Here is a 72,089-nt window from a genome sequence, read left to right as displayed (position 1 = left end):
AAATCAAAACAACACTGAGATATCACCTCATCTCAGTTAGAATGGCTATATTCAAGGACTCTAATAACAAATGCTTGAAGGGATGTGGAAAGAAGGGAATCCTATTGCATTATTGTTGGGAGTGTAAACATGTTCAACCACTTTGTAAAGTAGTATGGAGATTCATCAAAAGACTCCACATAGAGTTCCCCTATGACCCAGCAATCCCACTTTTGGGCATTTACTCAAATGATCACAAACAAGACCATACTAAAGCTACCAGCACAATTTTGTTTATGGCAGCATTATTTACCATAGCTAAGATTGGAACCAACCCAGATGCCCCTCAGTAGATGAATGGATCAAGAAAATGTGGCATATATTTATACACAATGGAATTCTATGCCTCCATCAGAAAGAATGACATTGCCCCATTTGTTAGGAAATGGAAAGACTTGGAAAAAATTATATTAAGTGAAGTAAGCCAGGCCCAAAGTAACATAGGTCCCATGGTTTCCCTTATTTGCAATATCTAGTATATGTCTGAGACATCAGAAAAGATCAGTTAAGATGATGTCAGGAGAAATGAACCCCAAGATAAGGACACAGGTGTTATTTTTCTGTCTTGCTATTTTTTCTAACATATTTATAAGGTGATTTTTTTGTTGCTTTGTATGTCCCTCCCCCATGGTATAACCCCTGTTTTCACTGTATTTGATGTTGGTATAATTTGGGGAGGGGAAGGGAAAAAACAAATTGTTTAAATCAGGATACCGGTGGACCCATTGCAACAATAAGAGGTACTAGGTGCTATGTCAAAAAACGAACTTCACAACTTTGGCGGGCGGGGGGGGGGCATGTAGTCGTGGAGATGGGAAGGCAGGGATGGAAGGGGAAAAAACAAAGGAGGAAGCAACAATGCTTGATAAGAAATGTACTCATTACCTTACTCATGTAATTGTAACCCATCTATATGGTATTTTAACAATAAAAAAGTATTAAAAATTAAACCCCCTAAAACAAATTCTCAAACTAACAACAACCCCCATTAATAAGTGGGCTAAAGACTTAAAGAGGGGCTTTGCCAAAGAAGAAAGAATGATCAACAGATACATGAAGCTATATTCAATATCTCTGGACATAAATGCAAATTAAACAACATTGAGATTTCCCTTCACTCCAGTTAGAATGGCCATTATCAAGAAAACTAACAATAACAGATGCTGGCAGCGATGTGGCCAAAAGGGAACCCTACTACAACACTGGAAAGCAGTATGGAGGTTCTTCAAAAGACTAAACATAAAGCTTTCTAATGACCCAGCAATCCCACTCATGGCCATTTATCCAATTGACCATAAACTATTCTTCCCTAAAGCCACCAGCCCAACCCTGTTCATTGCAGCATGATTTACCATAGTTAAGATATGGAATCAACCCAGATACCCCTCAGTAGATGAATGGATCAAGAAAATGTATATACATGTAATGGAATTCTATGCCTCCATCAGAAAGAATGACATGACCCATTCATAAAGAAATGGAAAGACTTGGAAAAATTTATGCTAAGCAAAGTAAGCCAGATCCAAAGAAACAGGCTGCATGGTTTCCCTCATTTGTAATAATTAGAATGTGCCTATAAATCTACAGGTAATCCCAATGGATAGCAAAAAGCACATAATTATTCTTGGACATTAAACAGCACTCTAAACATTCGCACAGTGAGACCAAAGAAGGATATTCTCAGGAGAGGATCAGAAAGGCTCAACAGCTATGTGCATATGACCATATAAAATTATGCTTATCGAAATGAATTCCAAGAAATGAAAGCAAGACTTTTTTGTTGGACTCTTTGCAGTTCTTTTTTTCTTTCCTTGATTTCTGTATCCTTTGTCTTGCATACAAGTCTATTTGATTTGGGGAGAGAAAGGGAAATCACAGAAATGGTGGGACAAAGTATGAACAAAGTTAGGAGTGATATTCACTAGACACTATGATGGAAATGAACTATGCAACTTGGGGGAAGGAGAGATGAGAGAGGAAAAACTGGGAGAGGAGTGACTGTGTGACATTGTTCAAAACTAAATGTACTCATTACCTCACTTTTGTAACTGTAAACCCCCTGTACATCACTTTTACAATAAATTTTAAAAAACAAAGGCAGAGGTGTTATTCTAACTTGACTCCAAAAGTTCAATAGAAAAGTATGACAATTAAAAATAGCATAATACTGGCATAAAAAGATAACACACAGAACAGTGTAGGCTGCTTAAAAATAATCCCCTGAATTTACAAACAGCTGAACTTTCACAAACGAACCAAGAATACAATGAGGCCAAGACAATATCTTCAATGGATGGTACTGAGAAATTTGGACATCCTCATGTAGAAGACTGAAACTCACCATTACAAACATTAACTCAAAGGAGTTAAAGACAGGATGAAAATGCTTAAAATGTTGCTATAGGCTTTCAGATGCCTGAATGCTACCAATTCCTTATTAAACTATCATTTAGTGAAAGAAGATTAAGAAGCTTGGGGAGGGAATATCTTAGGGGGTTGATTATATAATATCATAAAAATGTACATCGTCATCACTACAATTTCCCAATATCATCATTCTGCAGATGTTGAAAGCAATTCTGCTTTTTAGGGATTGCAACTAGAAATTAAGGACAGCTAATGTTTTGTCCACATTAGTAGATAATCTTTTCTTCTAATAAATATGGTTCACAAAACACATCAAAAAGTAATATAATGATTTACTAGATCACTGTAAATATTACATGAAATAGGATTTGCCTGATAGCCACAGTATGTTTCAGGTGCTAGGAAACATTTCAAATATTCATTCCTTTCTGCATAATCCTAGAAATGTTACCAAAGATTGAAATGTTATTATTCACCAGCATTACCCCTAGGGAACTGTGTAGTCACAATGTTTGAGAAGACTTCCAAAATGCAAGTGTTAATGTTTCTCTAGGACATAGCTTCATAAAGAAATGGAGAGGAAGTTGAGGATCTGAGGAAATCCTTACAGTATAACAGATGAGCTAAATCTCTTGGGTTAAATTCTTAGAAATGCTACAATTTCTGTCACATCCTGGTCAACTTTGAACTCTTATTAGTGTTTTAGAGTACAATCCAAGTTGGCAGAACTCCTTAAAATGTTGATCAATAAATGATATTGGGAGCAGGATACTGGTGGCTCATGTCTATAATCCTAGCTACTCAATAGGTTGAGATCTGAGAATCAAGGTTAGAAGCAAATCAGGGCAGCAAAGTCCATGAGATTTTTATCTAAAATTAACCACTAAAAACTAGAAGTGGAATTGTGGCTCAAGTGGTAGAGCTCCAGCCTTGAGCAAAAAAGCTCACAGACAGCGCCCAGGTTCTAAGTTCAAGCCCCAGGACTGGAGCAATAAAAATAAGCATGTTGGGGAAGTTGAAGGTGATAGCATATATAGGTAGATGCATTTGCTGAAATATCACTGTGCATTGTGTAATTACTCATTGTAATCCTAAAAGTACTCAGTCAACAGCCCATAGTTACAATAATCAGTACCTCCATGATCCAGAAATGAATAACTCAAACTTCCCTTACTAGTCCAGACAAGAACTATATAGCAGTAGAGTACTTGCCTTGCATGGGTTTGATTCCTCAGCAGCACAGAAACAGAAAAGGCAAGAAGTGGTGCTGTGGATCAAGTGGTAGAGTGCTAACCTTCAGCAAAATGAAGTTCAGGGACAGTGCTCGGGCCCTGAAGTCAAGCCCCAGGAGTGGCAAAAAACAAAAACAAAAAACAACTATATAGGGGAGGTTGGGAATGGGAAGATGTAGAGAGGGAACAATTTCAGAAAAGTGTGCTCATCTATATCCATTAACTGTTTGTCTTTTTATACTCCTAAAACAAATAAAAATGACACTTTTATTATGAATATATGTAGCCCCACAGCATTACCTCCAAAACTATATGCATAGACTGTGGCATTTAAAAAACAAATGGCATCTTCTAAGACATGAAAGAATGGAACATGTCAATATTGCATCCAAATAGATAGAATAATCCCCTAGTCTCCCTTAAAATAATTTCCATACCCCAGAATATAATATGATCTGGTTTCATTATTAGGTAATATCAGAACTTTAGGCCTTGAAGAAACTGTTTTTATTTGCCAGTAGGATAAATAAGATATATACCAAGATCCTATTAAGGCATACATACAGTTGTATTTCAGATAAGGGAAACCATGCTTCATAATTTGAGTGCAGCATTGCTTCTGTTTTGATATTATCGTAAAGAAATTACTTTTGTTCACAGTGTTATCTGACCTTCATGCAGAAACTGATTAAAATGTTTTCCCCTTACAACAAAGACAACTGTAAATGAAAGTTGAAATGAAATATATGGCCTAACATCATTGTAGAAGATGATTTCCTGTTTAGAAAAAAAAGTACCGCAAAAGCCTAGAAACTCTCCTTTTTTTGTACAATCAACATGATTGCTTTATACATGTAAGATATTTCATCATTTATGACAGCAAGTTGTCACTTCCAGAGACAGTTTCAGTGTAGCATGGTATTTTATGTAACTTATATACAAGTATTATTTGTATTGAAATAACTTGTGACTTATAGCTAGGACAAATGTGGCAATAATCTGCTAGTCTTCTGTATATTATATATGCATGCTAATGTGATACAGGGTTCACTAGTGATGGTTGCTTTTGTGACTTTTATAACATTTTTTGGTGATAAAGATAGGGTGGGCAGGTTTCTCCTTTTTCGCTTTTTAATGCTGATATTAATATTACTTGCATTTGCCTGAACAAAAATGGAAAAGTCAGAAGAAATAGATAAACCAGACTCTTTCAACTCACAAAAGAGAATAGAAAAAAGATAATTTCTATGGAAGTCAGAATAAACTTAACATATTTGCTCTATAGTCTATGCAACACATTTATTCTCTTGTTTGCCTTTTCTGTATGTGTACAGGGTACAAAAGCATCTTTCCTGGAAACCACTAGTATTTTAGGAAATTTTTTGGATTTGAAACCATTTTCCAGAATAGTGGTTAGTATGTTCCATTACCCATAGATTGAGGATGCTCCATGGTATTTAAAGATGGGATCATGAGCAAATTTGAGGAATTGAACCATCTTACAGACCACAATTTAAAGCACAGAATTACAGTCTTTGAAAACTGTAAAGTACCCAAAAGAAGTCATCTGAAACAACCTACATCTTTGAAAGATGTGAGAAAACTGAAGCCAAGAAAGGATCTCTGAGAGGTTACACAGGTAGCCATAGCAAAAGTGTGACTAATATATAAATTCCCCAGTACATATCCACTTACTCTTTTTTTGTCGATCCTGGGGCCTGAACTCTAGGCCTGGGCACTATCCCTTAGCTCTTCAGCTCATGGCTAGTGCTCTACTACTTGAGCCACAGCACCACTTCTGACTTTTTCTGCTTATGTGGTGCTGAGGAATTGAACCCAGGGCCTCATGCCTGCAAGGCAAGCACTCTACCACTGAGTCACCTTCCCAGCCCCCATTTACTCTTTTGACAACCCTAGTCATACTAAAATGCAGATCTGAATGTGCGCATACAAAACAACACAAGGACTCCACATGCTGATGTTTCTCTCCAAAGCATTACTGGTTCAAATTTGGATTACTTAGAGGTAATACAGTGTTGTATTCTCATCATCTTTTTGAAAATGCTACATCTAGATTAGAGTAATAGGTCTTTTTCAAGAATTGGTATTTTTCAAAATAATAACATGGTAATGCTTGTGATAAGATACTGAGAAGCAGTCTAACAATCGTGTCAGGGATTGATACCCAACTCAGACTAATATAGGTGGTAAAAATGGTGATTAGCATCTTAATTAGAATTTGCTTTCTATTTTATTGTCAATGTTAACAACTTGTTTGAACTAAAACCTCCTACCTTCATTAGTATCAGTGAGCAAATAATAACTTGTTAAAATTTCACTGAGTCTGTTATTTCACAATAGGAAGAAAGACTGATAACTGGTCTCAAAGTTGACAGTTTACCAAGACAAACAGGTGGTTCACATTCTCAGTGCAAATGTTGTAAGCTGTTCTTTTCTCCATTTTTAAGTTATTTTTAATTAGATCTTTAAGTTATTGGCCAGATTGTGATTCATTAGTTGATAAGAATCTGGCATCATTAAAGTTATCAACCCACTTTGGGTATTTATATGTAACAAATGTTTTTGCTAACAAAAATGTCTTACTAATAAAAAATTGCTAACAAAACTTCATAAAATCAAATTGTTTTAAAAAACTAGGTTATATGCAGATGGCACAAAAAATATAAAAATAATATCATAACATCACAATTTTTTCTGTGCAACCAAATACAGGTTGAGTGTCTATTAGCTGAAATGCTTGAGACCACAAGTCAGATTTGGGAATTTTTTGGATTTTAGAACATTTCCATATACTTTATAGTGGATAAATATGCTTGATGCAACAATGTAAAATATTTTGAGTGCTCAACCTAAAACTTATTTGCTTGTATTCATGAAGATATACACTTAATATACTATTAAAAATTGATCATGTTTTAAAAATGTGTTAACTCTCCACACTTCTAACATTTATCTCTACAACACTTGAAAAATCTGAGAGGGAAACACTTACCTGTATCTAAGATAATCTATCTTTCAAAATGGAAAGACATAGAAAAAATATATTAAGTGAAGTAAGCCCGACCCAAAGAAACATAGGTTCCCATGGTTTCCCTTATTTGCAATAACTAGTATATGTCCAGGATAAGCTCACCAAACGAGCAGAAAAGGTCAAAAGCTATATACATATGACCATATAAGAAGATACTAAGCAAAATGAACCCCCAAAATAGGGACACAGGAGGTTTTTTCTTTGTCGCTGTTGTTTTTAATGCACTGTGATTTTTTTTTCTTTTGTATGTTCTTCCCCCCTGTTGTCACTGTATTTGATTCCAGTGCCCTGCATCTTGTATATACATTTTTCTAATTTGGGGAAGGGAGGGGAAATAACAAAATGCTGAAACAAGGATAAAGGTTGACCCATTGTAACAATGTGACATACAAGACATTATGTTGAAAAGGAACTTTAGAACTTCAGGAGGGAAAGGGAGGGGTTGGGGAAGTGGAGAGTGAAGAGATGGTAGGGGAAAAACAAAGAGGGGGTAACAATGCTCCAGAGGAAATGTACTCGTTACCTTACTCACAAAACTGTACCCCTCTGTACAGTATCTTTACAACTAATTTTTTACAAAAAGACTAGAGATTTGACATTCAAGATTTTTATTTCAAATGGATGAAATTTGAAGGACAGTATTCTGATATGTTTACTTCTTAAAATTAACCTTAGATGTGGCCTAAACCAACAAAACATATGCAAGTAGAAGATAAATAACTCTACAATTCCTGCCTTTTATATACACATCAGTGAGAGTAGGCATAGACAATCTGATTAAAATATTGTGTCTACATATATAAAATATCACCATGAAATCTCCTAGAAAAATTGGCAACATTAAAAAAAATGAATGACAGAAATGCAAAACAGCTCCCTCCTGTCCAGGGCATAAATACCAATAGGAGGAGGGAAGGGTAAAGGAGAGAGGGAATATAGTCAAAATGCCTTATTTACATGTGTAAAAATTGAACAATGAAGTTTGTTGAGATTGGTTTTGGAAGGTTAGCACAGGATGAGGGAGAGTGAGTATTGTCAAGGTATATTATATGCATACATGGAAATGTCAAAATGAAATCCCTGGTATAACTAATTGGTGCAAATAGGGATACAGGTGCACCCATTGCAACAATGAGATGTACAAGATGCTATGTCAAAAAACGAACTTTACAACTTTGGGGGGGGCGTGAGGGGGGAAGTGTAGTCGTGGAGATGGGAGGGCAAGGATGGTAGGGGGAAAACAAAGGAGGAGGCAACAATGCTTGATAAGAAATGTACTCATTACCTTGCTCATGTAATTGTAACCCTTCTGTATGGTATTTTCACAATAAAATTTTTTTTAAAAGAAAAGCTTACAATGAAAAAAATGTAGGAAAAACAAAAGAATGATTAAGTCTGGTATCACTGAATGAAAAGGACTAAAACTCAAACATTAAATATGGGGGGGGTGTACACATGCATGTGTGCATGCATGCATGTGTAGGACTTGGGCATTAAACCAGGCAGAACTTAAGTTTTCAAAATGTTGTAAAAATCCAGACAATTGCTATGAAAGGAAACTTCCATTTCAACACTAACTGGAGAGCCAGGTGCTGCATAGCATGTGCTAAGGACAAATGAGGATTCAAATTTCCTCAATGCCCTCATTTTTCTCTTCAGGTATGACAGAATAGAATTGTATTTCATGGCAATAAAATAAAACATTTTGGTACTAAAGAGAAAAAATATCAGGCTCATTAAACACCAGTCACATAATGAATGTCTGGGATAAACTCTTCAGCAATTTTGCTTCCTTCTTGCTAGAATTTGCACATGTCTTTTGGTTGGTAAACTCAGCAATGCCATTAGGGACCTACTACTGACATAAATGTATGGCTTCTATTGTCAAGGTTCTCTTCCTATATGGGAAATTGTCTTTACTAACTTCTGGGAATAGAGAGTAGTCATCCAGCAATCTCTTTGCAATTACATGTCCTTGGTCAGAAGGCAGGGAACACATACATAGCTGGGCTAATTCATTTTTATGATTGAAGAAATACTTTATAGTTTATGAGTTTTGACCAACTGAAAGCTGAGTCAGAAGAATTACCTGTTTTGGATGAGTGTTCTAATACTACCTCAGGAGTCTTAAAGAGATAATCTCAATAACCACCTGCATCCAATTCACCTGTGATCCTCCCCAAATATACTTTCTTGGGCCCTCATCAAATCTGGTAGAGCACAATTTCTTCAGGCTTGGCTTAGAGTTTTGTTTTTAATGGGTCCTTCTCCATCCCTGGGTTCTTCTAATATATATTCAAGTTCAAACATCATTGTCTATAGAAATAGCTTGTGACTTAGAGGTGGCTATCAGAATCCCAAAGGTCTGTATTAGAGAGTATATATCTGTGCCATAATTCTGGGCCTATTAAGTCAAAACGTCCTCTGAGGATAGGCCCAGGCATCTGTGCTGACAGTTGCAGAAGACACTAATGGGAGACTAGCAGTACAGGAACTGTCCTAAACTATTCACATGCATCACCAAGTAAATCTTTCAAACCCCCTTGGATGTGGGGGCTACTGTCTTCAGTGTGCACATGCAGTAACTGAGGCAGGATCATAGAAGCTAAGTTATTTTCTCAAAGCCAGTAAGTGGTGATGCCCCAATGATACCTATTCAGAACCCCTGCCCTACAAATTGATTTTAGGTCCTTTCAGGGTCCTTATACCCTAAAAGCACTTTAGTGCTCTCACATGGTAAGCCTTGCACATCCCAAAAAGATGTTGTCCTTTTATTCACTGGGTTCAAATCTGTAAAGCTTTACTTCAATAACCTAAGAAGTATTAACCTACAAAGAAAAAATAACTAAATAAAGAAGAGGTGTACAAGGTTCTTAGTCAAATAATTTTAGCCCATTTCAGAAAAAAAACTGATGAGAAAATTGTTTTTTGAATCAAGAAAAACCTAATTCTTGAATTCACAATTTAGATTATTTTTTCCAATGCAAAATATGTGGGAGGCCCTTCATAAACACCAAAATGCTTTTGGTCAAACTAAAGCATTAAAATGAATATTTGCACAATAACCAAGATGTCTTACTTTATATCCCAAAGAAAATTCTTATGGCTGTTCAGAAATGTTACTTGTGACCTGACAGCTGACTACTGCAGGAAATGAAATTTCACAGTCCAAAGAGCATTTTATTTTGAGTACCAATTATTTAAGAGCTAGGAGGAGCTACATACAAGGTGAATTTAGATGAATTTAAGTGACATCTCTCAACATACTGACTTAAGAATCTTGTTTATTGAAATAGAGTGGGCAATTTAAAATGCAGAATAATCAATCTACTGGGGAGAACTGAATGATGAACCAAAGGAGCATGAGGAAAAAATTAGCCACTTTCCACAAATTAGGACTTACTCAGTGCTTCTTTCAACTTGATTCCTATATCACAATCTCAATCTCAATCTCTCCCCCCCCCTCTCTCTCTCTCTCTCTCTCTCACACACACACACACACACACACTTACTTTCCGATGTGCAGGACCCCTAATAAGTGTCCCAAAATACCTGGTTCTACTCTGCTGTTAAAGTTTCTGTTGATCATTCTGATCATATTTCATATTGATTTATTGATCTGACCTCACTGTGACCTCCAGAGCGAAAGGTCATCTCTGCCATAGGTCCTTTCTGGCCTGTCACTTTACATATTCTCCCTGTCATCCATATCCCACTGTGTCATCTCCTATATAAATATCTGCATTCTGTTTCAGCTTTTACATTTGAACAACTATTCATTTTATAGGCATTACAAGTAAAATACATGGTCCAGTAAGGTATATTAAAGTTGTGCTTCAGGCCTGCATACTTTATGATGTCAACAAGAGATATCCATTAATTTACAGTTTTGTGCTCAGTAGGAAAGCCATCTAATATTCTACATATATTTACTTCTTCAGAATGTAGTTTAATCAATATGGCACCTCAGGCAACCTGAATACTGAAGGCAACATAAAAGGAGGATTGTCAGATCTAGAAATTTTATTCTCCTGATGGTGATTTAACTGCTTTGGAGGCTGCAGATAGTATATATATTTAGAAGATTATAGTAAAGTCAATGATAGAAAAAAGTTTAACTGATATATATATATATTGGTACTGAGTGAGAGAGAAGTCTCTGCTCAGGACTCCAAGGCAGGAACTTCTAGGTTCTAATCCTTGCCTGCCAACCTTAAGTACTGTGGTGGTTTCATTAATGTCTCCTAACTTCGAGTATCTTTAGATACTTTTGTTGTCAGTCATGGGGCTTGAAATCTGGGCCTGGGCTCTGTCCCTGAGCTCTTCAGCTCAAGGCCAGCACTCTACCACTTGAGCCACAAGCACCACTTCTGGTTTTCTGGTGGTTAATTGGAGATGAGTCTCGTGCACTTCCCTGCCTGGACTGACTTTGAACTGCGATCCTCAGATCTCAGCCTCCTGAATAGCTAGGATTACAGGCTTGAGCCACTGGTGTCCAGCTTCATTAGACGTTTTGAAAGTGAATGCTTCACATAGGAAAACCTGCAGTACCAACTTGAGCCAGCTTCTGACCTTCTCTTTGCCTCTATTTCAAGCATCTATCAGGTAGGGTAAGGTAGTTATACTTGCCTATAGCTGCATTTAAGTCCTGCTCTGTGTGATTCAGTACCATGGTTTGCTTATCTTAAAGGGCTGATTGGAGTCTCTAATGAAATATTTGATATGCAAGTACCATAAAAGTTTAAGTGCTGTACAAATGTAAGAGGGTTTTAAAGTGTGCACCTCCAACCAAACAACTTGTATGTGCTCTCCCAAATAAAGCAAGTAGACTATTGAGCTTCGATTTCGAATTAGTTTCAAGACATACAATTTTACTTCATTCCAATTCTTAGAAGCAAAAGGAACCAAAGGCTCAAATTATGATCTTTATTAAGAAGGTGTTAAGCCATTTAGAAATGCAGGGCACATCTTGTGGTAGGCTAATTTTTTTCACTGCTGTGTGGGGTCCCCCAAATAGCTTTTTCTGTGAAGACTAATAAAAATTATAGGAGAGTTGAAATGGAACAGAATTAGATTAAAATTCAATCTATATTCTTCAGGGTTATTTTTTTCTTTTATGTGCACACTTTCCTATATGCTACTAAGCTATCCACATGGCTTATAGAGCAGTCATTAGTTAATAGGTTTGGGCATGTAATTAATATTTAGGTGTTTCAAAATTCATGTAGTGTATGCCTGTGTGCTTTATCAAGAGGCTGAATCTGCATAGTCACCTCAGGGACAGTGGGGATGTAAAGGCAAGACCAGAATTTTATTTGCATAAAGGATAGTAGCTAGGACCTCACTAGCTCCCTAAGAGAAACACTGCAAGGGACCTTCTTTCATTAAACAAACATCATTTAAGAGCCAAATATTTGCAATGCATGATACTAATGTCTGGAAACACAGAGAAGAAAAAAGAGATGCCCCTTTCTTATAAGTTCCTGAATCAAAGACAGAAAGTCAGCTCCCATGACACTCAGACTTAAATTCCAGAATAAAGAATAGAAGATTCAATCTACCCCTAGTCATGGTCAGGGGCATTGTGCCTGTAGAAAACAGAGAATTTAAAGGCTATACTTCAACGTTTTTGTTCAACCGAAAATATACCAATTTCTACCTAAATAATATTGCACTAGGAGCATTCTATTGTGAAATCTCTTTTCAAGGCAGGCAATCCCTGCTGCTATTTACACAACTACATAAGCAGATAAGGCCTAGAGGAGCCATACCAGTTGCTAATACACAGAAATGCTTGAATTTAATTAAAGGGAATGTAACAAATGCTTACAAGGTAGTGACTAAAAATCTTCCTTGTGTACCCAACTGTCACACAGAATAGACACCTAAGCCCACCTGAAATAGGAAGCATAGTGATTTAAAATGTGTCTATGTAAAATATCTAACAAAAGTATCTCAAGTTTGATTTTCCACTTATAGTAAGGAGTATTAAACTTTTTTTCTAATTCAGTAAATAGTCCACAAGTAACCTTATGGCTTCTATTATGGATACATACATATGTATTATGCACTTTTAAGATAGAATTTGTCTACCATAAATTCATACACTTAAAGTGATAATTAATAGCTTTTATCACATCCACAGAGTTGCACAACACAACGAATTTTAACATCCCCCAAAAAACTCTATTTTCCCAACTTAATAAGCCAAGCCTAGTCATTGGCAAGTACTAGTGTACTTACTTTCTGTATTGATGTTCTTAATCTGAGCATTTCAGATGAAGAGAATCATATATTGCATTGTATCTGACTTGCTTCACTTAGTTTCCAAAGCTCATCCATTGTCTATCAGGCATCAGTATTGAATTCCTTTTTACTTAACATAATATTCCATACAATATACATGCTATAATTTGTATATCCATTTACCAGGTGATGGACATTTGGGTTGTTTCCAATCTTTTGTTATTATGAATAGTCACAATTTCTTACATCCGTGTTTTGTTTTGTTTTTGTTTTGTTTTGTTTTGTTTTGTTTTGCCTGTTGTGGGGCTTGAACTCTGGGCCTGGGCACTGTCCCTCAGCTCTTCAGCTCAAGGCTAGCACTCTACCAGTTGAGCCAGAGTTCAACTTCCAGCTTTTTCTGCTTATGAGCTGCCAAGGAATTGAACCCAAGGCCTCATGCATGCAAGGCAAGCACTCTACTATGGAGCCACCTTCCCAGCCCATCTTATGTCCATTTTAAATTAACATATACATTGCTAAACATTTGGCTGTGTATTTAAAACTTCGACATAAGCTGCCCATCCCCTAATTCCTTTCTATGACACCAAAATTAATTAAATACCTATGAAAAACTGAGCAATAGGTCTTCAGTGGGCACAAGTACGTTCTTAATATTTTCTGAGTCCATACATATGAATAAGAGAAATCATTCTTCCAACTCTACCTCTGTTTTCATTCCTATCCCTACCAGTGCTACATAGATACCAAAGCCACATAGATACCATGTCAGTGAACATTAGAATGTAAAGTGAACTTAAAGTGTGGTTCAAGAACCACATGTGTCAGAACTACCATGGGAACTTGTTAAAAATGTCTATTTCTGTCCAAACCCTCCCGGAGAAACTGATTGAATAAATGTGTGAGGTTACAGAAAGCTTTCTCTGTAACAAGCACCCCAGGTAATTCAAACGCATGCTAAAGTTTGAGAATCATTGATCTAGTCCAGTCTTATCAGTCTATAGAGGAAGAATCTAGGGCTATGTGAAGAAGTGCCATACTCAAGGTTACAGAGCATGGTCGAAGAAGAGAAAAAAGGGAGTTGACGGTAGGAATCTTAATAGCACACTTTCCCTTACCTTCGTCTCCTTTAGCACATTGTCTCCTTTTTATGGCAAATATTACCTTCTTCACAGACTTTCTCTGTGTCAGGGTCAGACACACTATAAGTATTCAGTAAAACATGATTCTTTTCTTAAGCTTGGTTCTTCATGAACTAAATAACTAATGGGTCCCCTTAGTAGTGTTTGGCAAAGGTACAAAGTAACAAGTGGAAGTCAGGAGAAAAAACTACCAGATTCAGGAGGGAGAGCTCTGTGGTTCATGACCCAAATGTTGACAAAGCTCCTAACTAGAAAACAGTCTTCAACCATGAGCTTTTGGTGACTCTATCCAAGGTCTTGAAACCACACTAAACACCCACAATGATCTACTTAAAGGAGCCAGGTCTTTTTACTTTAGAAAACACTTTTGTCAAGTTTTCTATCACAGGGAAATTATAACGTAGGTGAGCTACATCCATGACTAAGAAGTAGTGGGAAGTTTTCTAAGGGAAATTTGATATGCCTGTAAGACAGTACAAATTCATTAGCATGGAATAGAGAAAATATTGGGGTAGGTATTAAATTTGTCTCGTTTTCTAATGATAAAAAGTTACTTATTGTCTGACCTTTTCTGCTTGACTCAGACATATACTAGATATTGAAAATAAGGGAAACCATGGGACCTATGTTTCTTTGGGCCTGGCTTACTTCACTTAATAAAGTGATGTTAGGGAAATGAACCCTAAGATATGTATTCAAATGTTTTTTTCTTTCATGTGATTGTTTCTAACACATTTATAAGATTATTTCTTTGTTGCTTTGTATGCCCCTCCCCACAGTATAACCCCTGCTTTCACTGTATTTAATGTCGGTATAATTTGTGGAGGGGAAGGGGAAAAATCGTTTAAATAGGGATACAGGAGGACCCATTGCAACAATGAGATATACAAGTCATTATGTTGAAAAATGAACTTTACAACTTTGGTGGGGGGGGATAGCGGGGAGGACTGGGGGTAACGGGGAGGGGGAGAATGGGAAGGGATGGGAAGGGTAAACAAAGGAGGAGGTTACAATGCTTGATAAGAAATGTACTCTTTATCTTGCCCATGTAATTGTAACCCCTCTGTACAGTATTTTCACAATAAAAAAATAAAAAAAGTTATTTGTTGTAATTAATCAAAACTATACGTTAAAAAATCAGTCTCCTCTCTTTCCCCTTCTAGTCTGATTCCCACAATTATCAATAATTTTTATACTTGTATAAATTACATAATTCTTTATATACCCTTTGTAGATTTTCTCATTGTTCCTGATACTTCTGATTAAACATCACAATCTCTTCTCACTTTTCTTTTTCCATATTTTATTCCTTCTATCATGATAGTGAAAAATTTATTCCAGTTATTCTTAATAGAATTGTCAATTTCCTAGTCATCTGTCTGACCTTGCTCATGCTACAGTTCCACAAAGAAGCCATCTTTATATAGGCTCTAGCCTCTGTGGGACTACAATACCTCAAACTCTCTTATTACATGCAAGAAGCCACTGCTAGCCTGCCTCACTACCTTGTGTTGTTGTTGTTGTTGTTGTTTCTGGTCCTGGGGCTCAAACTCAAGACCTGGCACTATCCCTGAGCCTCTTTGTGGAGATGAGAGTCACTGACTTTTCTTCTCAGCCTGGCTTCAACCCACAACCCTCAAATCTCAATCTCCTTCAGTAGCTAGGATTACAGGCATGAGCAACTAGTGTCCACATTCCTGTTTTTATGTTCTCTTCACACAGATTCTGACCACCCTTGTACTTTCTTCTCGCCTCAGGATCCTGATTCATTTTGCCATCATTCTGGTTCATCATGTCCACAACTTGTATTAATTTCAATTTCTTCTATTGTTCTTCCATTGAATCTTCTGGGAAAACTCAGTCCTGCATCAACTCAGCCATTCATTCCCTCCACTCTTGTACTGGAATATAACATGAAATAACTACCTGTATAACTTCATGATCTCTATCTACATTTGTTCACTCAATGTTGTCTAGATATTCTTCTATATTTCCTAATGCCCTTCTTACCCCAAGCTCCAATGCTTCAACAGGCTGCTCCAATCTTCCTTCCGGACTATGTCTCCCAGTTTCCACTCAACAAATGCCCCTGCTTGCTACTTTATAGAAGAGATAAAAGTGAAATTTCTTTCAACTACTTCCACTAAACCTACCCCCTCCACACACACACTTGGTTAAAATGAGAGAAAACTATTCTTACTAGCCAATGCAAGTGTGACTGTGTATGAAAATAAAGAAATGGAACTTCTGAAAACCAATGGAATTATTGACCTTGAAGACAAAACAGGGGAATTAGGTTAGTGTAGAAAGGGAGAGGAGAAGGGACATGAACAAGAGGAAAAGAGTGAATACAGCTATCCCTTGAATTCTTGAGACACTTGCATTTAACTTTGACTAGCTTACCATATTTTGAATATCTGAATATTTCATATGGAGAGGAGCATTTTACAAGTATTATATCATATATGCTTGTATTTTGTCACAGTTAATATAAACAATAACTAAAAGTACAAACAAATCTTTAAAATGAAAATCCCTCTATAATTTTGATGAAATTTTTTCTATATATTTCATAAGCTTATTTACAACACAGATGTGCAGAAACACACAAAACCACATAGAGAACTATAGTACTTTGTATCATATGTTACTAAATTGTATTTACCCATCTATCTTCATATTTGTAAATGCAGTTGTACATTGTCTTTAATGCATACAAATTAATTGACTGAACTGGTAAGTCTCAATTGACCTAGTCATTCCACTGTTACAGCCATTTAGTTTGTTTCCAAAGCTTTATTACAGTAAGTAAAACAATGAACAACCTTGTCTACACATATTTTAGCACTCCCATTTATATCCTTAGAACAATTTCTTAGTAAAATTGTGACAGCATAAAAATCATTTGGCACTTTTGTTCAGATTGTCAACCCAACCCCCAGAAATAAACCAACTTAAATGGAACATTAGATCATCTATGTCACCATAACTTTACCAATATTATGTCCCTGTTGATTTTTTGATAATGATGACAATGGTAATAGGTCATGGATTTAAAATTAGGACTGCCTCAGAGGGAATCACTGGGAAGGGAAAGAAAAGAATATAGTTCAATGAAAAGAATCAAAGGATATCTCTCTCTCTCTCTCTCTCTCTCTCACACACACACACACACACACACACACACACCTCACAACAATAACAGTAGAGTAAAATACACCAAATGCTATTTGAAAAATTGGGGAAGAAGGAAAAAGAATAGGAACATGAGGAGGGGGATAAACAGGTTCCAAGTACACTGCACATATATATGTAAATACCACAATAACCTTCCCTATATTACAAATATACACTAATTCAAGAATAAATTGCTTTCCTTAATGTAATAGGTTTAAAAGCCATTCATTTTCACTTGCAAATTTGATGTTGGTATTCCTTCTGCTATGGATAGTCTGTTCTTAACTGTCTCCCATTTTTCTATGAAATTTATTTCGTAACTGATGTATAGAAGTTATCTTTATATTATGAATTTCTATCTACTGTTATGAAATAGACATTTTCCTAGTTGGCAGGCTCCTTTTTAACATAATATTGTTTTGCCATACAGGGTTTCATGAAAGTTAAATGTATTCATCTTTTCCTTGTTTTCAGTATCCATAAAATCATTTAAGGGACTTCTCCATGTTTAGGCCATAAAAATTATTTTAAAAAACCAAAAATATTTTAAAATAATATAAAATATTTTCAGTGTCTTTATTGTTTCAATATCTTTTCTCATGTAAATTCTTGGTTCAGCTTAAATTTATTTTGGTTTAAATAATGAGTCTTGATGTAACTTTTTTTTTGTCTGTCCTGGGGCTTGAACTCTGGGCCTTGGCGCTGTCCCTCAGCTCATTAGCTCAAGGCCAGCACTCAAGGCCAGCACTCTATCATTTGAGCCATAGTGACACTTCTGGTTTTCTGGTAGTTTATTGGAGATAAGAGTCTCACTGACTTTCTTTCCAGGGCTGGCTTTGAATTGCAATACTCAGATCTCAGCCTCCTGAGTAACTAGGATTAGAGGCCACTGGCGCTCAGCTTTATTAGATGTAACTTTATTAAATTTCTCTTCAATTAGTAGCTTTATTGCCCTACCCACACTTATTGGAAAATAAACTTTTCAAACCCCATGGATTTGAGAAGTCTTTTAACATATTTCTTAAAATCCATACTATGTGTTTTTTTTATTTCAATATTGTGCTGTTGAATTAATGTCTCTGATTCTCCACAAATACTGCAGTATTTTAATCATTGTAATTTTCAATGCAATTATATGTGGTAGAAAAAGTTTTTATCATCTTCTTCATATTTTAATCCGGAATTTAGTTTGATATTTGGAATGATATAAATATCTACTTTTCCCCAAATAGAATCAAGGCAATTCCTATAATGTTATCAAGGAAGGAAGGAAAGTAGTAGCACCTGAAACTTCAACTAACTCCATAAGCCCATGGAAGTAGTTGTCATTGTGAACATGTTTCTGATAGTAACAAATGTTGACAAAAGGGCCAGGCGCAGCAGTTCATGCCTGTAATCTCAATTACTTATGAGGAGGAGATAGGCTAGCCTAGAAAAAAGACCTTATCTCAAAGAACAGGCCAGGTATTGGTGATCTATGCCTGCAATCCCAATTACATGAAAGATAAAAGTAGGTGGATCAGAGTTTAAGGCTAGCCCAGGCAAAAAGTGTAATATTCTACCTGAAAAATAAAAGTAAAAAGGGCTGGAGATGTGGCTCAAGTGGTAGAATGCTTTCCTAATAAGCACAGGGCCCTGAGCTCAAGCCCCAGTACTGCTAAACAGTGTTGAGAAACACTGTTATATAGTAATGTTGCCCACTAGAACTTTTCACAGTGATGAAAATATTCTATAGCTATTCTTTTCAACATGAAATGTGGCTGCTTTGACTGTTGAATTGAATTTTGAGTTTTAGTTCATTATAATCAATACAAATTTAGACAGTTTCTTGTTATTGACCAAAGCCCTTCTAGAGCATAGCTTTTCTAAAGACCATTGTCCCATTATAATGACTCACAGGATTGTTGGTAGATAATACTATTAGAAATTCCCCCATTTAACCTGAAACTATCTTATAAATAGGAGACTTTCAGTAAAATGCTCAGGCTACTCCTGTGATCTCAAAGGCAATTTCATTAAATAAATATGTAACAGATGCCCTCTTCATGCTTATCTGCCAAAGAAAATGTAGGTAAGAGTCTTAAAGAAATTTATTTTGTTGTGTATGTGTTGGCGTTGGCGCTTGGATTAAGAGCCCTGTCTCTTAGCTTTTATGTTCAAGCCTAGCAAGTTGTCACTTGAGCCACAGCTCCCCTCTAGTTTATTCATAGTTAATTAGGAATAAGTCTCAGGGACTTTCCTGCCTAGGCTAGCTTCAAATTGTGATCCTAAAATCCTCACTTCTTGAGTAGCTAGGATTACAGGCTGAGTTAGGAGCACTTGGCAAGAAGTTTACATTTTGATAGAAAAGATAATATAGTACACAAATAACAATAGTTAATGTAGATTTGGATAACTACCATTAAAGTGGAATAATCAAATTGTCAAAAAGAATACCATGAAGAGAAGGATTCTTTTTGTTAAGAGGCATGAGAATGAAATGTGGTAGGACTATATGGAAGATTTGACAATTAAGATACTTCCTGAATATGGTTCATTTTCAACAGGCAAAGAAAGGAAGAAGAAGAAGAAGAGTTCTGGAATAAAATACTAATTTAAGAAAAGGCACAAAAGATGGATAGCAAAAATCATATTAGACTGGTTAGATCATCGTATGAGCAAGGAAGTAGAGAGAAATAAGCTTAAGTACACTGAGGCTTAGGACTTAGTAAAGTGGGACAAAAGTCTTTACTTACCTCACAAGCTAACTGTAAACATTAAGCCAGGTAAGGAAATGGGGAAAGCATTTAACAGAAAAGCAAATCAAGCACAGAATAAATGTTAAAAATTCAGAACAATATATCATTATTTGGATGTTTCTTATACCCAAGTAAGCCCACACAAAGCAGCCCATTTGGGCATGGTAAATGACTTCAAAGGACAAGACTCCAAAACACAGTTATAACAATTTTAAAAGATGTAATCTCAGCAGTTAAACAAATAGGAGAAAACACATAAATTAAAATGATGATGAAGATTAAAGGATGCTGCAAAGATGATACCGATTTTCTGGATTAGTAGTAACAAATATCATATAATCAGTTTGCCAAATCTGTTTGCATACTCACCAAATAGTTATGCATGCTGGCACTTATTTACAATAGTAGAGAACTTTTCAGGTCTAAAAGGAAACCTATTTAATGTATCAAGCCACACAAATTTGTAGATATATTTAGATTCCATAACAATTTGTACCACTCAACATTCACTCATTAGGTATCGGACACTTAAAAATAAAACACCAAATGGGTTCAAAAAGACCAGACAAAATATGCAGGATATATTGATTTGGAAAGCAGACTAAAGACAACAAGAAGAAAGTTTTATGAAAGGCCAGGGCAAAGGCCAGGTGCCAGTGGCTCTTGCCTATAATCCTAGCTACTCTGGATACTGATATCTGAGGCCTGTGATTGAAAACCAGCCCAGGTAAGAAAGCCTGAGAGACTGTTATCTCCAATTAAGTACCAAAAAGCTGGAAATGGAGCTGTAGCTCAAATGGTACAGCACTAGCCTTAAGCATAAAAGTTCAAGTTCAAGCCCAGCAAAAATAAATAAATAAAATAAAATAAAAATAAAAAATGAAAGGACGGGTCAAGAGTCCAGAAGACCTGAATGTGAGCAGGAATACAAAGCAGCAAACCCATCCCAGAGATAGAACTCAAAGTATTTAGTAAGAGACAGAATGCACAATGCAGGAGTGGATGAAGCATGCAAAGATGTCACAGATGAATGAGATTAGGAGGCCTGAGAATAGAGAATCGCAAGATCATTAAATGAAGCAGACAAAATACAAAAATTTGCTTGAGAAACAATGGCAAGTTTGGGTTGGCCCTCAATATCCATGGGTCTGTATTTGTGGATTCAACAACCATTCCTAGAAAATAGTCAGAAGTAATAGTGACTATAGGAACATCTCCATTATTCCCTAAATAATATATTATAACTATTTATTTACTATGTACATCATAGATATTGAAAATAATCTAGAAATGATTTAAAAGGGGGCTGGGAAAGTAGCTCAGTGTTAGAGTGCTTGCCTTGCATACATGAGGCCCTGGGTTCAATTCAGCACCACATAAGCAGAAAAAGCTGGAAGTCACAGTGTGGCTCAAGTGGTAGAGCACTAGCCTTGAGCTAACGAGCTGAGGGACAGTGCTCAGGCCCAGAGTTTAAGCCCCACTACTGACAAAAAAAAGTATATAGAAGGATTTGGTAGGTTACATGAAAATAGAACCTATTTTATATAAAGGGCTTAAGCATCTATGAAAATTGGAATCCAAGGAGTCTGGGACAAATATACTAGTTATCAAGAAATTATTATATTTTGTATGCCAATAGGACACTCAGAAGAATAGAAAAAATTAAGTTTTTTTGGGGGGGTTGGGTTGTGAGGCTTGAACTCTGGGCTTGGGCGCTGTCCCTCAGCTCTTCAGCTCAAGGCTAGTGCTCTACCACTTGAGCCACAGCGCCACTTCTGGCTTTTTTTTTCTTTTGCTTATGTGGTGCTGAGGAATCGAACCCAGGGACTCAGGCTTGCAACGCAAGCGCTCTACCACTGAGCCACCTTCCCAGCCCAGAAAAAATTAAGTTTAAAAAGTATCCACACATTTCAGAACTCAGGGAAGAAGCCAAGGTACAACAACAAGAAGATATGAGCTTTAGGGAGAAAAATAAACTCAGTAGAAGTCCAAACCCAGGCTCCTTGACACAGAAAATATGTATTTAGAAAATTTGACCAAATACTTAGAACCATGTCTGTGGTAGAGGAAGCCCAAAACAAACTAGTTTACAATGAACTCACTGCAGAACCTGTGATCTTATAAGCAGCTAGCTCAAATGGAACTAGCCCAACAAGTGGAAGTGGTAACCTTGCCAGATGGAACCATGCGATGTATCTTTGTTGCATCAGGCAACACTTTATTTTGGCAAAATTCTATAGGACTGTCATGTCAAAGGCTCAGCATAATGGTTCATTCTCAGTTCTGAGTTTAGAAAAACTGAAGCACATATTGCAAGGAGAATACAGTGGTTCAAGCCTGTAATTGTACCTACTTAAGCCTCCTCAGGCAAAAATATTCACAAAACTCAGTCTCAAACAATGGGAAGCCCAAGTAGGAGGATGGAAGCTTGGGCCATCCTGGTCATAAAGCAAGACTATACCTTGAAAATAACCAATGCAAAAAGGAGCTAGAGGCATGGCCTGAGTGCTAAAGCACATGCCTAGCAAGTGTGAGGCCCTGTGTTCAATTCCCACCACCACCAAAAAACAACAAAACACATCACACATTCAACATTTATCTTCCTCCACCAAGTTGGTTCTAATCACTGCTTCCTGACGTATATTTCTGCCATTAAAGCTTTGCACTGCTGACAAGTGCTAAAAAAAAAAGCTATGTTATCCCCTTCTTTGAGGTGAGGCGGTGATTTTTCTTACTTTTATATCTTTTGTGCATATGCTTGTGTGTTCCAGGCCTGGAGATTGAAGTCAAGGCCTGGGGGATGTCCCTGGGCTTTTTTTCCTCCATGCTAGTGCTCTCCCATTTAAGCAATACCTCAACTTCCGGGTTTTTGGTAGTTTATTGGACATAAGAACCTTAGGGACTTTCCTGCCAGGGCTGGCTTTGAACTAGTCTAAACCTGCTGGGTAGCTAGAATTACAGGTGTGAGGTACCAGTGCCTGGCTTTAATTTTATGTCTTACCACAGAAAACTCAAACTTGCTATCTTTTATCTTTTTCATTCAATTACAGTACACTTGTACCAAGGAACTTATGGTACTTCTCAAATGAAAAAGTCAGTATGTGCATTCTAGCAGTCCTTGCTGTTGTTTTCACAGTTATGGAGATATCCAAATGTACGGGAAGAAATGCATTTTTCCCCTTAAAATGTCATTATACTACTACAACCTGTCACAGAAACTACTCAGACCATCACCTCACACACTACACAATTCTGTTTTGACTGAAATAAATGAACTTTCAACTATATTTGGATTCATTTTCCTTTCCCAGATTTTCCCATTCTTCCCAAATAGCCCGCATTTGGCAGGAGCCACTGCACTAAATTATACAAGCCAACATATTTAATAAAAGGAAATTTGTTTTGCAACAAGATAGGGAGCATCACTTTATAATTCATCTCTTTTCTATGTTCAAGCTCATGAGAGGACATCTTCCAAAAGGTAATATGAAATGGCAATTGGTTTTATTCATGTGGAAACATGGTGGGAGATTTGGGCTGTTCCCTAATTAGCTGCACCATCCCGGCGTGTGTGCGGACTCAAGTGCTGATACTCAGCAAACAAGAAGCTTCCACTCCTTTAAGAAAACAAGACTGAGGGACTTAATGGGAAATTCAGAAGGCATGTTTGATTTTACTTGTAATGTCCACAGTCCAGGAGAGACCTCAATATCTCAATATCTGTACACAGAGGTCCTTGTGGTAAGAGCCCTCCAAACTGAAAACTCCCCATTGCTCAATGCCAGTTAAGACAACTCAAATCTGAGGACACAGTTAGATGGCAAAATTGTTTAAATCCCAATGCAACTGCTCTAAATGCCTACCCTTGGCCTTTAGGGCAGGAGCAGAAGCAGCCATGGCTTGCCACTGAGGCAGCACTGGTTACTGCTCACCCCTCTTTCCCACCAGCTGAGGCTAGAGTGAGCCTGGAGCCTTTTATGTTACAGCCTTTTACCCACATTTAAATGCTTTCTATTTAAATCATTTTCTTCCAGCACATGTAATTGTGGGATGTTTAGCCCAAGGCAGCAAGAACACTGGAAGGCTCACAGGGTGAGCAGGCAGTCTCAGAGTTGGAGCCACTGCATTTGGTCCAGCCACTGCCTTGCAACACCCACAGTAGCAGCCCTATAGCAGAGGTTGCTAGGCTGAGGAGAGAAGGAGAAAAGGATGGAAGAGGCAAAAAGTAGGTGCTTCCGCTGAAGCCTATTCTCAGAAATACCTGGGAACTCCATGCCCCAATTTCCATCTGAGAAGCAGGGAGCACTAAGAAGAATGTGATCTTTTCAGCCAAAAGAGGAGGCAGAAGGTGAAATGTCGGCGGTCATAGGCAAAGACCCCAGCATTACCTGGGTGCCAGTACCCTCAAGCCCTCAGGAAGACCCAACAACTCCTGCTTATCGCCGTGAGGTAGGGGCTGGAGACAATGGGTGTTTCAGTAGTTAAATAATTCCCACACCTATCCTGGACACTCTCCTTTCAAGGGATTTGAACTTCCAAGCAGTCAAGAACACGTCCTTTTCTCTCTTTCCTCTCTCTGTTGGGGTTTGCCCTGGCTGCATCCAGTGTTTGATAATTTACAACCTGACTTCTTTGACCAGGAAAAGAAAGAAGGAATTCTTGGGAGTGTATATAAAATGAGGATGAATACATTGGTGGTGAGCCAGGTGCTGCTTCCCCACTCAGAGGCATGATATTCTTAACATAGAATCCCCCTTCAAACAACAACTTCCCCCACCCCCCACATGGTAGGTGCCAAAGTAGCTTTCAGCCCAGAAGTACTTTTGCAATACTTCATCTCACTGGTAACTTTTGTAGGTGCCCCAGGGGCGAGGTGGAAGAACTGATACTAATGTTTCCTACTAAGTCGGTGGGCCTGAGAGCCGAGCCCCCGGACTGCCTGCAGGAACTGGGGGGGGGAGGCGGGGAGGGGAATCTGGCAGGGGGGGAGGCAGGGAGGGGAATCTGGAACGGAGAATTATGAGGACCTATATTTCTTACCAAACCATTGTTTTTTCTTCTTAAAAGTATTATGGTGGTTGAACAAGCTGGTTACCCAAAGCAAGCGACCTGGTCATGAGTGATGGCCCCTATTGTCCCTTCCTGAAATTTTTTCACAAGGAGTCTCAAGTAAAACTCCACATGGGTCCTATCCTCACTCCTGAGCTATGGTGTGGAAAAAGGTTTCTCTCTCTCTCTCTCTCTCTCTCTCTCTCTCTTTCTCTCTCTCTCTCTCTCTTTCTCTCTCTCACACACATACACACACACACACACACACACACACACACACACAGACGCTTAAGAGGATGTTTCGGGAGGAGGAAGAGTCACTCCGGGTAGGGTAGGCAGGACAGTCCCATCTCAGAGGGAAGGCTTAGATCATTAATGCTCCCCGCTGTCTCCTCCTTGCCCTGTAGGAATCCCCAGGAGCAAGAGCGCAAACTGGGAGTCCCTTGCTGCTCCACCCAGGAGTTACCTTGAACCCCATCCCCGCACCGGGTTGGTCTCCTGACCACCCGTAGAAAAGTTGGGAAAGTCCGAAGCGGCTAGTAGCTAATTGCCTTGGAGGCTGCAACAACTGCAGACATTACAAAGATCCTGTCTTGGAAACGCAAAAAAAAAAAAAAAAAACTGGCTCTCCTGCACCTGCACCTGACACTTTGTGCGCTCCGATCAAGCAAAGAGCCACCTCCTACTCCCACCCCAGCCTTGGGACCTTTGTTCCCTAAACTTTCAATAACAACAGCAACCAAATAAAAAAGATATAAGGGTGAGAAAGCAATATGACATATAACCAGGCACGGGGACTAGGGTTACAAAGGAACTGTGTAACCTCAGATTGCCGTGGCCTGTCTGCTCTCTGCAGCCACCTGAGAGGCTCAACGCGGTCTCCCCAACCAGCCCTCACGAAACAACTCTCTCATCAGATCAGGCGTTACCTGGGTCTCGTACAAAAACAACAATCAGCAAGGTTGGATAGGTTCAGGCATGTAGTTCCATGTCGAGGGCGAGGTGGCGAGCCGGGTTCTGAAGAATGCGAACTTGGACTTCCTGAGCGATCAAAAAGACTGCCCCAAAACAAGGCGGGGTGAAGGAGGCACGGGGCAATACCTCGACTCCCTCTAGCAGCGGAACGAAAGGCCCCGCCCGCCTTCTCCACTCTCAATCGGAGCCAACGAGGATGCCAGGAAACTTCTCTCCGCCAAGGAAAGATTTCTAGAGTTCAGCAGAGCTTCTAGAGATTTGAGGAGGAGGGATTTATTGGGGGAGAGGTACAGGAAGGTTGCTAAGCCATTGGGCCCTTTAGTTACCTTGGCGGGTTGCTGCTGCGGCTTGACTCTGACTCTTAAAGTGCCTGTCTACCAGTCCCTTCTGTGCGACTTCGCTTCGGAGCAACCTTGATCAGCAGCACATTTCCTAGGTGAGAGGACTCCGCCACCTCAGCCGGTGGCCCTAGCGGCCCCTTAAGAGGCAAGCAAGCTCCAGAAGGCAACAGATCCACCAGCTCACCCCGGGCGTCCGCAGGCGGCAGGTGTGAACTCTGCCCGCCCGCCTCCCTCCCTCCGGGTGCTGCTTCAGCTTTCCCGGAGAACCCTCCAGCCAGTACGCAAAAGCCCACACGCCCAAGCTCAGAGAAGTGAGCTTTGGGCTAGTCTCACATCCCGCCACCCCTGCTATCGCCTCCAAAATGTGCCTGGAGTATAGGGCAGGAGGGCAGTACAAGTCACCATGAGCCGCCTTTTCTTCGTCAACAGTTTGGTGCCTCCTGTCTGATTGCAACCAGGAGGGGGTGGGAATTAGAGAACCAGTCGAAACGTCACGGAAATGGGCTGCTTCTGCTCCTCCTTCTCTTCCACACCCCTGTGGATTTGGGAACGTCGGGAGGGGAAGCGGAATGAGGAGATCGGGGAAAGCTGCCAACCCCAAGTCCCCAATCCTCTGATTTAAAAACGCGCTTCTCTTACCTTTCCCAGGGAAAAGGGAAGAGAGCGTCGCGGCAGCGCCGTCTAGCGTCCGTACTGGAACAGGCCGGCATAAAGAGTTAGGCTAGCGAGCATTCAGCTGAGTTCAGGTGCACACCACCACTAACGAAGTTTTTCAGCTTTTCTTACCTCTATCCAGCCACTGAACTGACATCTAATCCAGCCAAGAGTCCAGCTGTTTGGTTTCCCCGCCAGCCAGAAACTATTGTGTTTTAATACTTTTTATCGTAAAAATACTGCACGGAGGGGTTACAGTTACATGAGCAAGATAATGAGTACATTTCTTATCCAGCATTGTTGCCTCTTCCTTTGTTTTTCCCCTACCCTCCTTTCCCTCCCACCTCCATAACTACACTCCCCCCTTCCCCGCCTAAATTGTAAAGTTCGTGTTTCAACATAGTGACTTGTACATCTCATTGTTTAAAGGCACAGACCAACTTTTTAATTTATAATTAAGCTTCCCAGTACTGGAGATAACTCCTTTTCCACTCCTCGCATGCAAAAGTTCTTGAATACAGTGTTCTCCAGTTCTGTCAGACTTAGGAAAGGCCAGGTACCGTCCTGGGACGCGAGGAAGGGGGCCCGCTCACAGCTAGATCCAAGATCCCCATAGCTCTTCAGCCTGCCTGAGGCTCACCAGCTATGCTCTTGACCACTTGCTCTCTGACGACGTCATGCGGTCTTCAAAAGCACTCTTTAAGTGGTACTGGAAAAACAGATGATAACCCAGGAACCATCAGGATCTAGACTGCTGCGAAGAAGAGTCCCATTTCCACCCCCAGGTGTCTCCTAGAGTGATCCCCTGAGCTCCCGGCGCTATGCTGATTAACACACTTAAGAGGATTGCTCATTTAACGGGTCAGCTGAGCGCTGTGTGCCAGAATTTGCTGCTACACCAGGCTCCTATTAATTTGTCTTTCTCTGAGCTTTTTCCAGCTGTTCTCTCGAGCCTGCTCCATCGCTTTGCATTAGCCACAGAAAGTGAACGAGAGAGCTAGAGAGCAAGGGAGACTTGGACCTGGAGGAAGTAAGCACTTAGTGGTTGGTGCGCAGCTCAGACCTGCGCCTTTCTGGTGGGTTTCCTTGGCTGCTGCCCATCATTTACAGTCCACTTGACCTTTATGGCTGGAGCCTATGAATGATTCAAGTAGCTATCCTTTTCTTACCTCTCTTATCAAGTTTATACACACTTCTCCCCCTACTTCTCCCCCAATTGAGGGATGTGTTGAACCCATCCTACCCAGCAAATCTCTCAAAATCACGTGTCCCAGGAAATTTTTTTTTACAACTGGAAATACAGAGAACTCGGTTGGAAACTTAAAACACTATATCATATCAACGCATTCTTTTCTGGACTGAAGAGGCAATCTTAGTTCCCATTAAAGGCAGCTGTTTGTTTGGCCAGCCCTACTGTTCTGGCTTTTGGGAAATGATGGGATCACAAATGAGTTCAGTATTTGAGAATAAATAATACAATAAAGAAGTACAATGCCAAGAAAATAAGGAAGGAACCAGAAAACAACTTGGTAAGACTCTCTGGTTTAGTGCTTTTTCCTCAAAGTGTAATCCGTGAACCAGCAGCATTGGGGTTGAATCTCAGGTCCTAATGCAAACACCTGTGCATGCATATATAGAGAGAGAAAGAGAGAGAGAGATGCATATATATGCACACACATATGCACAAGTACATATATATGTGCATATGTGTAGATACACGTATGGTCAATTAAAGCAAGGTATACACAGATGTGAGATACCATGGTGAAACTTCTATGAGCAATTAGCATGCACTTTAACAAAAATGAATATTAGGAAAATGGGATATGTCTTGATAGGGATGTGGTTAGTACTGGACAGGAGTCATATGGATGCCATAAAAATACTCCAGGTATATGTGGGAAAATGGACCAAGGAAACTTGATGAGATTGGAATGGGAAGGGAGAGAAGGCAAGCTGGGAGATCTGAGTCTGAACAAGATTTATTGTATACATAAATGAATATGTTAAAATCAAACCTCTTTACACAATTGACAATAATAAAAAATGAATCTCAGATCCTTATTCTAGGCCTAAGGAATCAGCATCTGCAGGTAATGAATAAGATCCCAGGTAATTTTGTAGGTACATGAACATTCGAGAAGCGTTTTCAAAAAAAATCTTTCCATTTTGACTAGTCCAGAAAATGAAAAGGCACAATCGGTTTAATTATTAAGGAGCTAGTATGATATCTTGATAAATGGTGAACACTGAAAAAACAAGTATAGGGTCATTTCTCCTTAGGATCAATTTGGAACCAGTCTATTTCATAACTAAATTATGATTAGTATCCTTCCTACAGATGGTATTATGGCATTCTTCCTACAGATGGTATTATGGCACAAATGTCCTTGGTTACATGATCAAAATGGGTGAAGCATAAGTATGGGCCTAGATTACCACAACTCAGTCACTACTGCTGACACACAATTCAATTCCCATGTATCACTAGGCTAAGATCATCATGTTCCTAATAAAACTGAGAACAAGTCTTCACAGAGTTCATCAAATTATGAGCACTCAAAATATGCCCATTGATGCATTGTGAGAAGAGCTGATGACCACTTAGTGATGCCAAAAATATTTAAAATATTAACAATCCAAGTAAGTACCTTTGCAAAAAGTAAACAAAAACATGCAGAATGTTACTCTTTCCTCACAAGGCAAATTTCAAAGTTGCCTCATAGGATAGTAAAGAAAGAAACTCAAAAATAAACAGTTATTGCAGGTCTAATTATAGACCAGATGTCTTATATTCTTACTCTTGTTTCATTCATGTTTGCAAACCTGGCTGAAGGTTAGAATCTTGTTGAAGTATCTTGTTGAGGATTTAGCAATTTGTTGATTCCTGGGACCATACCCCCGCCTCTGATAAATCAGAATCTCAAAATTGGATTTCCTCAAGTAGGGAACACCATGCTAAGCAAAACTCAAATCCCCTGAACCATAAAGAAAATGATACATTTCACTGCACACAAATTAAACTTTCCTGAAATGAAAAAAAACACAAGTAAAGTCAAAAGACAAACTAAACTGTGAGAAAAAAACATAACACTTCAAAGGGAGTATTTTATGAATATATAGGTTTTTACAAGTGTACCCAATAGAAAAATAGACAAAGGACATGAATAGATATTACACATTTTAAAGCAATCGGACATATATAAATAGAAAAATAACTGCAACCTAAACTCTAATGGCAAAAAATAGTTCAGTTGTACACTATATTGGAAATCAGGGAAAGAATAGATTCTTTTATTCAGAATTATCTGGACTGTAATCTAGTGAAACTACCTTGGAGAACAATGTCTCAGAGTCTACTGAGATTGCAGATTTCATGTAGTCATATATTTTAAAAATATATTTCTGGGCCAGGTACCCGTAGCTCATGCCTATAATCCTAGCTACTCAGAAGGCTGAGATCCGAAGTCAGCCTAGGCAGAAAAGTCCCCATGAGTCTCTTATCTCCAATTAACCACTCAAAAATCCTAAGTGGTGCTGTGGCTCAAAGTGGTAGAGTATTAGTCTTGAGCAAAAGAACTTAAGGACAGCACCCAGGCTCTGAGTTCAAGCCCCACAACTGAAACAAAAAAATTTCCAAGTGAACATTCAAGAATTAGCTACAATGGCTGAGTACTGGTGGCTTATGGCTATAATCCTGCCTACTCAGGGGATTGAGACATGCAGGATTATGGTTGGAAGCCAGCCTGGGCAGAAAAGTTCATGAAACTATCTCCAATAAAACATAAAAATTCCAGGAGCTGGAAAGATGGCTCCAGTGGTAGAGTGCTTGCCTCATATGCACAAAACCTTGGGTTCGATTCCTCAGCACCACATAAGTAGAAAAAGCTTGAAGCGGTGCTGTGGCTCAAGTGGTAGAGCGCTAGCCTTGAGCTGAAGAGGTGAGGGACAGCTCCCAGGCCCAGAGTTTAGGCCCCAGGACTGATAAAAAAGAAAAAAAAAGCCAAGCTGGAGGCTAAAGTGGTAGAGCAACAGCTGTGAACAAAAGAGGCAAGCAAGAATACAAGGTGCTGAAGTTCAAGCCCAGTGTGCATAAATGTGTGGGCACACGGGTATGCATGCAGGCACACGCACGCACACACACACACACACACACACACACACACACACAAGAATTAGCAAAAATTATTGGGGGTTTCTTTGGAAGAGGAAGTCAGGGAAAATGAGAGAAAACAGGTCAATTTATATTTCACCATATTCTAATACATTGTATTAGTATTCTCAATCCTTGCCCCTCTCATTGATATGAAACCATTCATTTGCACTCTTCACTAGTGTTGGGCATAAGGTCTGGTTTGGCCAGAGGAATATTAGCAATGATGTCAACAGCCTGAGTCTTGTCCTTCTATCATTCCCCAAGTAGTCCTGGGTAGGTTCTGGTCCAAAGAAACTCATGCAGCAATTTATTTTATATTTAGGAATATTCATTATGTGCAGCTATTTTTCCACTTAAAAATTATTTGCTTCAATCAAAACCAACTTAGTTATCTATCACCAAGATATTGTTTAAACTATACAATATCTATGTGATGGAATAAAAAGAAAGTTTTTAAAAAGAGGAAACTTTCTATCAATTTACATGAAAATATTTGATATATTGTTAAGGAAAGTACAAGTTGAAGAAAAATAAGCATATGATGTTGCCATTTTATAAAAAGGTTGAGAAGGAATAAAATTATGTATATTTGTATTTTCTTGAAAAATACACTTGAGGGCTGGGAAGGTGGCTCAGTGGTAGAGCGCTTGCCTTGCATGCCTGAGGCCCTGGGTTCGATTCCTTAGCACCACATAAGCAAAAAGAAAAAGCCAGAAGTGGCACTGTGGCTCAAGAGGTAGAGCGCTAGCCTTGAGCTGAAGAGCTGAGGGACAGCGCCCAGGCCCAGAGTTCAGTCCCCACAACCGGACCCACCCCCCAAAAAAAAGAAAAAAAAGAAAAATACACTTGAAATAAATTGTGATGCTACCTCTGGGGAGAGAGAGGTACTGGGCAAAAATAGGAGGGTCAGGATATCTCATTGAACACTTTTTATACTTTCTGTCCGTTTTTTCTGTTATCAAATTATGTATGCATTAGCTCTGCAAAAGTTAATTTAAAAGACAACTTGCTCATTTTCAAATCAACTCCTCTGCTGCCAAGTGAATACACAAGAAGGTGGCAACAGTAGTTGTTTTTGTAAGAGGAATCAGGGAGTTAACTATGTCAGCTTGGAGACAAATGTAAATTTTGTTAAAACAAGTGTAGACTCCAATAATTAACCAAGTTTGAGAACCAGAGATTTTAATCTTCACAATAATATCATGGGCTAAATTATATCATCTCTTTTGGATGGCTAAAGAAATTCAAGTTTAGAACTGTTAAATAATTTACTGTCACAGTTCTCTGTCTTATTTCCAAGATTAGTTTTGCACTACAACAAATGTCTCCCCACTGGGGTAGATCAGCTAAAATATATACCTCAGCAGTGCAACTTGGCAAAGAAAAACTCAATTTTTCAGTTTAGGATTCCATTTTTTTCTACATTCATCCTATTCCTATTTTCCAAAAGTTGAAAATGAAAGGGGCAAAAATGTGAGTGTATGTATGCATGTGTGTCTGTATGCAGAAAGCTGAATTAACTTGTACCAGTTTGCTTTATTTTCTGTCTTTAGGTCTTTTGTTACACCACTCCCCTTTCTCACTTCCTGTTGCATTAAGTGAATATTCTATGTGCAATATATTAACCTGTTTTTCATTGTATTTTCTATCTACTATCATACTGGTTAGGACTTATCAAATGTATTTTAACACAATACTATTAGGATTTATTTTCACTTAATTCTAGTGACATATAAAATGTTAGTCTATATATCTCTTTTCTCTCTTCTTTACTGTACTATTTTTACTATACTATGCTATCTTCCTTCTATACTAGTATCATGAATTTACATGAACCTAAAATATTGTTATAGTCAATATTAGATAAAATTTAGGCTTGGGGGGGAGGTGGAGAGGGAAGGGATGGTAGGGGGAAAACAAAGGAACAGGTAACAATGCTCGGTAGGAAATGTACTCATTACCATACTCATGTAACTGTAATCCCTCTGTATATTATTTTTACAATAAAAAAGAACTATATCCGAGTGCTGGTTTGAAACCAACAGAATGTCAGAAGTTGATTCATGGCTCAAGTGGTAGAGCACAAGTCTTGAGCAAAAAAGCCAAGCAAGAGTGTGAGGCTCTGAGTTCAAGCCCTAGTACTGACATACACACACACACACACACACACACACACACACACACACACACACACAGAGGAAATGGAAAGGTGAAAGAAATGTGTGTTTTTATAGTTTGCATTCCTAACCTCATTGACTATTTCTGTTTCTTTTTCTTTGCTTCTGTAGGCTTTATTTATTAGCTGGTATTCTTCCTTTAATGTTAACATAACATTGTACCTTCCCACCTCATTTGTGTTGTGTGGTCAGTTATATTATTATATTTCTATATGTAATAAAACAACAAAACACCTTACATAATTTTATACAACTGCTTTTTAAATCAGGAAAGAGAACAAAGAAAATAAACGTAGATAACCTTTAATAATTACATAGTTATCTTTGGATTTTCATGTGTATTCACATTGGGTTGTGTTGTCACTTATTCTCATGCTAAAAATCCTCAATTTGTATTTCTTATAAAGTAAGTCTTTCCTAGAATGGAACTTCTGCCCTACAAGTGAGCTACGGTGAGAACAGTCTTAATCTTAGGATTTTTATTCTGCTATGCCTTCTGTAAAGTCTCCTCCAGTGACATAAAGGATAGTTAAAGAATGAGAGACCTCAATCTCTCAGTTATATTCACTGGGAAATTTAGCATCTTCATCTATAAGTGGAATCAGATAGGAAAAGGAATCAACTTACTTAATCCTCTGCCATACCTCTGACAGGGAGATGAGGAGAGGGGAGCCTTCCTCGTGGTCATACCCATCAGGAAGTGAGAGCTTTCAGGAGGGCCAAAAGAGTGAGGAGAAGGAAGGGAGGGGGCAGAGCACAGATCAAGTACCATAGATTCTAATTATTCTGAGTTTCATTTTTATTAGTTATACCTGTTTCACTGGTAAATGAGTCTGTGGAGTTCTTCAAGTTGCTTATTAGCAAGTATTTGCCAGAAGAAAGAAGACTCAAAGATAACCACAGCATAGGTAAGAATTCTGTAAGTTCACTTCAAACAGGAGAAATTGTTGTGGACAGTCACAGGAAAGAAAAAAAATTCATGTTTATAGGAATTAAAGAGGGCTTCATGAAAGAAGTGGCATCAATATAGGTGGATTTAAAGGTGGAGAGTTTCTGACTGAGTGTGTAATACCAATTTAGCCACTTTTAAGGTCATATTTATTGAGCATATTTTGTGCTAAATGTTCTTTATTGATGTTGTATGTACAGCACTGAAGAATCCAGCAATTTCTGTCCTAGTGGAGTTTAAATTCTCCAAATGATGAAGAATAAGAAAGATACAAGTTAAAAAAGAAAGATACAAGTATGTATACACATATACATGCTTATGTATACATAGGTATAGTACATGTATTTTTATATACATATGCATATACCTCTATATTTATATATAAAACTGTATATGTTACATACACACATATACAAATGTGTATATATGTGTATGGAGCAAAAAGTGGAGATATGACAAAAGCAGGATAGATTCATGCAGAAGGTCAGGAAGAATGCAATTTGACATAGGGTGGCCAAGGGAAGCCTCACAAGGAAATTTGTGACATGAAAGCTGTCTTAAAGAGGATTAGGGAAGCCCATTCTATAACTGGGATGGAGTATTGCAGGCATAAAAAAACTAACAGAAAGTACAAGGGGATTGAGGCAAGGACATGGCCAACAAAGAAAAACTAAGTACAACAGGGAATGAAAGAGTTAAACTGAAGGTTAAAGAAATAATGAGACGATCAGATGGTCTAAGCATGAGCAAATGTGTATGGCAGGAAACAGAATCATCCAATATGGTGTTGGCCTATAATCTCCAAAAAGGTGTGAAATAATAAGAAGCATGGAGAAAGGGACTGAGGGAAAGTTGTGAAGAGCCTCAAATATAAGACTAACGATCTCATATTTAAGTCAGTGAGGGAAGAAAGATCTCCAAAGATATTAGCCTTCAAGTGCAGATATGGCTCAAGTGATAGAATACCAGCCTTGAGCAAGAAGCCAAGCACAGCATGAGGCCCAATGATCAAGCTCCAGTACCAGCACTCACACAAAAGAGATTAGCATGTACAATTCATAGTCCTAAGGATGTAGTATATGTCACCTGCTCCTGTACCCTAGTCCTTCACATTTCCTACTTACATTGGAAGTGATCAAGCAACAGGATGAAGTACACCCAGAGATGACCAAGTGCAAGCTTTTCCCTCTCAAATCTCAATCCTTGATTGACTTTGTGTTGAGTAGGCAACCCCACCTGAGTTTTCCATGACTTTATTTACCAAACAAGTTCCCATGCTTTACTACATTGTCAGAAATTTTCTTCTTAAAACTTAGCTTAAAAAATCTCTTTATACTGGATTTTTATTCCTTAGTGAGGCAAACAAATCCACCAGCAGCTTGGATTTCTAGAGAGTGAAAGAAAGATTAGCCTGAGACTGAAAAACCTGTTTCACACAAAGAAAGGAAGTCAATATTTATTTATTTTTATAATCATCAAGTAACTGCTTGTCAAAGGAAAGTCAGATATCACTATGCATCAGCATATTTGCCACCAATGGTATCAGTTATAAATGTCCTTCTAAATCAATTGATTAGAGTTTAGAGTTTCATCACTAAATCAAGAAATTTCTCTGCATCATAATAAAAATTCCAATCATAGAACAAAAAGCAGCAGTCCAGAGCTTAAAAAGCACCTAACACTTAGGAAAATGGTTTTGCTACATCTGGAGCCAATACTGTCTCTATAATGATGCTTTAAATTGGATTGGGAATTCAAATAGCACTGCTGTAGGTTAAGGCTTCTAGTTTTGACATGAGTAATTTTAAAACACTGAGAAGTGGTGCCAATCTGAAAGAAAGTGAGCTCCATAAGGCAATTAATTATTGCTCTGTTTCTAGATCAACAGTGTTATACAGAGTTCTAGCAATTGAAACTGTCAGCTGTCACATTAGCTCATTTGTGGCACAAGGAAGATTGTTCTTTTATAACGATACCCTGACACCTTCATTTTGGTTGTGTGACATCTTCTAGATAATCAGAAAAATAAATATTATCAATATCAATTTATTGTCAAGTATATGATGCAGCTTGTCTTTTTTAGAATTTGAAAATAGTCATATGCATGCTAATGTTTTATTATATTTTCTTTAGCCAGGCATAATATCTGATATTTTCACACAGTAAGAATCCTGTTTTACCAGAAAGTATTATTATAGAACAAGAACAAACACCAGAGGTAGCTTCATTACTTCATGTCATAGACAGATGGCCTTATAATCTGTTCAAAACTTAAAGACCTTTAAAAAAATCTAAAAGTCCCTACTCACCGTGTCCACTTTGGGTAACTTAACAAATGTCATGAGCCATTTAAAGTTTCCTAAAGAACTTCGCCTGACAGCTAGTTCTATGCCCTCCCCCAATATGACTTTTCATTTCTTAGAATATAAGACAATATCTCAGGCATCTGAATACCCATTATTTACTTCCTGTGAAGGTATGGAAGAAAACTCACACTTGTCGAAAGCATCACTAATTAACTTTCAAAAATAAATTCCACTTTGTGGGACTTGCATTGCCTGTTGGTTATTTTAGATTATGCACATTGAAGCTAAGCAGCAAAAATTCGTGCTCAACATACTAGTGTAGGAATCAGAAACTCTGAGATCATTTTCTGTTGTTGTTTTTAAAATCCTAGTTCTGTTATTCATCTGTTCCTTGTTTGGCATCTATGTTTTTCCCTTCATAAATTGCCTTGGGAGGAGAGAGTATTGAATATTGTCACCTGACAAGGATAGAGTATGATTTTTTAAATGCTTGCAAATCACAAAATGCCTTGGAGATAAATACCAACTAGTTACTATTATAGTATTATTAATAGGCTAAAAATAATAATGAGACACATTTAGTGAAAATGATGGGTTAACATAAAATGTACTTTTTCATAGAAGAAAGTATAGATTAGAATGTTGGCATTTTTCTTTCTCCTCCTCCCAGTATAGCTTTTCTATCATGACTCACTGTGGACAACTATTCTCATATCTTTTGAGTTCATCTCCTTACATACCACCCACTACAATTTGCTTCCCTCTTTTTGGCATGGTCACAAACTCCAGACTTAACAGCAATCCTATGAATTCACCCCATTCCAAATCAACAAAGGTATTATCAACTTTGAATCTTTCTACATTGTTCAATTAGCAGGCATCAATAAGCATAACTTTCTCATATGGCAAAACTCCATGTAAGAATGATAATACTGCGGGGCACCAGTGGCTCACACCTGTAATCCTAGCTACTCAGGAGGCTGAGATCTGAGGATCACAGTTCAAAGCCAGCCCTGACAAGAAAGTCCAGGAGAGTCTTATCTCCAATAAACCACCAGAAAACTGGAAGTGGTGCTGTGGCTCAAGTGGTAGAGGGCTCGCCTTGAGCTGAGGAGCTGAGGGATTGTGCTAGCCCAATGCCGAAGTTCAAGCTCTATGGACTGACAAAAAAAAAAAGAATGTTAATACCTTTTCAACAATTTAAAACCTTGGCCACTTTACATTGTCTTTCATTCATCTTGTCAGGATTATGGCATAAAATGTTATGCTTTAATTATTTATCATGTCACTTCTTAGAGTCATCTCTTTTGTACATGAATTACAAGATTAGGAGCATTAGAATAAAATAACCAAGGGACCTTGAAATATACAGTAATATGAAATTATATTTAGGGCTGGGAAGGTGGCTCAGTGGTAGAGCACTTACCTTGCATGCATGAGGCCCTGGGTTCAATTCCTCAGCACCACATAAGCAGAAAAAAAAAGCTGGCAGTGGCGCTATGGCTCAAGTGGTAGAGCGCTAGCCTTGAGCTGAAAAGCTGAGGGACAGCGCCCAGGCTGAGTTCAGGCCCATGACCAACCCCATCCCAAAAAAGAAATTATATTTAATGATACCTTTGATTTATATTTTAATTTTAAATACACACATAATGTAGCATTATTAAACAGACTTTAACTTTTTATAATAAATCAATGGTACCTAAAGTATCATGTTATAAAGTAAGGACATATAAATTATTCATAAATATCTACTGTGAATTGAATTTTTAAAACAAGCTTTATTTTCCATATCTGGTCTCACTAGTGGAAAATAGTCCATTTCACAACCACTGTTACTATGACACAGTTGGCAGCCTTTACTCTGAATAGGCCTGGGACTGAATGGAAAGAGAAATGTCACTGTTGTTGGATATAGATCAGATGAAAACATACTTCCAGTGAAACTGAGCATATATACAACGGCAGAATGAGGAATGAGTTCTCACAAATGTCATTGTCTAAAAAAGAATTTAGATATTCAAATATCTTACAATTTGATTTGTTGGTTTTAATCATCTCCTGGCCTTTTCTTATTTAACTCATTATTTGATAACATCACACTGAGGAACTGCCTCTTCCTATTAGCTCTAGTGTTGTCCTCCTAAGAGCATTGGTGAGCATAGAACTCTGAATTTATACCTGGTGAGATATGAAAACTGGGCATGGTGATGCTTAGGAGTTAATGGCCTGATTGAAGCTGTGGATCTAAACCCTCAAAGGCCACAGTCTTGTCTGTGATATTCTCCTAGGCTGGTGCGGAAAACAAGAGATAAAGCAAAGGCTTTATTCAACCTCCCTCTGTAGTGTTAGTATGTCACAGGAACATTTCATGACATCAATACCTACTGGGGGGGGTTGTGGGGGGAGACTGAGAGAAAACAAGGAGGTGAGCGTAACACTATTCTACAAAAAAAAGGTACTCATTACGTTACTTATGTAAGTATAACCCTCTGTATATCACCTTTACAATAGAATAAAATTTAAAAAAAAATTCTTGCCAAAATAGTCTATTGGATTCTATTATTTCTTGAAGGGGAAATACTAGACCTCAGGAATCTAGGTTTCCCCAGGACTGTCCAAGGATTTCCATTAATAATGTTACCTGGGCCTCCTCTCTAACACCAGGACCCCACAGTCCAACCTTTCTGCTTCTCCTGTAGCTCTTTAGGCTTGAATGTGGTTTCTTCTCTTGGATCTTTATTTGTAAATTCTGATGAAAATGCTGAGCATAGCAGTACCACATTTTAATATTAACAGAGACCCTTGCTTTATTCCTGAAGAAGAGCCCAGGAATGCCAGTTCTGTGGCAAGTAAGAAAATTGTTTGGGGTGAGAAGAAACAGTCACATTCCCCACAGTGCTAGAATATACAAAGCACCTCTTTTTATTTTTGGTTGTTTGTGGTGCTTGAACACTGGGCCTGGGTGCTGTCCCTAAGCTCTTCAACTCAAGGCTACTGGTCTACCACTTCAGCCACAGCACCACTTCCGGTTTTCTGGTGGTTAATTGGAGATAAGGGTCTCACGGACTGTCTTTGAACCGCGATCCCCAGATCTCAGCCTCCTGAGTAGCTAGGATTACAGGTGTGAGCCACCAGTGCCCAGCCAAAGCACCTCTTAATATCACAACTCAGTTATGGCCTCATCTGCTCTCTTACCAACAGGAACACATGCACTAAGATGCTGATATCTGGCAAATAAAAGGGAAAAAAAGAATTTTAGTATTTGTGAAAAAAATAGAGAACTTAAAAAAGTTCCTTTTACATATTTCAAGATAGATTTAGCTTTTTTATATGGAGGAGGCATGCTTTCCATGCTTATGTCCACTGAAAATCCTGTCCCTGCTCTGATGATGCCCAAGGAAATATAGACTTGTACAGCCGTTGACCAAAAAAAAAAAAAAACCAAAACACAACAACAACAAAAACACCTTTTCTTTTTCTCTGGCTTGGAGCTAATATGCAATGAGGAAAAGAACTCAAGCTATAGCACACAGGACCCAGGACAGTCAAAGGAAAAAGTATTTCTAGCCTTTTAAAAATTATTAATACTGATTGAATATATATATATATATTTACATAAGGTACAGTACTGTATTTTGATATATTCATACATTGTGATTAGTAAATTAAGATAATTAACATACTTCAAGACATTTTCATGTCATTAAAGGGCTTGTGTTATGCCTACTTTACTTCTGTTATATACATCAAAGCCTTAAATGCCAAAGCAACTTCTTAAGACCAGCTATGAAGGAAATGATTCCTTTGGTGACACTCTTAATTCTAAACCTTCCCCAGAGGGTGAAAGGTTCTTCCAGAGCCTGCTGTCTCCAAGTATTTCCCTAAAGTTCAATGAGTTTATATTTCTTCTTTATGTTTTAAATTCCCTCCAACACACCTACTCTTTTTAAAAAACATTAAAGTTGGCCAGACAACAGGAGCTCACACCTCTAATCCTAGCTACTCAGGAAGGTGAGATCTGAGGATCAAGGTTCAAAGTCAGCTGGGAAAGAAAAAGATTCTTATCTTCAATTATACAATTACCAAAAGCATGATAAGTGGAGCTGTGACTCAAGTGGTAGAATGTTAGCATTGAGCAAAAATGCTCAGCGACAGTGCCCAGGCTTTGAGCCCAAGGTCCACAACTGGCACACACAAAAATCATTAAAGTCAAAACTAATTTGGTTAACTCATTTCTAATAATGTGTCAACAGATTTATGATCCTAGACTAATTTAGATAAGCATCAATAGACCTCTATAGCCTGACCTAACAATGGAGCTTTTCTGGGCCTCTGTTCCTCATCAGTCAAATGGGTATAACTATCAGACTTACTTCATTAGATACCGTTGTAAGAATTGTTATGACAGAACTGTTAGGAAAAAGAATTGTTATGAAAATGCAAGAATATAACATATTTAACATACTTATCTTAATATCTGTCAGTGTTAGTTCTTAATGAGAAAAATTACATATCAAGTCCAATATCTTTCATTTTCATTCAAATTTTAAAAATCCATTGATGAGCCATCTATTCTTTGGTAGATACTCTTGCATTTTCTGGAGATCAGTAAATTAACAAAATATACAAACTTGTATGCTGTTGTGGGGTTTAATATCCCAGTACAGAGTGGCATATAAACTATATATAACTAGATACGTATACGTATTTCAGATGCTAATAAGTGCTATGAAGAGGAATAAAACAGTGACTTAGGGATAAGTGCATGGGGTTGGCATGGAGAATTGCAATTTTGAGTTAATTTTTAGATTAGTCTTAGGTTCCTGTTCTACACATTCCTGGCCTCCTTTATTATCAATGTGCTCCCATACAATGGTACATTTGTTACAATTGAACCTGCAGTGACACATCATTATCACACATAGTCCACAATATACACTAGGGTTCTGTCTTACTGTTGAAGATTCGATGAGTATTCACAAAGGTTTGATGATATTTACTCTCCGTTGTATTATAGAGTCCTTTTACTGTCATAAAAACCCTCTGTGCTGTACCTATTCATTTTCTACCCAACATCAGACAACAACCTTTTGTTCTGTCTCTACAGTTTTGTTCTTTTCCGATACCATACAAACTTATTCAAACACTATGAAGTCTTCTCAGATGACTTCTTTGACTTAGCAATATGCAGTAAGGCCTCCATGTCTTTTCATGACTTGATAGCTCATTTGTTTTAAATCTAATTAAATATTAACTTTAATAATAATAATAAATTAGATATTTTTTCTAGATGTGCAACAGTTTCTTTATCCACTCTACCTGCTAGAGGGTCTCTTGATCGCTTCCATGTTTAGAAAATTATAGATAAAGCAGTAAACATCGATGTGCAGGTTAGTGTGCAACTATGTTCTTGACACTTTTGGGTGAATGCCAAGGAAAATAATTGTTAAAGTATGAGAAAATACTACATCACCGTCCAAAGTGACTGTATGACCAGAAGTCCTGGATTTCAGTCACTTTAACTGGTATATAGTAATACTTCATTGTTGTGAGTCTTTTCACTTATTTTGACATCTTCATATCTCCTTTCATGAGGAGTCTATTAAGGCCTTTGGCCCATGTAAATTACAATTTTAATAGGATGTTAAAGGTAGGATGCATTTCTATGATATCATTTAAAATCTATAGGAGGAGATGGAAGTGTCCACATGGATATTTAAGGGAAAGGCATCCCTAGAAGAGAGGATAGAAAAGACTCTCAAGTGGGACTGTGTCTAATATTTTCAAAGAATAGCAAAGAGGTGAGTGTGATTCTGAACTATGCTACTGAGGGGGACAATAATTAAATGCCTGAGAGTATGATCATATAAGATCACAGGAAGTTGGCACTTACTATGAGTGGCATAAGAATCCAATGTGCAATTTTGAAGCAGAGTTAACATGATGATATATATTTTCAATGCCACCAATGGCTACCTTGAGAAAGACACTAAGAGGAGAAACAGCAGGAGCAGCTACCCAACCAAGGGAAGATAGTGGTTTAGGTTAGGGTAATAACTGTTTGATCTATTTATTCAATTTAATTCTTGTATAAGAATTGAATTAACAAAAGAGGGAAATGGTAAGATAGGGTCAGAGTAAGATTGTCAAAGAAGTCTAATGTTCATAGAATTTATTGCAGAAATGGAGGACAGATGAAACATGTTTAAAGAAATCATTGGGAGGCCAGGCACCAATAGCTCGTGCCTGTAATCCTAGCTATTCAGAAGGATGAGATCTGAGGACTGCAGTTCAGAGCCACCCTGGGCAGAAAAGTCTGTGATGCTTATCTCCAATTAACTACCAGAAAACCAGAAGTGATCATGTGACTTAAGTGGTAGAGCAGTAGTCTTGAGCTGAAGAGCTGAGGTACAATGCCCAGGCCAAGAGCTCATGCCCCATGACTGACAAAAAATTAAAAAAAAATTGGGGGAGGGGAATCCAGTTTAGTTGTTCTCTACTGTTTATTTGCATTGTGACTTCCTAGAGGATTTTTTAAAACTGGAAACAAAATATCTATTCCTCGAGTGCCATTTCAGATTTATTAAAATTGAATCTATGAGGTTTGAAACCTTGATTATTAAGAATTTTTTGTATGAGAAGTAATTCTTTTTTATTGTGAAAATACTGTACAGAGGGGTTACAATCACATGAGCAAGGTAATGAGTACATTTCTTATCAAGCATTGTTGCCTCCTCCCCAGGCAGTAATATGTATGTGAACCTAAGAGTCATTCACCTTTAATACAAGTCTGGCTTTGTCACTCAACTTGGAAAGATCTCAAAATAGGTTCAGATCAAAATACTGTAGGTTCAGTTGATCCATTGTCTGGATCATGTGATACCTAATCTCAAAATATTCCCATAATTTAAGAACTTCTAAATTCCTCCGTAATTCCTATATCCCTGTCCCAGTTAATCCTTGTCTTCCAATAAAATCTTCTTTATAAAAGCCATCCAATTTTAAACCTAAACCAAAGCTGTCTCTATTAGCCATATCTCCTGTGGCTCTATCCTATATATGTATCAAGGGTACTTCCTCTAGAAAACTTTGGTCACAAAATGTACATCAACAGAAGGCTCCCCTTACCCTAATATATAAGCATCCAAAATTTAATCTTGAAAGATATGTCAGAGGTGCCTTACTAGTGGGAAAGCAGTCTTCAACAGTTATTTCCAATACTATGTTACACATTAGAATCCTTAGAAAAACTTTATAAAAAATGTCCAGGCTTAAGTTACTGCCCTTAACAATTAAATCAAAATGTACAGTGATGGAGTCTAGAGGTCAACATTTGAAAAAATAAACTCCCTACCTTTATCTAACCTACAGCGACAGTTGGAAATAAACTGTCCTACACTTATGCTTTTAATATCAGTCCTCTACCTTTTGCTTTAAAAATGGCTTTCTAAAGTTTGTCTAAGGGTGTAAAATGAAAATAGCATACTCTATGAGTTTATAACCTAAATAATATTAACAAACTATGATGTAACAAGTATTGAGTCAGTGGAGCAACAGCACAAAATGCCAGCAATAATGGGTTAATTCTCATCAGAACAATCTTAAAATACTATGAAAACTGACTAAGAATATGATTGCTTTTTGTTACTACCAAATGCCATCAGTTTTCCAAGTGCCATCATTTATATGCAATACTAATTGTAAAATCTCTGTCACAAGGCAGATTGTTCCTCCTGCCCAACCCTCTTACTATCCATCTGCTACCATGCAATCATTTCCTAACCAGGTAAAGGAAGTGACAATTGTTATCCATTTGTCTCGAGTGTGATTCTGCAATAGAGAGAACAAAAAGAAATGTCATCTCTAAAACATAACATCTCCACATTAACGAATTCTTGACTTGTTAAAGCAATTTAGTAGAGAGAAAGCACTGTTTTACTGCACTAGCTCTGTATAGTAAGGCCTCTCATTTTGCAAGAGAGTACTATGAATGAGTAAAAGCTCATCATAGATGATTAAATGTATGTACAACTTGTTATGTATACTTGAGGAAGTAGCTACAAATGAAGGCACACACAGGATCCATTTGCCTATCTTCCTTCTAGTATGCCTGCCTGTAATACACATACTAGCAGATACAATTTCATGACTGTGGACCAAAATTCAGAAATTCTAAATGAGTGAGGAATATCTTGTTACTAATTTCAACCACTGTTAAGCATCAAAACCAAAAGTCTTGGGTCTTGCTGCAGCAATATTCCAGTGTCCAAGTAGGATTATGACTATCAAAAAACTGAGAAATAGTTGTACTATTAGGGTAAATTCTTCATTTCTGGGTGGCAGCTAGGCTTTTTAAGTCAACATTAGAATTCTAGCTACAGTCCCTCACTAGGGTCACTCATCACCTTCCTGAATGTAGCAGAGTTGCTAGTATCCTCTGATGAGCCAGGTTAACAGTATTGCTTAAAGGGTTTTTGATGGAATGTTAGACTAGAGCTTATTTCTCTAACCAATAATTTTGTGAGTGCCTGATTTCCTGTATTAAACCTTGTTTTTCAATTAAAATGGATATAATGAGTCTGTTCCATGTATATAAATATAACTGATGTCATGTTTGGTGACATTTAACCATTCAATAAGTATTTGTTGACTGTTACAATAAAACAGCAATTTAAAATTCTTTATACAGAACTTATATTTGAACTGAAGAATGTCGACTATATGTATAAGTATATTATATATATAATATAAACAATTATATATATATATATATGTAATTTGTGTTATTATGCCAGTACTGGAGCTTGAAGTCAGGGCCTGGGCACTGTCCCTGAGCTTTTTCTACTCAAAACTGATCCTCTACCACTTGAGCCCATGTTCCTACTTCTGGCTATTTGATGGTTAATTGGAGATTTCACTTATGGACTTTGCTGCTCAGGCTGGCTTCAAACTATGATCCTTAGATCTCAACCTCCTGAATAGCTAAGAATACAGCTATGTCACTGGTGTCTAGCTAAAATACATTTTTGAGAAGAAAATGATATTATGTTATAAAATGATAGTGTTTATCAAAGAAAATGGAGGGGTAAGCACCCAGATCTGGAGTGGGATGAAATTTTAAATGCAAAAGCCATAGTAGTATTCACTAAGAAAGAAGCAATTGTTTATATTCCAAATATAAGTAAGGACATGCAGTATATGTCTTCCTGTACCTGGTTTATTTAACTTTTTAATTTATCATTTTAATTTTCTATTTCTAAAAAAGTCTAACATAGAGACATAAAGAGGAGAATAGTAGTTACCAAAAGGTTAAGGACTGAAACAAAATGCATATATATTTTGATAAGAGAGAAGGGGTATTTTTTCCTTTCTTAATTGTTATTAAAGGTGATATTCAGAGGCATTATAGTTACATAAGTTAGTTAATGAGTGCATTTCTTTTTTAACAATGTCACCCTTTCCCTTGCTCTCTCCAGTTTTTCCCCCCTGTTCCCAATCACAAGCTGAATAGTTCATTTTTTAACATAAAATCTTGTGAGTAACACTGCTGGATTTGTTCACCATTTGTCCCACATTTTCTGTGCCACCCTTAGCCTCCCAAAGACAGATAAACTAACAGATAAAAAGAAAACAACTACATTAACAACAGCAACAAAACAGCTCTTGTTTCCATTTCCTGAAGTTCATTTAGAAAAATATTATGAATCATATGGAATTGAGCCTTTGTGATCCTCTCCTAAGAATACCCTCCTTTGGGCTCATTGCATGCATGTCTACAGAATTGTATAATTTATCATGTCCCAGCATACTTTTTTGTCTTTTAACATCCAATGTGTTGTCTGACAGATTTTAGGCACATTCAGTATAACTTGTGGAGGAGATGGGGAAAAACCAGTTATTTAAGGATACAGGTGGATCTGATGCAACAATGAGAAGTACAAGTTGTCATGTCCAAAACGAGCTTTACAACGTCGGTGCAGGGGGGGGGAAGGGGGTGGGGGGGAGGGGGGAAGGAGAAGGATTGGGATGGGGGGAGGGGGGCAAAGGAGGAGGCTGCAATGCTTGGTAAGAAATGTACGCATTATCCTGCCCATGCAATTGTAACCCCTCTGTACAGTATGTTCACAAATAAAATTAAAAAAAATAAGGACCAAAAGATCAGAAGAGATAAAAAGAAAAAAGCACACATACACATATACACCTAAAATAAAAATTATGAGAGGAAAAAACAGATTAAAAGAAAACAATTTTTTAAAAATGAAAAATTTTAAAAAGGTACAAAAAAGAGTTCTTCGTTTTTTTTGGGGGGGGGGTTGGGAGTGGGAAGATCCTGTATCTCCTGTAACCAGTCTCTTGCTGAAGTCTCTGGTCTGCTGGTGGTGTTTGGTTTTCCTGTGGCTTGGATGGTTTCTTAAGTCAGTTTGTTTGAATAGGCAGAAAAATGCTCTGCTTTACCCAGGTATTTGTGACCCTCCTCCTAGGCTAGTTCAGTGGGAGGGAGATCTGTTTTGAGTATCACAATAGAGGGAGATGGCTGTTCCCTCTAGTTTGGAGATGCTGTGATGAGGCTAGGTTCTGGGTAGAGTTGAGGCCTTTCAGCAGACAGTAGCTTTTCCCTAAGAGGCTAGCTCCTGAGACACTCACAGAGCCCAGCCTGAAGCCATTCTCAGGGTTTAGGTTTACTGAAGTTCAATTGATTGTCTAGGCTGCTGTAGGGAGGGGCAGCCTCTGGCTCTGTTTACCCAGTGAAGAATGTTACTCCTACTGGGATGGAGCTCCACTGCTTGGGCTGGGGTAACTTTCCCTTGGGTAGAGTTGAGCCTGGCAGGTCAGGTCAGGTTCCTGTGACCTGCTAAATGACTCTTTTGTTTTCTTTGAAGGCTTGAGTTGAGCTAGCTGCTCAGCAGGGCCTTTGTCAGTATCAAAGAGTCTTGGTTCCTCTGCTGTCTCTGGTTTGCAATCTGCAGGATGAAGATATCTGTTCCTTGTCAGTTCTTGCTGGTGTTGAATAGAATCCATTCGCCTGCTGTTTCTGGCGCCTTTGTCCCGGACTCTCTCTGTTGTAGGTATGGTGGCTACTGCCTCAGCTACCTGCAAGTGCTCAGATCTGTTTCCTTGCCTGGATTTTCCTCTCTGGCCAAACTCTCTGTACTGTGATGGCACACTTGGTGTGATTCTCTAGCTTAGGAGTGTTCACTGGAACACTAAAACTGCTTTCTACCAGAGAGCTTGTTTAACCTCCAGCTTCTCCTCTGCTATCTTCCTCCAAACTGCTTTGTAGTTTTTATTCCAACCTTTCACTATTAGGATGTTTTTGTGGGTAAGGTGTGTCTATTGAAGGCAGCAGATAGAAGGATCTTGCTTTTTGATCCAACTAGACAACCTATGTCGCTTAATTGGAGAGTTAAGTCCATGAACATTGGAGTTAAGGCTGAGAGATTTTTGGTAGTTCCTGCCATGTTTTCCATCTTCTTGGGGGCTGTGCCACTTGGATTCTTCCTATGATTCTTGGAGTCTCTCTTTGGGGGCTGTTTCTTGGCCTTTATCATGCTCTTCTTGGTTTTCTATGTGTAGGATATCTTTAAATATCTTTTTTAGAGATGTTTTGGTGGAGATGCGTTGTTTCAATTTTTCTTTGCTGAAGAAGGTTTTTATTTGTCCTTCTGTTACGAAGGAGAGTTTAGCTAGGTATAGGATTCTTGTTTGTCAGTTTTTTGTCTTTAGGGCATGGCATACCTCATTCCAGACTCTTCTTGCTAAGAAATTTGAAGTTATTCTGATTGATTTCACTTTATAGGTGATTGGTCTTTTCTCCCTGACAGCATTAAGGATCCTTTCCTTTGTCTGAATTGACTCTGTGCAGATTATAATGTCACAGTCCTGTTCTGTCTGGTCTATTTAGGGTTTTAAAGGCTTCTTGTATCTGAATGGGCCTGTCTTTTTGCATGTTTGGGAAGTTCTCTGCTAGAATCTTGTTAAATAAATTTACTGAACCTTTAATTTCTGTGTCTATGCCCTCTTCTACACCCATTATCCTTAAATTATGCCTTCTGATGGTGTCTTCTATATGTGAATAGATCTCACATATTTCTTGGATTTGTCTTGAATACTTGTCTGTTCTTTCTCTATAATGTCTAGTCCGTCTTCAATCCCAGAGATTTGATCTTTGCATCATATAACATACTGTCAAGACTTTTTACTTTTTTAAATTTCTTTTCCTTCTAATTGGTCAAATTTGATGGCTTCAAATTCTTTGTCGGAGCTTTGTTTTAGATCTTGTATGGATTTCTTTACCTCCTTAATTTGGTTTTCAGTGTTCATTCTCAAATCCCTTAGTTGATTGGGTATAGTTTCCTTCTGTTGGGCTTTAGCATTCACTTTGTGGCCTCCATGGATTTCTCCAGCTTTCTGTTTGTGGATTTCATGAATGCCTCTATTAATCTTATTCTTATCCTGCTGATACAATTCCTCTATTAATCTTTGATTAGCCTCCTCACACTCGTGAAATTCCTGTACTAATCTTTGGTTAGCCTCATTATGCTTATGCATTTCCCTATCACACACAGAGTCTTTTGCAGGTTTTCAATCTTTTCATTCAGCATTTTTACCAGTAGTGTTTGTAAAGCATTTGGGGAACTCTCCTCTGGATTATTCATTAACTGCTCTGTTGCCTGATTATCATGAATGGCAGTTGAGATACCTGGACTTGTCATTTTTCTTCTGCTTCTTCAGTTTGCGCTGCCCATTTGGGTATGAAAGCAAAAATAATTCCATGCTAGCACACTAAGGCAAGCGTCAACTAGCTGCACAGATTGTTTGATGCAGTCAAAATGAGTACAGATACAATTTAGTTCAACAGATACAATCTATTTCAACAACAAACAACTAGGGATCAATGGACCAAGAAAATCAAAGAAGCAGTCAGCAGCCAGAAATTAATAGGTTTAGAAAGAATTGTGAGGAGAAAATAAGATTAAAGGAATGTGGGGAGTGAAAGGGAGATAGAGAATATAACCAAGACCTAAATTCAGAGAGAGTAAAAAGATAGATGGAAAGGAGAAAAGAGATTTAAAAAAAGGAAAAATAAAAAATTTTTAAATGAAACACTTTAAAAAGTATATATGTAAAAAGAAATAATTAATTAAAGGAGTTAAGGCTGAGAGTTTGTGAATTGAATACTCAATATCTGAATTAAGTATGCACACAATGAAGGGTAAGGTCTAACATTTGAAGATGGTTATATATCTGGGGGTGAAGAGAATAGCAATTAAGTAAAGCAAGAAAAAAAGGACCAAAAGGGAAAACAGTAAAAAGAGCATTAAAAAAAACCTAAAACAAAAATGATGAAAAAAATAGAAAACAAGTTTTAAATTTAAAAAAAATTAAGTAGAAAAAAGAGTTCTTCAATTTTTGGGGGGAGTGGAGGTTCTTGTGTCTCCTCTGTGCCTGTAACCAGTCCCTTGGTGAAGTTTCTGGTTTGCTTGTGGAGTTTGGTTTTCCTGGGGCTTGATTGGTTTCTTAAATCAGTTTGTTTGAGCAGACAGAATGAAGCTCTGACTTACCAGGGACTTTATGACCCTCTTCTCAGGCTACTTCAGTGGGAGGGTGATCTGCTTTCAGTATCACAAAAGAGGGAGATAGTTGTTTCCTCTTGCCTAGAGTTGCTGTGAAGGGGCTAGATTGTGAGTAGAGTTGAGGCCTGTCAGCAATCAGTAGCTTTTCCCTGAGAGGCTATCTCCTGAGACACTTACACAGCCCAGCCTGGAGACATTCTCAGGATTTAAGTTGTCTGAGTTTCCAATTGTTTTTTAACCCTCCTTCAACTGGGTCTGCTGCCTGTGCAGCCTCTGGCTCTGTTTACCCATTGAAGGAAGTCATTCCTCTATGGGCAGTACTCCTCTGTCTGTGAAAAGTAACTTTCCCCTGAGGTAGAGCAGAGCCCTGCAGGTCAGGTTTCTTTGACCTGTTGAATGGCTCCTATTGTCTTCTTCCAAGGCCAGAGTTACCTGCTAGCTGCTCTGGCCCAGTTTTTGTCATTATCAAAGAGAGAGTTCTTCTCTGGTCATGGTGGAAGTGCTACCATCTCACTGCTGCTCTGTGAGGAGTGAGGCTGTCTTGTAGGGTATTCATGCCTTTCCCATGCTTTGTGGGCCATCCACCATTTGTGACTCTGTAGTCAGCAGGATGAAGATTTCTGCTCCTTGTCAGTTCTTACTGGTGATGAGTAGAATCTGCTCACACACTGCCTCTAGCGCCTTTGTTTCGAGCTCTCTCTGTTGATATGGCAGCTGCAGTTGCAGCTGCTGCTGCTGTCACCACAGATACTGGCAAGTGCTCAAATCTGTCTCCTTAAACAAGCTGCCTGAATGTAGCCTGTCTGGACAAACTCTCTGTACTATGATGAAATAGTTGATGTGACTTTCTAACCTTGGACTTTTCACTGGAACACTGAAACCTGTATCTATGCCAGAGCTTGTTTAGCCCCTAGCTTCTCCACCATCTTCCTCTGGATTCTCAGAATCTTTATTTACGAAGTTTCAACCAATGCTTAGGAGCCCTAGTGTTTCTCCTCTCCCTTCTTGTAATATTTTCATGGCATCTGGCCTTATTTTGAGGTCTTCGATACATTTTGAATTGCTTCTGGGGCAGGACGATATAAGAATCTAACTTCCATTTTCTGAGGCGGATAATCAATTTTATCAGCACCCTTTGTTGAAGAGAGCCGTCTCTCTTCCATTCTGTGTTTTTGGCTCCCTTATGAAAGATTACATGGATATCAGTCCATAGGTTCATTTTTGCATCTTTTATTCTGTTCCATTGGTTCCCAGGCCTATTCTTGTACCACTACAAGAATAAATTTTTGAAATCTATTCCATGATAAGTGACCAGTTAATAGTAATGCATTTTCGGGGCTGGGAAGGTGGCTCAGTGGTAGAGCTCTTGTCTTGCATTCTCGAGGCCCTGGGTTCGATTCATCAGCACCACATAAGAAAAAAGAAAAAAGCCGGACCTGGCGCTGTGGCTCAAGTGGTAGAGTGCTAGCCTTGAGCTGAAGAGCTGAGGGACAGCGCCCAGGCCCAGAGTTCAGGCCCCATGCCAGACCCCAAAAAAAATAGTAATGCATTTTCAAAGTTACAAAAAGATCAGGTTTTAAATGTTCTAACAATGTAAGTAAATGAATTGTCTCATATGTTAATTCATTTCCTATAATCACTGTACAAAGTAAACATATAATCAAAACATCAAATTAGCCCCACAAATATATATATGTGTATATAATTAAAAATAAAATATTTAAAGATAACATTTAGAGAAAAATAAAGGAAAGTGTGACATTGTCCAAAAAAAAGAAATGTACTTATTACTTTCTTTATGTAATGGTAGCCCCTCTATACAACAACTTAATAATAACAATATAATTATTTTTTAAATGTTAACATTTAATAGAAATCTCAAAAATGTTGACCATTGACAGAAATGATCAAGTGTGCATTCTAACTGGTTGATTTCTGTGACAGAGCAATTGCAAAAAATGAATCTTACACTTAAAATTGGGCCCATTTAGAAAATTCCTACAAATAAGAATGGCTTGAAACTTCAAAGTTCAGGAAATTACATTTTGTAGCAGAAGATAACTCCTCATATAAGCTAATAAAAGTCCTCCTACCTTACTGTAATATATCCCATAGTGTTGTCAGTCAAGGGATGATGGATCATACAAAAAGGACTGGACATTTCTATATTTTTCGTCAGCATAAACTTGAGTACCATATACAGTAGTAGATTCTAGTAATGCTAAAAGAACAGAAATAACACAATTTCAATTGGTTTTGTAGAAATCAATGAAACTAAAAATCTCTGAATCAAGTGCACCATTTTATGCTGCTAAAAGTGATTACAAAGTTCAATAAGGATAGAAACCCTGATAAAAGTTCTTATACTTTAAAAACCTAGAAATGCAAATAAAACTTGTATGTTAATCTTTTATAAAGCCACTTTGCTGCATATGTCAGATGTTTCTAACAATGTAAAAGTAAACAACTACCTAGAAAGTTGCAACTTTGAATTCAGGATGAATTGGAAAAACAACAGAGTTCACATAGATTGCACAGTTATGAGTCACTTTGGTGATTTAGAATATATTAATGTTAATACTTTATTGAAATGATCAAGCCTGTAATTCTAGCTCATTAGGAGGCTGAGATATGAGGATCATGGTTCAAAAGCAGCCTAGGAAAGCAAGTCTCTGAGATTCTTATCTCCAATTAACCACCAGAAAACTGAAGAGGTGCTGTGGCTGAAAGGGGTAGAGCACTAACTTTGAGTGAAAAAGTTTATGGATAGCACCCAGGCCCTGAGTTCAAGACCCAGGATAAACAAAAAAAATATTATCCCAGGTTTTGAGTATTCGTAAGTATTCCACAGAGCATAACCCAGAAAAGATAGTAATGTTATCTAAAGAGCAATACTGGGTCATAGGGGAGCTCTATGTGTAGTCTTTTGAGGAACCTGCTTTCCAGAGTGGCTGAACAAGTTTACATTCCCACCAAAAAAATGCAGTAGGGTTCCCTTTTGGCCACATCCCCTCCAGCATCTGTTGATATTAGATTTCTTGATTATAGCCATTGTAACTGGGGTGAGGTACATGTAACCAAATGGCCACAAACAAGTCCATACTAAAGCTACCAGCACAACTATGTTTATGGCAGCATTATTCACCATAGCTAAGATATGGAACCAACCAAGATGCTTTTCAATACATGTATAGATCAAGAAAATGTTGGAAAAAATCATATTAAGTGAAGTAAGCCAAACCCAAAAAATATAGGTCCCATGGTTTCCCTTATTTGCAATAACTAGTATACATCTAGGAAAATCTTATCAGATGAGCAGAAAAGATCAAAAGCTATGTACATATATATGACCATATAAGAAGATGCTAAGCAAAATGAACCCAAAGATATGGACACAAGAGGTTTTTCTTTGTTGTTTTTAATGCCCTATGTGATTTTTTAAATTTCTTTTATATGTTCTTCCCCCTATACTATGTCCCTTGTTGTCACTGTATTTGATTTTGGTACCCTGCATATTGTATATATATTTATCTAATTTGGGTAGGAGAAGGGGAATAGCAAAATGCTGAAACAAGGACAATTCTAGCTATTACAACAATGATACTCAAAAAAGAAAATGCTTAAACAGGGATACTGATTGACCCATTGCAACAATGAGATGTACAAGACTCTATGCTGAAAAACGAACTTTACAATTTAGGTGGGGGTGGGGGGTTGGGGTGGGGGCGGTAGGGGTGTAGTTGAGGAGGTGGGAGGGAGGGAATGGTAGGGGAAAAACAAAGGAGGAGGCAATAACACTGAATAAGAAATGTACTCATTACCTTGCTCATGTAACTGTAACCCCTCTATACAGTATTTTCACAATAAAAAAAACTTATTAAAAACACTATGTTGGAAATGATCTTTACAACTTCAGCTGGGAGGGGGGACAAGTGGGGGAGATGGGGGAAGGAAGGGATAGTAGGAAAAAACAAAGGAGAGGGTAATATGTTTGACAAGAAATGTACTCATTACGTTACTCATGTAACTGTAACGCCTCTGTACAGCATCTTTACAATAAAGTAAAATTTTAAAAATAGAGTAATACTGTGTCTAAAACAAATATTTCAATATAGAACCTAACATAATAAATGAGGAGCCAAATCAGGCAAATTAATTTTTTTTAAAAAAAGGACACAGAAATGAAGGGACAAAGGATGAACAAATGCTTCAGTAGTACTCACTATGTTGAAAATGAACTATACAACTTGCAGGTAATCATGGGAGGGAAAATTTGGAAGAGAGTGAGGGAAGTGGTGACATTGTCTAAAAAAAAGTACTCATTTCCTGACTTAATGTAACTGTAACCCCTCTGCACATCACTTTCATTAGAACAATAAAAAATTAAAATTTAAAAAGAAACAATATGAGCATAGAAACAGAATTATAAATTCTGGTATCAAATTTTTCAAACATACATTTAAAAATAACAATGTTTATCAGTTCTTTGGAGCTAAGAGATAGGATTAAATATTTAAGCAGAAAAGAGGAGTAGAAGTACACAGCAGATTTTTAAAGTGGAAATTATAAACATAAATATAAAAATGCAATAATTGAGAATAGCAATTAGTAGTTGGGTCAAACAGATATTAAATGTATTAGGAGATAGAATTAGTGAATGGAGTATCATTCTAAAGAAAGCATCTACAAAGGAGAGGAATAAAACTATAGGAAAAAAGAAGGGATAACAATAATTCTGCTACTATGCATACATCAAACAGAATGCATCTAAAGTATGCACATGTACATTAATGTTAATTTACACATAATTTTGTAATATTTTGGTATGATCTGAATGTTTGTGTGCCTCCATAATTCATATGCAGAAATCTAATCCCCAATGTATTACTCATGAGATATAGGGCCTTTGGGAAATGGTTATAAGGGCAGATATCTCATGAATGGAATGTATTAGTGTACTTTGTGATGGTATAAAAATACTAGAAATTAGGTAATAGATAAAGAACAGAAATTCATTTCTCCAGTTTTGAAGGTGGGAGATTAAAACATTATAACCCCAGCATCTGATTTCTTGTTTTTCTTCATATGATGGAAGGTAGAAGAAGAAACAAGAATAAACATGATGTCGTCACATCGCAGAGGCGTGAGAAAAAGTAAATTTTACCTCCATAAGCATTTGACCATTCATGATGGTCCTGCCCTCATTACCTAAACACCTCCTATTAGCCCCATCTTACAATACTGTTGCACTATGGATTAAGTTTCAATATAAGTTTTGCAGGAGACAAAAATTTCAAACAATATCAGTGTCCTTACAAAAGAGGCTGGAGGAATATTTAACACCCTTTTTTTCCTTCTGCCATGTAAGGACACATCTAGAAAACATCAACTTGGAGAAGAGAATAAGCCCTTGCCACAAACTAAATCTGGTATACTTTCATCATGCACTTTCCAGCTTCCAGAAGTGGGAGCGATATGTTAACAAGTTTCTGTTGTTTACATATCACTTTAGTTTAAGGTATTTTGTTTATTCTTTTTTAGTTTTGATATAAAGATTTATTTTTCTTCCAGAGTGAGATTAAGTAACAGTTTAAATGATAAAACATTACTGCTTAAACATGGCTAAGAAATATTTTGCATGTAGCAAATATATTTTATGTTTAGGTTAATAGGCACTATTTTAAAAGTAGAAAAGCCCTTTTTAAAGGAAACAGGAGACACTCTTTAGTTGTAATTGTTGTGGTTTTCCTTCTCTTTTCCTTTTGTATTGTGTGTATTTGGGAGGGTAAGGAAGGACACATAAAGGATGAAACAAGGATGAACAAATACAAAGTGTTACTCACCAGACACTATGTAAAAAGTGAAATGGATACCTTTTTTTTTTTTGTCAATCATGGGTCTTCAACTCTGGGTCTGGGCGCTGCCTCTCAGCTCCTCAGCTCAAGGCAAGCGCTCTTCCACTTGAGCCACAGCACCACTTCCAGTTTTCTCCTGGTTAATTGGGGATGTGTCTCAAGAACCTTCCTGCCAGGACTGGCTTTGAACTGTGATCCTCAGATCTCAGCCTCCTGATTAGCTAAGATTACAGGCATGAGCCATCAGCACCTGGCTTTGAACTGGTTATCTTATGGGTGGGAATGGGAGGGAAAGATTGGGAGAGAGCAACAATTGTACTGATTATACCTGATTCATGTTACTGTAACCCCTCTGTATATCAACTACCCACAAACAATTTTAAAAATTAAAAATAGAGCCTTTTTTAACTAACAGTAAATTATATTGGAGAAAACAGGGTGTTTAAAATGGAATTTTAAGCTTCTATCAGAAAGAATGACATCGCCCCTTTTGTAAGAAAATGGAAAGACTTGGAAAAAATCATATTAATGAAGTAAGCCAGACCCAAAGAAACATAGACTCTATGGTTTCCCTCATTTGTAATAATTAGAAAAAGCCTACATTAGTCCTGACAAAATCCTAATAGCTAAAGAGCAATGAACATATGACCATACAAAATGATGCTAATTGAAATGAACTCCAAGGCATGGAAACAAGTCTTTTTTTTAGTTGTCAACCTTGATGTTGCCAATATACTGTATCTAGTTCTTTCTTCTTATTTTATCTCATTTTGCTTTTTTCCATTGGCTTATCTCTGGAAATCTCTGTTTTTGTTTCTGGTACCCTCCATCTTGTATATGCATTTATCTGATGGGGGAAGGGAAGGGAAATAACAAAATGCTGAAAGAAGTACTAAAGATGACCCATTGCAAAAGTGATATTCCCAGGACACTATGTCAGAAGTGAACTTCACAACTTCATGGAGGCGGAGGAGGGGGAAGAGGGAAGGGATAGTGAGAGAACAACAATAGAGTGGGTAACAATGTTCAGCAAGAAATTTACCTTACTCATGCAAATGTAACCCCTCTGTACAGCATTTTCACAATAAAATAAAATTTAAAAAATAAACATAAAAAAAGAAAATAGGGGGTTTATATCTGAAATATGATAGATTCTTAAATGCTTGCTTTTGATCATATAGAACCCAAACTTTCAAAATTTTTAGAATCTCCTAAAATTCAATGCCCATTTTAAATCATAAAAATAATATCCAAGACCAAAAATCAATTAAAGACAAAATGCCCCCATTCAATAAAATATCAATTGACAATTATCAAAAATAAAGGAACTGCATGTATGCAATAGAGTAGTTCTAAAAAAGTCACTCTAACAGTATTTAAAATATTTTATCTCAAGTGGCAAATTTGAAAACTATTCAAGTACTTTAATCTCTAGTTTTCATACTTCTATCTCTATCCCTACCTGTTTTTAATCTTTTAATATCCATATACCATTTTTATTTTGTGTAAATTCCTTTTCTTGCATGCTAACACAAAATACTGACAACACCTCTTGATAAGTTCAAGCCTACAGCTTGGCTGCGTAATTGTGGTACAGGCTAAAATGAAAACAATCAGTGGCCCTTCCTGATGCTTTCAGATTGCTCCCAAGAGTCCATAAATGTCTGAGAATTTGCTGATTTCGTTCTGAAGAAAATTTCAACAGATTTTGCAGACAAGTATTGAAGAATAAGTTGCTGACTGATAGTTGTTCTATTCATTTCTGTCAAGGCAACAGAAACCATGAATGTCTTTTCATCAGAGAAGTTAACATAGATGTGAATTTCCTTTTCTTCATTTCTTTATCACATTTCTGGTAGATGCACTTCCAGGTCTTCCTCTTCCTAGTGTTATATGATTTGAATGGCTGTTACTTTGAGACTCCTTACTGTTCCATAAACTTTGTTTACTATAGAGTTTTTCTTCTCTCTCCTCCCTGTTCACCTCCTCTTAGCCTCATGCTTCTTATTGAAAGCCAAAATCATCTCATAGCTAGAATGTTATTCAGAAAGGTTTGACATTCCGAAGACTTGGAGATCAAGAAGTTATTCATGAGATCTTACAAAATCTGAATAACTTCATGACCCCTTTCTAATTCCCAAATCTTGAGTCAATGCACAGATCAAGAGCCTATTGAAGAAAGATCATATAATACTGTTGGAAATGTATTCTGGCCTCTTTCTCCCCAATATCACCAAAAGAAGTCTTCTGATATTCATGAGAATAACTGTATATAAGGGAAATAAATACCTACAATCCTTAGAAATTATTGGACACTAGCTTTAAGTTATGGTAAATCCTGGCAGTCCATAAGGACTTTGTGTTCTACTGGCAAATCCAAGGACTTAAAGAAATCAGGTGAGAAAATGGAATGTTCGCCATCTGTCACTACTGAGCCAGTGAGGCATGAACAAATCCTATGGTTATTTCTCCACTTTCATATCACACATGTTAGAATTATTACTTCCCAAATTATAGAATCACCTCATTGACTTACTAACCTATAAAGCAAGGCTATTATGGAAGAAAGGAAAATGAAACCCCTACTAAAATAACAAGCCAAAATAAAGCGGCATTCCTAGGAGAAGCACAGTGTAGTGACACTATCAAAGATTTGTGCAGGATTGTGATTCTCATCACATTCCATTTAAGTGGTGTATTTTGCCTTTGCTGAAAAGTTGGGTCTTAGAGACTGACAGTGAATTATCTTCAGTTTAATCAGTGAGAGACTCCAATTTACAGCTGCTATTCTAGATGTAGTCTTTTAAAGAGATTGGAACAAATCAACGCTGTTCCCAGCACCTGGTATGCAGTTAACAATCTGGAAGATGTGTTTTCATCCCTGAAACACTAAGTAGAAAAGACCCAAAGCAATTTTCATTAACCTAACAGGAACCACTCTTGCATTTTCACTTTAATTTCAAGGATACATCAATTATCTGTCATAAGTTAGTACACTAGGACTTTGAACTGCACAGGACATTAAAGTACTCTATATCACTAGTAACGTCATGTGTTAGGACACTATGTGCTTTGAAAGTCCACCTGTCCTTTGGTATAGAAGATAAAACCCATGAAACTCAAGTACCTGCTACTTTAATGAAATTTTTGGAATTCCATTAGCTTGAGATATACTGAGGTAACACTATACTTGAAAGAGTGGCTTGATTTAGCATATTAGCAGGATCTCCATTATGATCAGACTACACAATAAGCACCTCAGTCACTTAGGCCCATGGCCAAATCACTCAATAGAAACTTAAAATACCTAGAAACAAATGTAATCAAAATGATATATAATAAAATTCTTGGGTATAATAAAAGAAGTATTTTGAAGGAAACTTATAGTGGTAAATCACTACAATAAGGGGAAAGAAAAAACAGATTAGTCTGTCATAAAGGATTATGAAAAATGCCAAGAGAATAAGCTGAAGTAATAAACATAATACTGGAAAATGATGAAGCAGAAAAAGATAGAAAACTAAAAGCCTTTCTTTAGCAAAAACGAGAAAGGCAAAGAAGAAAATCTAGAGCTCCAGGCACAGCCTGAAATTTTCTTAATAAAGACCCAGAAACACAACAAATCACAGAAAGGTTGGACAAAAAGGATTGCATTAAAATGTAGAGCTTCTTCATGGCAAAGGACATAGCTAGCCCATGGATTGGGAGAAGATCTTCACTAGCCATACAACAGACAAGGGCTTCATATCTAATATATACTTAGGATTAAAAAAATTGAATCCCCCAAAAACAAATCCTCAAAGAAACAACTATTAATAAGTGGGCTAAAGACTTAAAGAGAGACTTCTCTGAAGAGGAAAGAAGGATGGCGAATAGACACATGAAGAAATGCTCAACCTCTCTAGCCATGAAAGAAATGCAAATCAAAACAACATTGAGATTCCACCTCACCCCAGTTAGAATGACTATAATCAAGAACTCTAATAACAACAGATTCTGGAGGGAATGTGGACAAAAGGGAGTGTAAACTTGTTCAGCCACTCTGGTAAGCAGTATGGAGTTTCCTCAAAAGACTAAACATAGAGCGCTCTTATGACCCAGCAATCCCACTTTGGGGCATTTACTCAAACGATCACAAACAAATCCATAATAAAGCTACCAGCACAGCTACATTTTTGCAGCATTATACACCCTAGCTAAGATATGGAACCAACCCAGATGCCCCTCAGTAGATAAATGCATCAAGCAAACAAATGTGGAGAATTCTATACTTCCATTGGTAAGGAAGTGCAAAGACTTGGAAAAAATCATATTAAGTGAAGTAAGCCACACCCAAAGAAACATAGGTCTCATGGTTTCCCTTATTTGCAATAACTAGTATATGTCTGAGTCAAGCAGAAAAGGTCAGATAAGGTGATGTTAGGGAAATGAACCCTAAGATATGTATTCAAATGTTTTTTTTCTTTCATGTGATTGTTCTAACACATTTATAAGATTATTTCTTTGTTGCTTTGTATGTCCCTCCCCCATAGTATAACCCCTGCTTTCACTGTATTTGATGTCGGTATAATTTGTGGAGGGGAAAGGGAAAAACAAATCATTTAAATAGGGATACAGGTGGACCCATTGCAACAATGAGATGTACAAGTCGTTATGTGGAAAAACGAACTTTACAACTTTGGGGGGGGACCATGGGGGAGGATATGGGAAGGGATGGGAAGGGGAAACAAAGGAGAAAGCAACAATGCTTGATAAGAAATGTACTCATTACCTTGCCCATGTAATTGTAACCCCTCTGTATGGCATTTTCACAATAAAAAATTTTAAAAAATTACAAATTCAATTAACTCAGAAGTACAGATATAAAATTCCTTAAGGAATATTAGCAAATCAACTTCAAGAGTATTTACAAAATATGATGTATCATAAAGAAATTGATTTAGACTAGGATAAAGGGACCATTTGAAATATTCATAAATGCAATTTATCATGCTAACATATTAATATGGAAAATTATGGTCATTTTAGGAGAAAAAGTTTTTCATCAGATTGGACAAAAAGAATGTTCTTCTTTAATTAAAAATAAAATGGAGGGCCTGGGAAAGTGGCTCAGTGGTAGATGCTTGCCTTGCATTCCTGAGCCCCTGGGTTCAATTCCTCAGCACCACATAAGCAAAAAGAAAAAAGCTGGAAGTGGCGCTGTGGCTCAAATGATAGAGCCCTAGCCTTGAGCTGAAGAGCTGAGTGACAGCTCCCAGGCCCAGAGTTCAGGCCCCACGACCGGACCCAAGAAAAATAAAATAAGATGAAATATTTCTTAACCAATAAAAATATTGTAAAATAATACAAGTTATCTTTATTCAACACACAATGTAAAATTCTTTTTAAATTCAAGAACTGAACCAGAAACCCCATTATTGAGACTTTTATTCACTATTAAACATAAAGTCCAATCCAGTGGAATAAACTAGAGATGTCAAAGTCAGGTGTGGTAGCAAAAGCTTACTTAGGAGATAGAAGATCAGGGTTCAAGATCAGCTAGGGCAAGAAGTTACATAGACCCTATTTGAGAAACAAATCAGGTGTTGATAGCACTCTTCTATAAGGATGAAACTGTGAGGTTTACAATCTGAGGACCACTGGGCAAAAATCTCGACTTTACCTAAAATAAACTAAAGCAAAAAGAGCTAGAGTGACAGAGTGTTTCTTAGGAAGCACATTTTCCCTCATTTTCCCTGGTTTTTTCCTCCCAATCCCCTTTCCCCATAGCTTGTATAGTTCATTTTCAACATAGTGTCTAGTATCACTATTGCATTAGTTCACTCTTTGTCCCTCAATTTCTGCTCTCTGCCTTACCCTCCTCAAAGCAGATAAACTTACATATAAGAAAAAAGGTACAGAACACAAAAACAGTGACAAATGAGAAAAAAACAAAAAATAAAAAAAGCACAGTAACAATCAGCCTCATGTTTCCATATCTTTTTTGTTTGTTTGTTTTAGGGGAAGTATTTTTGTTCTTTATTTTTTATTTTTATTTTTATTATAAAGATGATGTAGAGAAGAGTTTTCGTTACATAAGTCAGGTAAGAGAACATATCTTTTTGAATAGTGTGAACTCTTCTCTCATTTTCTTCCAGTTGTTTCCCTTCCAATCTCCCTCTTACACAACTATAGATCATTGTTAACATAATTTCTAGTGAGTATCACTGCTGCATTAGTTCGTCACTTGTCCCACCATTTCTGTCCTCCTTCTTCCCCTCCTCCAAACTAATAAGATTACATATAAAACAAAAGATACAGAAAACAAAACAGCATCAAAGGAGAAAAACAAAATAACAAAATAACAAAAACCTCTAGTCTCCATTTCTTGGAGTTCATTTTGATTAACATCATTTTATATGGTCATATGCACATAGCTATTGAGCCTTTGTGATCCTCTCCTAAGAGTATCCTCCTCTGGTCTCAAAGTGTAAATGCCCAGAGTCTTGTATATTTATCATGTCCAATAATTAATCAATACCAAAAAGACTATGGTCACAGCCCATAAAGGAAGACCATTTGCCCTGGATGTACAAGGCTTATACTACAGTTTCCAGTACTGCAGTAATAATTATAATTATAATAATAATTATAATAAAATAATATAAAGATTCCCAAAAGAAACAAACTGGTGATTATTATATATTATTTTTATATAAAGTGATCATTTATACAGAAAATGCAATAGTTTAATTATACATTGATAGAAACAGACTTACATGCAGTAGAGTGGCTTTATACTAGATTAGCATACATATTTAATTTGCACTTCTATTTACCATCAGTGAACAATTAAACATGGACTTAAAGATAGAACTTACATTAAATAGTATCAAAATTGTCAAGTATATAGAGATAAATCTAATAAATGGTATTTAAAATTTCTCTGGGAAATTTATAAAAAATAATGAATATAAATTCTTAAATATCTAAAGAAATAAAACATCATCTTTTTAGAGATGAGTACATAATATCATAAAGATTTAGGTTTCCCCAAATGGATCTAGAAACAAAGTCAAAAAATTCCAATTTACGTTCACAAACTCTTTTTGAGTAGCTTGGGAATTGTAAGTTTTATGTGGAAGATAAAAGGGTTGATAATAGCCAAAATACAACTGAAGACAGAGAACAGGTTTTGAACACTTACCTTGTAAGATAGCTGGAATTACTATAAAGCTATCATATTAAAACAGTATGACTTGGTGCAGGGTTGGATAAAATAACTATATCAAAATCCAATTCACCCATAATATAAAACAGACATGGTACATTTACTCAATGGGGAAAATAAGAGTTGTTTAATAAATGAAGTAGTAAGATAGCTACCAGATAGAAAAAGTAATTTGCAATAATTAGTATACGTCTAGGATAATTTTATCAGATGAGCAGAAAAGCTCAAAAGCTATGTACATATGACCATATAAAATGATGCTAAGTGAAATGAGCCACAAAATATGGACACAAGAGGTCTTTCTTTGTTGTGATGGTTTTTTAATGTACTATGTGATTTTTTTTCTTTCCTTTGTATGTTCTCCCCACTATGGTATATCCCCTGTTGTTACTGTACTTGATTTTGGTACCCTGCATCTTGTATATACATTTGTCTAATTTGGGGAGGGGGAAGAGGAATAACAAAACCTTGAAACAAGGACACAGGATGACCCATTGCACCAATGATAGCCACAAGACAGTATATTGGAAATGAACTTTACAACTTTGGGGTGGGGGAGGAGTAAGAGCGGTGTGGTAGGAAAAGGAAAGTGGGAAAACAACAAGGGAAGGGGTAACATTGCTTGACAAGAAATGTACTCATTGTCTTACTCATATAACTGTAACCCTTCTGTACAGCATCTTTACAATAAATAAAATTTTTAAAAAGAAAAGTAAAGCAGTCCCTCCTTCATATCATATGCAAAATAATCTTCAGATAGATTGAGAAATTGAAAATTAGAAGAAAACTTAAAAATCCTTTGTATAAAAACAGAAGCATATATTTTAGTGGGGTAGTGTATTTGATTTTGGTACCTTGGATATTGTACATATGTTTATCTAAATTAGGGAAGGAAAGTGGAACAACAAAATGGTGAGAAAAAGGGCAAAGGGCAAAGAGCAAATCAATGCAACAGCAATACTCACAAGAAAATATGGTAGAAATGAACTGTACAACTTGGGGAGATTTGGGGGGAGGAGGGAAATTAGAAGAAAAATGAGGGAAGGGGTAACAAGTTTGACAAGAAATATACTTACTACCTTATGTATGTAACAGTAACCCCACTGTACATCACCTTGAGAATAAAATTAAATTTAACAAAGACACTAAAACGTCAGTAAGTCTGACTATATGAAAATTCATCAAAATACCTACATAAACTAAAAATATAAAACACATTCTGGAAAACTATACCCAGAAAATATGCAAAAAGGAGATATTGGTATTAAATAATAAAAAATTCAGGAGTAGAAATGGGCAAGAGACTTTTCACAGAAGAGGAAACACACAAAAGTAAAATATGTATAAAGAGAATTTATCAACAGTAATTGTGTAAATACCAATCAGTGCTTTTATGCAATACCAATTTATCCACGTTACTAACTAAAAACCATGTGACATTAGGAATAACATGACTTATACATCATTTCTGAGATGAAAATTTCTATAACCATTTTGTAAAACAGCTCAATACTACCTCCTAAATTTGAAAATTGACATGACCTATGGATAAGCAATTCCACTCTCACATATATTCCCAAAGTAAATTCTTACAGGTGTCACTGAAAATATAAACAAGTGCATTCATAGCAGTACTACTCACAACATAAAAACCTTGAAAACAACCAAACTGAGATTGTTGTTTAATGAGAGAATGAATAAGCTTTGGTATAGCTAACACTGTGGTTTGATTAATACAAACCAGTCAAAATGAATAATCTATAACAACATACTGCAATACCTATGACTTCAAGCAAAGCAATGTTAAGAAAAATAAAAATAAATCCCAAATAGTGCATGCATCACAGCATCCATTCTGTAAAGTAAACCACAGCTAACATTTAAAGTATATTTGTGGAATATATTTCCATGCAATCCAACTATAAAAACAGGACAAAGAAATCATGGAGAAGAGAAATAAATTGGGCAATATATATACTAGACATGAAAATATGTTCCTGAAATCCACAAAAAAGTAAAATGAATCAAACACTGCAGAAACCTAATACCAGTAGAATCATAAAGGACCCACGCTCCTCAGGAAGAATTTTAGGCAGCCTGTAGGGATCTCTGGTCTCTAAAAGTATTGGGTGGTGGCAAAAAAAGAAAAAGGAAGGGAGAAGCAATTCATAAATGCTCACAAGAATATAGTCTTGTAACCAGTTGCAAAAAGAGAACTACAATAGTCCACACATCTGCTACTTTGCTTACAGATAGACAGCAGACAGACAGACAGACAGACAGACACACACACACACACACACACACTCACTCACATACATAAATATATATTCTTTTTCCCTTTCTCTATTTTCTGTAAAACATATTGGTAATATTGAAATTTAGAGTAACCTTTTAAGTTACAGTGTATTGACGTGTAGTTGTAAAAAGCATTATATGATAAATGTGCATCCTGTAGTGATGGAATATGTGAATGATAATACAGTGGATCTCCAGTCTAGGTAGACATGACCAAAGCCTGCTTTTATCATAAAGAGCTGCATGTCTTAGGTATTGCCATATTATCAATGCTATTATTGTTTGAAAGTATGGGAAAACAAATATGTACAATGTTTTGTAGCAAGAAAAGTGGTGAATTTGGTGACCTGAATTCATCACTCACTTTTACCTCCTTGTAGCCTATCTTCCTATAGTGCCAAGACTGAAAAAATTAAACTAACATTTCTTACAACTCCTTTCTTCTTCTTTCTGGATGCAAATTCAGTTTCATCAATTAGATGTACTTTCATGAGATTTAGAAGGCAGAAGTGATTTGAGGATGATTTTCCTGCAAATGTTGCCAGTAAGCAAAGTTTTTCAGTGTCAGCATTCCAATGTCCATTAGGGTAGCTGGTTCTGAGTAGCAATTGTATTGATGATGGGGGATACACTCAGCCATGATGCCCTGACTCCAGAATCATGGGATAAACAGGTAGCTTTAGTAATGGTGGCTTCCCAATTCCTCAAGCAGAGGCATGAATGACTGAGTCCTTGAATCAACTGGTCCAGATGGAAGGCTCTGGTTCCCTGCCTTCTTGATGTAAGCTGATGTACCATATCTTCTGGCAGACTGGTTCTACAGAGTTATTCTGAGATTCATTTCTGGAAGTCTAGTTTAGAACTCATTCCTCTAAGCCTACCAATATATTTGAAAAAATAAACCCATTCTTTGCAATACATAGCTAGAAAAGGAGAACACTTTTTGTTCCTAACAACTGAGTCCAGAATCATATACATGTGCTCTTGAGAAATAATTTTCTTCTTTTTTGTAGATGTATTAGTTTTACAGAATAATGGGTGCCATTCTGACATTTTCATCCATGCATGTACTGCATTTTCATCATATTCAACCTCATTCTTCTTTCCCTTACCCTTTTTTCTGCTTTCTCCTTAATTTCTGATCCCCTTCATCTTTTCTAATAGGCCTTATTCTTTCTTTTTATTACTATATATTAAATCTACAAAGCAATGGGTTTCATTGTGATGTTTTTGTCAGATTCAGTCTCCCATTATCATCTCTTCTCCTTGTTTTGGCCCCTTCCTCCTTTTTAATAGTTTCCCTTCTACTTTTATCTAGATTTTTCATTTGAAAGAAAGCCTGGCTTTTACTTAGCATGATTATATCCAGTTCTAGCCATTTCCTTCCTGCAAATAATATGTTTTTGTCTTCTTTTGAGGAATAATTTTGTAAGTGATCCTTATTTGCATATTGAAAAGCATTATAAAAACCCAGCTTAACTTTGATTGAATTTCAGATGTTTGGCTTATAAAATGTTAAGTTTAAGTTTCTTTAATACCCAGCTTATCTGTCAAGCTTTTAATTATATACGCAAACATTTTTCATAAAATAAATAACTATATGACAAGGAAAAATCCTGCTCCAAATATGTATGCATTTGTAAATTAGTCCTGTCATTTAAACTAATTCTTTAAAAAACAGGGATTTTCCTTGGAATAAATCAAATTAAGCATCATCTAACATCAACTCATATTTATTGCAGGCTTATTCTGAGATTTTTTTCTTCCTTGCCACAGATCTTTGACCCTCCCAGAAAATAGTCACATCCCTTTCTAAAGATAAACTATTGTGAGACTTTGTTTTTGTTTGGTTTTTTGTTTTGTATTTATTTGTGGGGGGGGTCATGGTCTTGCTTTTGCTTCTCAGACTTGCCTCAAACTCCTGACTTAAACAGTGCTCCTACCCCAGCATTTCAAGTGCTAGGATAACACTCTTGTGCCACCATGCCTGACAATGTGAAATTATTGTAATGGAGGAAGTATGCATCAGTGTGTCTGCTGCTTTAGAAGGTGCCATCTTCTCAGGATTTCAGTTTACTTCTAGGTCTGGTTAAATTACCATAGAGGTATCATAAGCAATACAGATGAGGTAAATTCAGTAGTCAATATACTGCTTGTGTTTTGATCAGAAATATAATCCCATTCCATGCAGAGAATGCTATAATAGCTTCATATAATGTTGATATAGTTAAATATTCTAATTTCTAGAAACATCTTTCATCTTAAACCTTTTCTTTCCATCACAATTACAAGCATTTTTCAACTGTTAACCTTGTTTTCTATTGAAACTTCTGAACTGGTATCTCTGTTTTACCCTTCTTTTAGAATCTACTCTTTTTTTGTATTAGCCAGGGCGATCTATAATCTTTGCTTTTTTCTCTTTTTTTAATTTATTTTTTATTGTGAAAATACGTACAGAGGGGTTACAATTACATGGGCAAGATAATGAGTACATTTCTTATCAAGCATTGTAGCCTCCTCCTTTGTTTCCCCTTCCCATCCCTTGCCCCGCCCCCCATCCCCCACTCAATCCCCCCCCCACCAAAGTTGTAAAGTTCGTTTTTGACATGACAATTTGTACTTCTCATTGTTGCAACGGGTCCACCTGTATCCTTATTTAAAGCTACCAGCACAACTATGTTTATTGCAGCATTGTTTACCATACCTAAGATATGGAACCAACCCAGATGCCCCTCAGTAGATGAATGGATCAAGAAAATGTGGTATATATACACAATGGAATTCTATGCCTCTATCAGAAAGAATGACATTGCCCCATTTGTTAGGAAATGGAAAGAATTGGAAAAAATTATATTAAGTGAAGTAAGCCAAGCCCAAAGAAACATAGGTCCCATGGTTTCCCTTATTTGCAATATCTAGTATATGGCTGAGTCAAGCAGAAAAGGTCAGATAAGTTGATGTTAGGGAAATGAACCCTAAGATATGTATTCAAATGTTTTTTTTTCTTTCATGCAATTGTTTCTAATGCATTTATAAGATGATTTCTTTGTTGCTTTGTATGTCCCTCCCCCACAGTATAACCCCTGCTTTCACTGTATTTGATGTCGGTATAATTTGTGGAGAGGAAGGGGAAAAACAAGTCATCTATGATCTTTGTTAACAGTGAAATCAAACCTACTACTGCCTTTTAAAAATGTCTTTAACACCTTCCTTCTGCAGTTAACACCGAAAAAAATCTCATATTCTATGATAAGCCATACAGTCCTGTATAGTACCGTTGCCACTTTAATGTCGTATTCTGGACTTATATTACTTCCTTGAATACTCAAGTCCTTTCTCTTTGTGGTGTCAGCAATCTTGGTTGTTATTTCCTCTGCTTGGAATACTACCCTTTCACCTTCTGTATAATTGACTCCTCAGTTTTCAAGGACTGAAATGTAACTTCCTCAAGAAGGCTTAATCTTTCTCATAAGGCTCTGTCCTCTGTTTTCATGACACATATGTTTTGTTCATATACTTGTTTGAGTTTACTTTTTATCTCTTTATGCTGCTACTATATATTCCCCATGATGAGAAGAATGCAAGACTTGGACTACCTCACTTGCATAGGTCAGAATGGGGATCTCAGGTTCCAGTCTCTGCCTTACCAAAAGGAAGCAGGTTATGCTCTTATTCTCCTGTCAGAGTCATGTCATCCAGGTCTTGCAGTGAGCTGAGTCTTTACCAGTCCAGGTATCAGTGAAACTGAAGGAGGAAATACAGGTTGGGACTAGTAAGAATCTTCTTTCCCTTTTCCTTGGTGATAGTGAGGCCTGTATCTGGCAACAATGAGCCAATATAAAGCACTATTAATTGGCACTCTACTTCCCACTTACATTGAAGTCAGAAGAATCCAATGTGGAGGTAAGCAACACTATCTATTGTGCATTAGGAGACTAAATCTGATTTGTTAGGTTGGGCTAGTTGACATTCTACTTCTTCCTTCTCCATTTTCCAAATGGGGGGGTTTTAAAGTTCAGCTCCCAGTGCTGCAGCAACAAAGCACTGTGAATAAACCTACTTCACCCCACACTGCAGTATGGTGGAGCTTAGAAAGGAGGTGATTTATACTACAACCGGCCAGCAATCAGGAACTCATTTTCACAAGAAAGTATAAGCACGGCCAAACTCTTACTATACCATAACTAATGAGTGATTTTGACTTAGCAAGAATGCATGCCGGGTGATATCCTGTGGGGTTAAGGGGGAAACTAAACAGGCACACCCAATCAATGCTCATGCTTTACATTAAAAGGAGACTACTAAAAAATCTAAATAGGATCCAGAGTGTCATAATGTCAAAACTATCCAGGGCAAAATAGAGATTCTTTCATCATACCACTAAAAATTATACAGAGAAATGTTGTTTAAAAATTATAAATAGAATTTTGGTACCCTGGGTATTGTATATACATTTATCTGAACTGGGGAAGGGGAACAACAAAATGGTGAGACAAAGGACAAAAGGGGAACCAATGTAACAGTGATACACACAATGCAATATATTGGAAATGATCTGTACAACTTGGGGAGATTAGGGGGAGGGAAAGAGAGAGAAAAATGAGGGAAGGGGTAACAAGTTAGACAAGAAATGTAATCACCTCCTTACTTATATAACTGTAACCGCTCTGTACATCACCTTGAAAATAATTTTTAAAAAACTATAAATAGGATAGATTCCTTAAAAATGATCAGTTAACCCACTAGAAATTAAGAGGAACAATAATAAAAATAAATAATAGAATGTTATCAATTAAAAGAACAGTAAGGGAAGTACATGGGTAAATGCCTGAAAAATTGACAATGTAGAAGAAATGGTCTTTTTGAAAGACATAAAGCACCAAAATTCATAGGAGAATAAGTAAAAGAGATGCTAGTTGAGATGCGGAAGGAGAAGCAAAGAGGTGTAACAAAGAGTAATGGAGAGGGTAAATATGATCAAAGTATTGCACATGTATAGATATAAATATCAAACAGAAACTCATTATTTAGTCATTACAGAGAAGAAATAAATGGGGTCATTTGAAGTGAAATGAATGGACCTGGAGATGGTCATATTAAGCAAAGTAAGACAGGTACAGGACAAAGATAGCATGTTTTCTCTTACCAGACCTACAAGATAAACATATATATATATATATATACATATATAAACATTCAGGATCAAAAACGCATGCATACATATATACATACATTTATGTATGTATATATAAACATGGTTTTAATTATGAGGCTGTTTGAGGGTAAAAAGACAATGTTAGAGAGATAAAACTACTGAAACACATTGTATCTGTGAATGGAGATTGCAAAATGAAACTCACCAAAAGCTATTGAACAAAAAGATAGTGGGGATGAGGATAGTGAGAGTAAGTGAAGAGGTCAATCTGATTAAAATACTCTATATGTATGTGTGAAATACTATAAAGAAACACCTTTGAACAACAGTTAGCATCCAAAAACCTGAATTACAGGAAAGTAAAATCGGTCCTCTCTGGGGTGTGTGTACTAGTGGGGTGAGAGGGTGGAAGTGGGTGAATATGTGGTCAGACTTTATTTACATGTGTGGAAATAGATCAATGGAGTTGTTGAGATTAGTTTGGGAAGGGGAGAAAGAGGTACAGGGGGAGAGGGAGAGAAGGTGAGTTTCATCAAAGTACATTGGATACACACACACACACACACACACACAAACACACACATGCATACACACATATATACATATATATATACATACATATATACATATATATGGACATGTGAAAATGGAACCTCCTTGTACAACTAATTGCTGTTAATAAAATGTAAAACATATTTTAAAAGAAAAAATCCTACAATTAATACACATAAATATCAAAGATATTTGGGACATCTACAAAAATGTGAATATAGATTAGGTACAGTCAGTTTTCAAGATAAAATTTTACCTCTAAATGCATATCTCTGATTTACTGTTTACTGACAATAAAAGAATCAAGTAGGTCAGTATGGCAAAATATTTATCTTGAATCTAGGTGGTAGGGATGTAGGTATCAATTAGATACTTTTGTCTGATTTTTTTTGAAATTTCACTCAATACAAAATAAGAATAAAAATAAAAGCAAAAATAAGTAAATAGATTGATAGATAGATGATAGATTATCCAAATAAATCTATGTCTATAAATGAAATTATGTTGGTAATAGTGTATATACGTATGTTCTGGTCCTAGGGCTTGAGATCATGGCCTGGGTACTGTTCTTGAGCATTTTTTGTTCAAGGCTATCACTTAAGCTACAGCTCCACTTCCAGAATGTTTTAAGTTAATTGGAGATAGACTCTCATGGACTTTTCTGCCTGAAATGATTTCAAACCATGATCCTGAGATTTCAGCCTTCTGAGTAGCTACAATTACAAGCATGAACCACTAGTACATAGTTGATAATAGAATTTTAAAAGGAGAGCCTCACGCTTAAATGTTTTCAAGTGCAAACTCTACCAAACATTTAAAAAATAAAGCATATAAATTCCCCACAATTT

Source organism: Dipodomys ordii, unplaced genomic scaffold, assembly GCF_000151885.1.
Source record: "Dipodomys ordii isolate 6190 unplaced genomic scaffold, Dord_2.0 Scaffold88, whole genome shotgun sequence".
NCBI classification, from domain to species: Eukaryota; Metazoa; Chordata; class Mammalia; order Rodentia; family Heteromyidae; genus Dipodomys; species Dipodomys ordii.
Note: the sequence above shows the minus strand (reverse complement) of the source record.